Consider the following 60,948-nt stretch of genomic DNA (forward strand, 5'->3'; position numbering starts at 1 on the left):
ATCCGAATTTCGGATCGGATACCGGATCGGGAATGTTAAAATTCGGATATCCGAATCGATCGGATTTTACAAAACTATGTCGTTTTGAGTGTAACAACAACAATAACCCTAAGTCTAACACAGTTACTCAAATCAATTACTCAATCTGTTTCACATCGTCGTGGCTCTCTCGGCTCTCGCTGAAGCCTGTCTCTCACTCTCAGTCTCTCTCGCTGGAACACGGCAACACGCACAGCAGACCTCACACACTCTGTCTCTCTCACTCTCAGTCTCTCTCAGCTCTCGCTGCCTCGCTGGAACACGCAGTCACCGCATAGTCGCACAGAGTAACAGACCTCACACACTCTCTGTCTCTTCACTCAGTCACTCTCTCTCGCGCAACTCTCTCGGTCTCTCTCGCTCGAACACACACAAGCGGCCAGTGTCTCTCGCTCAACTCTGTCAGACTCAGTCTCTCTGACGATTGAAGCCCCAAATCGATCGTAAGTTAATTTCTTTAGAATTTAGAGTTGCTGAATTTTGTTCAAGTCATATATCCCTAAGGCTACAATAAATATTGCTACAAATTTGACTACAATAAAACTTTTTTTATAATTAATCTTTATCACCGAAAAAGTATCTGGGTATTGTAGTTTGACCCCTAAATCTAATCCCTGGAGAATTTTTCTGGCTTTGTTTATTGTGGAAGGAAGCAAGGGTTGTGATAGAAAATGGGAAAGGAATATTATGAGAAACTGAAATTTTTTTAATTTGGTTTGTTTGAGAGCATTGCTTGCTTGCTTCACCAAAGGTGAAGTGCTGAGATAGGAACAAGTTAAAAACATCTCTTTAGTGTTTAACTTTATGCTTAAGTTAAATAAGTAATGGTGTGATAATAAGTAATAACATCTCTTTGTGTTCCAATCATGTCAGGATACAACTCAAACATCCTTCACCATTTGAAGTGAGATTGTAAGTAATAGAGTATTTCAGTGGTAATGAGCTAAATTTGTTGGCAATTGCTCTAAAAGCCTTGGATGCCATTTCCTTTATGTTCAATTCTCTGATGGTCAAGATAGTTTTCAATTAAGTTCAAACAATTAGTGAATGCAGCAATTATTTCGGTACACTAGATTTTGTGTATTTTAATGTTTGTATAACTTCAAATGCACTCCTGATTAATACAGGACGAGAGACTTCATCCCAAAAGGTCATATAAATATTTTTGTTTCTCTATGGTGCACAATAGATTACACATTCAAAAGCACTAAAATTAGAAGAGAGTATTCCCTAAAACCAATTATGTAGCCTAAGGGAGCTTCTCAATTTTCACTAAATCTGTCTGTAAAATCCTTGGCCCATAAATTAATTACCAGACATAGTTTTAATTGCAATTATTCATTTTGTCAGTAGGACTTTCTATTCAGGGCTTTAATTTTCAAAAGTCTGTTGCAGACAATTGAAGGGTATGATTTATTGCTCTCTATATTTCTTCATTTAATTATCATGTTTAATGAAAAGTAAAACCATACCCAGAAAATAAAACATCCAGCCGAGTCTAGGTTAAGCTTTTGAAGGGAATTGGGCATGTAAAATTGAAATCAAATATGATTGTTAGAGACTCTATGCCATGTTTTGCTGATCAGTGATCTGTCTTGCACGGCCTGTCAAAGATTTTTGTTTAGTTATGATTGGAAATCAAAGTTAGGGAGCATTCCAAATGATGTTGCTTTAATCGGTTATTGAGCATATTTTCATTTTCAGTATATTGATTTGTTGTTAATTAAAAGTTGTTTATTGAATGGTTTTTGTTTTGTTTGTACAGGGGATGATGACGAGTAGTAAGGGAGACAAAGCCATCTGATATGAAGATAAGCATAGCAATTTAGGCAGTTGGTCAATTCAGATACAATCGTCAAGTGGTAACAAGAAACATGTGTGAGGCGAGTAGGATTTGGCAATGAAGAATTGAAGATAGTATAGTCATTTGGTTGTGACAGTGTTTGGACAACTAATAAGTCAATGTTTGTGCTTCATGTTAATTTTAGATACTTATCAAGTAATTGTAAGGGAATTATATTTCAATTTTATTTCTAGAATTATTTGATTTTAAAAGAAAATTGTAAATTCGGATCACATTCGGATATCCGGTTATCTGATCGAATAATCAGATATCCGTAAATCCGGAATCTGCATAATTGGATCGGATTCGGATCAGGGTATAATCTGATCCGAAAATTCGGATCGGATCAGGAAATGTCATATTCAGATCGGATATCCGGATTTGCACACCCTAGTTCTCGGAAGTTGGAAATCTCAACTTCCTTCTTTAATTAATTAGTGCCTCACTGGCATTATATTTTATTTAAAATTTAAAAAGCTAACCAGTCTGTTTAATTTGACCGTTTTCCAGGTGAGCAACCATCAGTTTCCTCTAACGGTATCATATGATATTCCGTTGTTAATACCAGTGATGCTTGGGCTGCTCAAGTGGAATATTAGAGCAAAAATGTATCTCCTTTGATACACACCCTATCAATATGTGGGTATTTTTAGTAGCAACTGTATTTATTAGTCGGACTTGCTACTAATTGGAATTACAAAATAATTTACAACTTACTTAAAATCATTAGCCATGTATTTCTAGTTCAGGTGTTCTTGCGTCAGTTGCACTAGTATCGGTTTTATTCCCGGTTAATTACATGACTTATTTTGCTATGAACCATTTTGCCTTGCGCTAGCTAGATACTTACTTAAACTATTTATGAATTGTCAAACACAGAAATACAATACCATTTCTATGGGTTGTGACAGATTTAACAAATACTATGAACGTCTCACTTTGAAGAAGCAAGATTTGCCCATTTGAGCTATTTGTAGTAGAGAAGTTGTCAACAAGCTCTCTCCCATTAATTGTGTTATCTGTTATCTTATTTGAATTAGTTTAGGAAAGTTGTTCTTGCATCAAACCTTGTATTGTACTCTTGTATGTATATATTTGATTTTTGAATAAAAAAGTTGTCCTGTTTTCCTTACATTTGAATCTGTTGAGTCTTGCTCTAATCTTACTAGAATCTTCCTGAAGTATAGTTGTATTGTCTCCTCTTATTATTAAACAAGTTATTTCTTGGCAATACCATTTATAACCATATAGGAAATATATTCTCTTATCTTTGCATCATTCAAGTGGCTTGATAATTAAATTACTTTTAAGAAAAAACAATTGCATAGGCAGATAATGATTGACAAATTTTACAATAGAAAGACATTATCCATTCCTAATTAACTTTGAACAATAATATCATTTGTAGGAAGATTTGTTAATAAAACAATCGGGATATCAATAATTTAGTATAACAATAAAAATTCAAAAAAGTTAAAAGCTAAAATGAAAAACTAATTTTATATACATGATGATTGACAACACAATTATGTTAGATTTCACGTTAAAAGTAGCAATTATATCATGCATTGAAATAGAAACATTGGTTTCAAACTCTTCTTCAAGATTTTATTTTTATGATTTCCAAAACTATTAGCCATCAGTCACGCCTATCAAAGGGCTAGAAACCAAAACATAAATGAATATACCGAACGTTGAGCAATCACTTACCTCCTCAAAATATTCCTCATCAAATGATTCGATTCTTTTTCTCAAATCAGATTGTTTTGAGAGACAATAAGAGAAATGGGAAAATAAAGAGAATGAAAAATTATGGATTTTTTTATATTGGGGAGTTGCTTTGGGCTTGTTGTTTGGACCATATGGGCCTTTACTTTCGGAGACGTAAGCCCGCTTCCTTGCCAAAAAAAAAAAAAAGGAAGTTTAGTCGGTCTCTGATGTCCCAACTCTCAACAATATTTAATAATGAACCATACTATACTTACTCACCATCTTACTAACCATCTTACTATCCTTTGTAAATATAACGCATAGTACTGGTACTATACGCATAGTACGGGTACCATGTAAAATTTTAACAAAGGTTGTATGGCAGTTAGTACAAGTGGTGAGTAAGCATAGTGTTTTTCTTTAATAATTTACGGCCCATTTACAATTCCCATTCTATTACTAATTACTTAACTTCGGGTTATCTTCATTTTCTGATTTTAATGTTATGGGCTTCCTTGACAATGCCTTCTGCTAAACTTTGAATAAGTTTATTTTCTTTCCTTTATGTCTGACCTTTTAGCATTTGCTGGCAAGGTCCTAATTACTGGGGTGGGCGGGTCCGAGTTTCCATGAAACCAGAATCCGATTTAGGAATGGAAGCAGAAAGGAAGTTCCTAGAATTTTGAACCGTAACCGGCCGGTTCCAGTTTTCCAATGGCTAGAACGGAACCAAAACATAGGATTTGGTTCCGGTCACGGATACTCGGGATAATAACAATACACCCCTAATAGTTTCAAAAAATGACAAATAAACCTTGTAAAAATTACAAATACACCTCCAACTATTTACACAAAGCCAAAAACCTTCAATCAAAACGTGAAATATACCTTATAATTTAAATTCAAAGCTCAAATCCCCCATAAATCTCTCGCATGTTGCAATGGTCGGAACTGCTCACATTCTATAGAATAAACAAAAAAGTAAGGCAAACTTATGTCAGTTTGAAGTTTGAACCACTAGTCTGAAATAAACCAGTAAGGTGAGAAATAAAAATAGAGAGCGTCAAACAATGCATGCTTTATAAATTAAAATTAGTTAGTGGGGTGTTTAAATTTGAGTTGATAGTGTGAATGGAGAAAGGGGAATAGCAGTAGAATTGGAGGTGACAGTGAGGAAGGCGTTAAAAAGAGGGAGAGGAAAAAGGGTGTTTGTAATTGTAGGAGAAGAAGCAGTAAATGTTGGGGGCCGGCGGTGAACGGTGGTGTATTTGAAAACGTGAGGAGTGAAATACGGTTTGAAATTTTAATTAAAGATGGAGAAAGAATTCCAAGGAATTAAATGCAGTGCAGTTTCTTTGATTTTTAATTTTCTAACTTTCTCAGTGTCTTCTTCTCTACGCTTGACCCTACCTGCCCTCCCCTTATATTTTAACCAAATAATTAAAAAAATTCGTTTTAATTTAAGTGTGAAAATTTAAAATGATGGAACAATAGAATATGTGGTTTATACTTCATAGAGGCATGTGCATGCATCGACAATTGTAAAAATAAATGCCAGCTCTATTTTCCTGAAGCTTGCAAAAGAAATATCATCAATAATAAATTCCATTTCATTAATCACATTCGTTTGACCTTTCTTGATTTCCATTACCAATTTTTTAAAATTTTCACGTTTGTTTAAAACAGAATCAAATCTTTTAGAGATAGAAGAGAGAGCTATAAACCCATCCTTCTAAGAAACCAGAAGATTCTCACTCTCATTTTCTCATTTACCTAAAGAACAATCAAAAGAGATAATCATACTAAACACACACACACGCACATACATTCCAATCCACACCTTTTTTTTCTCTTTCTCTACATTTAAAAGGGATAAACATACTCAACACACACATATACATTCACATCCACACCTTTCATTGCTCTCTCTCTCTTTCTCTTCACTTTCCTTACCTATACCCTTTTCTTATTCCAAAATTTTGAAAATCTTTTAGAATCAAGAATCTTTAAGTGTTTGTTAATAGCAGATTTTATTTACGCGTATAAAGTGCGAACAGCTCAGCCTAAAGTTTATGAGTTCATCAATGCTCCAATTTGGCAATTTGTGCAAAACAGAGAGGCCCACATGTGTGAATAGTCTTGGTTTATTTGTTTAATTATTTTTGCATTACCCTATTCTTATCTTATTCAAAATATATATTTATTTTTCAGTTCTGAAAATCTTATTTTATTTGATTCAATTTTTTAATTATTTAAGTTTATTAATTTAACTAAATATCTTAAAAAATTTAAAATTTAACAAAAACACTCCATTCACTCATATTTTCCCTCGAGGAACAAAAGAAATGCCTTGGATGCCTATACAAACTACAAATAAAACACAACCCAACCTCACAAGAAAGCAAAAAGAACTGAATGGGAATTTGGAAATATTAGAACCAGAAAACTTCCAAATTAAACAATGGGGTGGGAACCCAACACCGCCAGTATATGGTTGATGATTTAATCTTACGTCAGGTTTCTCCTTTGGACAATAATAATCCACGTAGTTGTAGTTGAATTTTGACATTGATCTCTTGATGACATTAGTCTATTGGTGCGGACTCAAAAAGTAAGAAAATTAATTTAGGTAATGTTTGAAAGTTCAAAATTAATTTAGGTAATGTTTGAGAGTTCATCGTTCCTTCCATGAAAGCACCCAACAAAACCTTTGAGGTTCATCACGTAGAAACTTGGGAGAGTACACTAAGGTATAAAAAAATATATTTGCTTCCATTAAAGAGTCACTAATCAAATGCCACGTTAGATACATTCATTGGACAACCAAGAGTGGAAGGAATTGTCGTCCATCCATTGGATACTATTCCTAGAACCTGTTTCAAATAGTTCTCAAGATTGTATTTTCATAGTTTCCAACTAACTCTCAACAATCAAACACGTTTATCAAGTACTAGAAACCATAATATAAACGAATATACCAAACATTGAGCAATCATTGACCTCCTCCAGGATATCCTCATCAAATAATTCAATTCCTTTTCTTAAATCAGATTGTTTCGAGAGACAGTAAGAGATATGAGAAACTAGAAAACGAACAAAGAGGATGAAAAATTAGGATTTTTTATAGGGGTGAGTGGTTTCAGATATCCTGCATGAGAAACTAGAAAATAAAAACAGTGCAGGTTTCCAAAAAAAGGAAAAATCGAAACCTGAAATGTGGTTCTGATTCCTTATCCGAGTACCCTGGAAAAAATCAATTACCCCAATTAGTTTAAAAAATGAAAAAAATACCTTAACGTTTATAAATACAGCCTTAACAAAATATAGAAAACCTACATTAGTAGTTTTCAACTTTTGATTACTCATTCATTTGTCTCTAATGTGAATTATAAATCTTCTATCTTTAGGCAATACTTGAATTCAATCAATTGATCACAATTTACATAAAATTTCTCATCAAAACCAAAACACAAAAGGTTCCAAATAGGGTACACACTTCAGGTTCCTTTTCCAGGTTCTAGTTCCAGTTCCAGAACTGTAGGAACCAAAACGTACCCGTATAGAATAAGATCACAAGTGGGATCAAAGTCACAGAGCTGCAATTCCCGTCCACAATAAAAATGAAAATCTAATTATGGTTTTGGAATCTGGAGTTCAAATGCTATAAAACTTTTTAATATCACAGAGTGTTAAAAAGGGTAAGAAAATATTCTCAATGTTCGTAAAAGCGTCAATTTAATGTTTGTAGAGTTAGTTTTCTTTTATCCTTTATTTCAACAGACGAAATGATAACATTAAACATAATTTTATATGTCAATAGAAGGTGTATGTGTGGCCTGGTATTTGATGGTTGGCTTCTGAAATGACCGGCCCAAAAAGAAAAATTAGCCATCCATTAATGTGCTGCCACGTATTGTTTAAGTCTGAAATTATATTAGTCAAAATGTCAAAAGTTGGGCTCATTCGAAATCCATTAGTTTTGTACGTTACCATTTATGTACGGTTGATCCTGAATTATAATAGTCAAATATGGGGTTCCACCGTCCACAGTCTACCCACTAATGAATGATGAGATAGTTTTAGGTCCTATTAAAGCACCTTCAGTGATTCACAGTACACTAATCACTTCATTTAGATCTTATTCCAAAATCAAATAGGTAAAGATTAGAATTTAAGAAAATGAGTTTGGGTCGGAGAACAATGAGGTTAGAGGGGTTGGAAAACCTGAAGCACCAAAGCTCAAATTCAGAGCTAGTAGAGTCACAGTAGGTATAAGGGAGAATAAGAACAGAGTGAGATCAAAGCTCCAAAGCTGCCGTGTCCTCTTCATCACAATTCCCAAGGTGGCGTCTTCTTACTTTCATGGACCATTTTATTTTATAAATTTACTTTCTTTCGCTGTTGATTTTAACTAATCACAGGGAACATTAGTTCTCGATAGGGCTGTGCAAAAAAATCCGATATCCGATATCGATCCGGATCCGATCCGCTCCGATTCGAAAAAATCAGATATCCGAAAATTCGGGCGAATACGGATCGTTATTTTAAAAAATCCGAATATTCGGATCGGATACCGGATCGGGAATGTTAAAAATTCGGAATCGAATCCGATCCGGATTTTACAAAACTATGTCGTGTTTGAGTGTAACAACTAACAATAACCCTAAGGCTAACACAGTTAACTCAAATCAATTACTCAACTCTGTCCTTTCACTCGTCTGAGTCCTCTCGGCTCTCGCTGGAAGCCTGTCTCTCACTTCAGTCTCTCTCGCTGGAACACGGCAACACGCACAGCACAGACCCACACTCTTTGTCTCCTCACTCCAGTCTCTTCAGCTCTCGCTGCCTCGTGGAACACGCAGTCACGCCTAGTCGCACAGAGTAACAGACCTCACACACTTCTGTCTCTCTATCAGTCACCTCTCGCGCAAACTTCTCGGTCTCTCTCGCTCGAACACACACAGCGGCCAGTGTCTCTCGCTCAACTCTGTCAGATCTCAGTCTCTTGACGATTGAAGCCCCAAACGATCGTAAGTTAATTTCTTAGAATTTAGAGTTGCTGAATTTGTTCACGTCATATCCCTAAGGCTACAATAAATATTGAATCTACAAATTTGACTACAATAAAACTTTTTTTATAATTTAATCTTTATCACCGAAAAAGTATCTGGGTATTGTAGTTGACCCCTAAATCTAATCCCTGGAGAATTTTTCTGGCTTTGTTTATTGTGAAGGAAGCATGGTTGGTGATAGAAAAGTGGAAAAGGAATATTATGAGAAACTGAGAATTTTTTTAATTTGGTTTGTTTGAGATGCATTGCTTGCTTGCTTCACCAAAGGTGAAGGGCTGAGATAGGAACAAGTTAACAACATCTCTTTTAGGTGTTAACTTTATGCTTAAGTTAAATTAAGTAATGGTGTGATAATAGTAATAACATCTCTTTTTGTTCCAATCATGTCAGGATACAACTCAACCATACTTCACCATTGAAGTGAGATTGTAAGTAATAGAGTATTCAGTGGTTATGAGCCATTTGTTGGCAATTGCTTAAAAGCCTGGATGCCATTTCCTTTATGTTCAATTCTCTGATGGTCAAGATAGTTTTCAATTAAGTTCAAACAATTAGTGAATGCAGCATATTATTCGGTACACTAGATTTTGGGATTTTTAATGTTTTGATAACTTCAAGCACCTTCCTGATTAATTACAGGACGAGAGACTTCAACCAAAAGGATCATATAAAATTTTGTTGTTTCTCTATGGTGCACAATAGATTACACATTCAAAAGCACTAAAATTAGAAGAGAGTATCCCTAAAACAATTATGTAGCTTAAGGGAGCTTCTCAATTTTCACTAAATTGTCTGTAAAATCCTTTGAGCCCATAAATAATTACCAGACATAGTTTTAATTGCAATTATTCATTTTTGTCAGTAGGACTTTCTATTCAGGGCTTTAATTTCAATAAGTCTGTTGCATACAATTGAAGGGTATATGATTATTGCTCTTATATTCTTCATTTAATTTATTCATGTTTAATGTAAAAGTAAAACCATACCCAGAAAAAAAACATCCAGCCGAGTCTAGGTTAAGCTTTTGAATGGGAATTGGGCATGTAAAAATTGAAATCAATTGATTGTTAGGAATTATGCCATGTTTTTGTGATCAGTGATCATGTCTTGCACGGCCTGTCAAAGATTTTTTTTTAGTATATGATTGGAATCAAAGTTAGGGGCATTCCAAATGCATGTTGCTTTAATCGGTTATTGAGCATATTTTCATTTCAGTATATTGATTTTGTTGTTAATCTAAAAGTTGTTTATTGAAATGGTTTATTTGTTTTTGTTTTGACAGGGGAGTGATGACGAGTAGGTAAGAGACAAAGCCATCTGATATGAAGATAAGCATAGCAATTTAGGCAGTTGGTCAATTCAGATACAATCGTCAAGCGGTAACAAGAAACCATGTGTGAGGGAGTAGGATTGGCAATGAAGAATTGAAGATAGTATGTATTTAGGTTGTGACAGTGTTTGGACAACATAAGTCAAATGTTTTGTGCTTCATGTTAATTTTTTTAGATTTTATCAGTAATTGTAGGAATTATAATTTCAATTTTATTTCTAGAATTATTTGATTTAAAAAGAAAATGTAAAATTCGGATCACATTCGGATATCCGGTTATCTGATCCGAATAACAGATATCCGTAAATCCGGATATCTGCATAATTCGGATCGGATTCGGTCAGGGTATAATCTGATCCGAAAATTCGGATCGGACAGGAAATGTCATATTCAGATCGGATATCCGGATTTGCACACCCTAGTTCTCGGAAGTTGGAAATCTCAACTTCCTTCTTTATTAATTAGTGCCCTCACTGGCATTATATTTTATTTAAAATTTAAAAAGCTTAACCCGTCTGTTTTAATTTGACAGTTTCCAGGTGAGCAACCATCAGTTTCCTCATACGGGTATCATATGATATTCTTGTGTTATACACAGTGATGCTTGGGTGCTCCAAGTGGAATATTAGAGCAAAAATGTATCTCCATTTGATACACACCCTATCAATATGTGGGTTATTTTTGAGCAACTTGATTATATGCGGACTTGCTACTAATTTGGAATTACAAAATAATTTTAACAACTACTCTAAAATCATTAGCCATGTTATTCTCAGTTCAGGTGTTCTTGCGTCAGTTGCACTAGTATGGTTTTATTCGTGTTTAATTACATGACTATTATTGCTTATGAACCATTTTGCTATTGCGCTAGCTAGATACTTACTTAAACATATTTATGAATTGCTCAAACCAGAAATACAATACCATTTCTAGGGTTGTGACAGATTTAACAAATACTATGAACGTCTCACTTTGAAGAAGCAAGATTTGCCCATTTGAGCTATTTGTAGTAGAGAAGTTGTCAACAAGCTCTCTCCCATAATGTGTTATTGTTATCTTATTTTGAATTAGTTTAGGAAAGTTGATTCTTGCATCAAACCTGTATTGTACTCTTGTATGTATATATTTGATTTTGAATAAAAAAGTTTGTTGTTTTCCTTCCATTTGAATCTTGTTTGAGTCTTGCTCTAATCTTACTAGAATCTTCCTTGAAGTATAGTTGTATTGTCTCCTCTTATTATTAAACAAGTATATTTTTCTTGTGGCAATACCATTTATAACATATAGGAAATATATTCTCTTATCTTTTGCATCATGTCAAGTGGCTTATAATTAAATTACTTTTAGAAAAAACAATGTCATGGCAGAATATGTGACATATTTTACAATAGAAAGACTTATCCATTTCCTAATTACTTGAACAATAATATCATTTTGTAGGAAGATTTGTAACTAAAACAATCGGGATATCAATAATTTTAGTTATAACAATAAAAATTCAAAAAGTTAAAAGCTAAAACTGATAAACTATTATTAATACATGATGATTGACATAAACACAATTTATGTTAGATTTTCACGTTAAAAGTAGCAATTATATCATGCATTGAAATAGAAACATTGGTTTCAAACTCTCTTCTAAGATTTTATTTTTATGATTTCCAACAACTATTAGCAATCAGTCACGCTATCAAAGGGCTAGAAACCAAAACATAATGAATATACCGAACGTTGAGCAATCATACCTCCTCAAAATATTCCTCATCAAATGATTCGATTCTTTTTCTCAAATCAGATTGTTTTGAGAGACAATAAGAGAAATGGGAAAATAAAGAGAATGAAAATTATGGATTTTTTTATATTGGGGAGTTGCTTTGGCTTGGGTTGGACCATATGGGCCTTTACTTTCGGAGAGTAAGCCCGCTCCTTGCCAAAAAAAAAAAAAGGAAGTTTAGTCGGTCTTGTGTCCAACTCTCAACAATTTTAATAATGAACCCTACTATATAACACCATCTTACTAACCATCTTACTATCCTTTGTAAATATAACGCATAGTACTGGTACTAACGCATAGTACGGGGGTGACCATGTAAAATGTTAACCTAAAAACTCACCAAAAACGAAAAGGAAAAATACGCTCTCTCTCTCTAGAATTTGGAAAACAGAAATACATTTCGTGGCTTTCTTCCAGATTAACTTTATTGCTTCAGAGATAAGGAGTAGAGGTATTTATGCTGTGTAAATTCATTGTAGTTCATTTATATACAAATGTGATTGTAATGGTGACTATGATCTTGGGATTACTTTAGGATATATGTTATTCTATTTTATTTCCAACAGAAACAATGAGGTTAGAGTTAGAGAAGTTGGAAATCTTGAACGACCAACGTGCAAATTTGGAGTTAGTAGAGTGATAGTCGCTAAAAGGGAAAGTAAGATGGAACCAAAGCTGGAGAGCTGCCCCTGACCCCTGTCCATTTCATAACAACCTTTCAAGGTTTAGCGTCTTCGTTTCAGATTGGAGACTAGTTGCCATCGTTTGATTTTATTATTCTTTTCTTGTTTTCTTTCTTACTATTAACAGGGAAGTTTAGTCAGTCTCTGATGTCCCAACTCTCAACTATTTTTTCATAATTACCTTCCATTTATAATTCCCATTGTATTACTTAACTTCTAGTTATCTTCATTTTCTGATTTGTTAAATTTTGCTTTTAGTGTTATGTGCTTCCCTTAACAATGTCTTCTGCTAAACTTCGAATAATTTTATTGTCTTTCATTTATGTATGACCTTTTAGCATTTCACTGGCAGGGTATAGCCATTAGCAACTCAACCGAAAACATGGCTCCTTTGTCAATAATTGTATTGCATATAAATAAAGAAAAAAACATAAAATCAGCTCTGAACATTTTGAATAGTTTTCAGAACCTTGAGGTTTTCATGTTTACGATGTAATCATTGTTTTAGCGCCACGATATATTCGAACTTTGGGAAGCAAAACTATCTAAAATATTATTGTTTTATACCTCGTTTTCTTTTTTTATGTTCATTTTTTAAGCATGAATTAATTTATATAACAAACCTATATGAATTCAAAAATTATTGTTTATCGACCATTCTTAAATCATATAAAATTCTAGTTCTTTTCCTGCGAGGTCAGTTACCTCTGCAACTTAAACATTAATTTATGCATGTAACACTCCTCTAGTCTCGATTCTCAAACTATTTGTTTACGTTCTCGTCTAAGTTTTCGGTAGAACTTTTGTTTTTTGTTTTATTATTTTTACTTTTGTGATTTTTTTTATAGGGCCACTGATTAATATGTTAATCCTTAGCCATGTCATTCTCACCACTGGTGCTCTTGCTTTAGGCTCACTTGCATCACTTTTGTTCTTGTGTTTATTTGGATGACTTTCTTTATGCTTATGAGCCGTTTTGCCTGTTATGCTAGCTAGCTATTTGATTAAACATATTTATGAATGCCTCAAACATGGAACTAGCAAAACAATTTCCCTTGCAAGTGACAGATTTAATAGATTATGGGGTCGTATAACCTTGAAGAAGCAACATTTGCCCATGTAATACTTTGACGATTAATTATTCTGTTCCCAAAAATCATCTCCTCTTTGTCACAATGTGCGGTAATAAAGTTATATTAGCCTCACAATTTGTTTACTAATTTTCCCCTTCTCCTCGTTAATTATAACTCTCTCTATGAATTATAAAGCACAGTATCACGTTCAGAATTTTCAGTTGCAATTTCCGTCCGCAATAAAAACAAAAATCTAATTATTGTTTTGGAATCCGGAAGTTCAAATGCTGTAAAACTTTTTCCTAATACCACAGAGTTTGTGTTAAAAACGGTAAGAAAAATATTCATCAATGTTTTCGTGAAAGCATCAATTTTTAATGTTTGTAGAGTTGTTTCTTTTATCTTTTGTTTTTCAACAGATGAAATGATAACATTTATAATTTTATTATTTATATGCCAATAGAAGGTGTATGTCTGGGCCTGTAATTTGATGGGTTGACTTCTTAACTGACCCGGCCAGAAAAGAAACAAATTACTTATCTTAAAGAAGCGAAATAACCCCATGTGCATGAGGAAGCTTGACCTCATCCCTTCGATTGACTGAGAAACAGCCAACTCAGACAGAATATCTACAGATGACAGCTCCTCTTTGCTGGGGAAAGGTAACTGGACGTCCAGCTGCTTCCAAGAGTATATAAAAAGGAGAAGACCATCTTAAAAAGCATTGAAGATTTTCAGTAAAACTAGTGTAGACCAGATATTGACGTATTTTTACAAATAGAAAGACTTATCCGTTTCCTAATTAACTTAAGCAATAATATCATTTTTCAAGTAGATTTGTAACAAAAAATAGTCAGGATATCAATAATTTTTAAGTTATAACAACAAAAACTCCAAAAAGCTGAAATTGAATGAAACCATGAACATAATTTATTGATGCATGACAATTGACAAAAACATAGTTTATTGATGCATGACAATTGACACAAACACAATTTATGAGAGACTTTCATGCTAAAAGTAGCAATTACATCGTGCATTCGAATAGAAACCTTTGTTTCAAATAGTTCTTCAAGATTGTATTTTCATAGTTTCCAACTAACTCTCAACAATCAAACACGTTTATCAAAGTACTAGAAACCATAATATAAACGAATATACCAAACATTGAGCAATCATTGACCTCCTCCAGGATACTCCTCATCAAATNTAATTTTTAAGTTATAACAACAAAAACTCCAAAAAGCTGAAATTGAATGAAACCATGAACATAATTTATTGATGCATGACAATTGACAAAAACATAGTTTATTGATGCATGACAATTGACACAAACACAATTTATGAGAGACTTTCATGCTAAAAGTAGCAATTACATCGTGCATTCGAATAGAAACCTTTGTTTCAAATAGTTCTTCAAGATTGTATTTTCATAGTTTCCAACTAACTCTCAACAATCAAACACGTTTATCAAAGTACTAGAAACCATAATATAAACGAATATACCAAACATTGAGCAATCATTGACCTCCTCCAGGATACTCCTCATCAAATAATTCAATTCCTTTTCTTAAATCAGATTGTTTCGAGAGACAGTAAGAGATATGAGAAACTAGAAAACGAACAAAGAGGATGAAAAATTATGGATTTTTTATAGGGGTGAGTGGTTTCAGATATCCTGCATGAGAAACTAGAAAATAAACACAGTGCAGGTTTCCAAAAAAAGGAAAAATCGAAACCTGAAATGTAGGTTCTGATTCCTTATCCGAGTACCCTGTAAAAAATCAATTACCCCATATTAGTTTAAAAAATGAAAAAAATACCTTAAACGTTTATAAATACAGCCTTAACAAATATAGAAAACCTACATTTAGTAGTTTTCAACTTTTGATTACTCATTCATTTGTCTCTAATGTGAATTATAAATCTTCTAATCTTTAGGCAATACTTGAATTCAATCAATTGATCACAATTTACATAAAATTTCTCAATCAAAACCAAAACACAAATAGGTTCCAAATAGGGTACACACTTCAGGTTCCTTTTCCAGGTTCTAGTTCCAGTTCCAGAACCTGTAGGAACCAAAACGTACCCGTATAGAATAAGATCACAAGTGTGAGATCAAAGTCACAGAGCTGCAATTCCCGTCCACAATAAAAATGAAAATCTAATTATGGTTTTTGGAATCTGGAAGTTCAAATGCTATAAAACTTTTTCTAATATCACAGAGTGTTAAAAAGGGTAAGAAAATATTCTTCAATGTTTTCGTAAAAGCGTCAATTTTTAATGTTTGTAGAGTTAGTTTTCTTTTATCCTTTATTTTTCAACAGACGAAATGATAACATTTAAACATAATTTTATATGTCAATAGAAGGTGTATGTGTGGGCCTGGTATTTGATGGGTTGGCTTCTGAACTGATCCGGCCCAAAAAGAAAAATTAGCCCATCCATTAATGTGCTGCCACGTATTGTTTAAGCTCTGAAATTATATTAGTCAAAATGTCAAAATGTTGGGCTCATTCGAAATCCATTAGTTTTGTACGTTTACCATTTATGTACGGTTGAATCTCTGAAATTATAATAGTCAAAATATGGGGTTCCACCGTCCACAGTCTACCCACTAATGAATGATGAGATAGTTTTAGGTCCTATTAAAGCACAATTCAGTGATTCACAGTACACTAATCACTTCATTTAGATCTTATTCCAAAATCAAATAGGTAAAGATTAGAATTTAAAAGAAATGAGTTTGGGTCGGAGAAACAATGAGGTTAGAGGGGTTGGAAAACCTGAAGCACCAAAGCTCAAATTCAGAGCTAGTAGAGTCACAGTAGGTATAAGGGAGAATAAGAACAGAGTGAGATCAAAGCTCCAAAGCTGCCCGTGTCCTCTTCATCACAATTTCCCAAGGTTTGGCGTCTTACTCTCTCATGGACCATTTTATTTTATAATTTTTACTTTCTTTCGCTGTTGTATTTTTAACTAATCACAGGGAACATTAGTTCTCGATAGGGCTGTGCAAAAAAATCCGATATCCGATATCTGATCCGGATCCGATCCGCTCCGATTCGAAAAAATCAGATATCCGAAAATTCGGATCGAATACGGATCGTTATTTTAAAAAATCCGAATATTCGGATCGGATACCGGATCGGGAATGTTAAAAATTCGGATATCCGAATCCGATCCGGATTTTACAAAACTATGTCGTTTTGAGTGTAACAACTAACAATAACCCTAAGTCTAACACAGTTAACTCAAATCAATTACTCAACTCTGTCTCTTTCACTCGTCTGAGTCTCTCTCGGCTCTCGCTGGAAGCCTGTCTCTCACTCTCAGTCTCTCTCGCTGGAACACGGCAACACGCACAGCACAGACCTCACACACTCTTTGTCTCTCTCACTCTCAGTCTCTCTCAGCTCTCGCTGCCTCGCTGGAACACGCAGTCACGCATAGTCGCACAGAGTAACAGACCTCACACACTCTCTGTCTCTCTCACTCAGTCACTCTCTCTCGCGCAACTCTCTCGGTCTCTCTCGCTCGAACACACACAGCGGCCAGTGTCTCTCGCTCAACTCTGTCAGATCTCAGTCTCTCTGACGATTGAAGCCCCAAATCGATCGTAAGTTAATTTCTTTAGAATTTAGAGTTGCTGAATTTTGTTCACGTCATATATCCCTAAGGCTACAATAAATATTGAATCTACAAATTTGACTACAATAAAACTTTNGAAATATATTTGAATATTTGCTTCCTCTTTCAATAATCCACGTTAGATATAATCATTCTATGTCCAAGAATGGAAGAAACTGTCGTCACTCTGTTGGAAACTATTTCAAATGCTTCCTTGTGTACATAAATATGTAATTTATTAGCTACTCTATTTTTCTAATGTCTAAATATTAAATCATATTTAAAGACATTATTTATCATGAAATATGTAATTTGTTTTAATGAATGTATGAGATAAAAGACAAATTAATAGTCAGCTCATTTTGCTAATCTTCAACCTCTATTATCCCCCACCCTATCTTTATACGTCATTGTGATGATACTATCTAGTCATTAACAAAAATAAAAAAAGTGCAAAGAAAGAGAGGAAAAAAAGGTGAAAATATTCCTATTTAATTCAATATTACTAGTTCTCTCAATGTACACAAGCGATCTTTATTAAAGCCAATCTCTAATCTTTCTCTCTCTGCGAGAACGAAGTCATCTTTCTGTGCTGCAATACCCCTCGTTCCACCACCTGGCTCGTTCCACAAAAGCAGTCAAAAAGTTACAGATTCTTGACGTAAGTGCTAAGGAAACTTCGGTCTTGACCAAGAAAAAAAAATAAATCAATCTAGGACATGTTTGTGTTTTATCAGGTTTTGACGTCTTCCCTTGTTGCTCCATTTTGTTGTCTTCCGCAGCCCTTTGGTTTGTCCAGGAGTTGGCGATAGGTTGTAATTTTTTCATTCTTTAAATATGTAATTACCGTGTTTACCGAAAAAAGTTATAAAAAAGAACCCAATAAAAAAGAATTTGTTACTTTAAGTGCCACGTAAGATACGATCACACCAGTTCTGTGACTAAAAGGGACTGGATGAGTGTTTATTGGAAGACTACTGAAGGAGTGCAGTCCAATAATCTAACCCCTCGAATTAATCACGTTGGACAAGAAGCTTTGGAACGAATAATAATACACTATATTACCCTCAGTAAAATAAGAGATGGGGACTACCACAAAAATGGTGGAGATTAAAGATGAATTTCGTAAAAGAATAAGACAAAGGCTTACATACAGTCATTCTTAAAAAGAACTTCTATGAATTCATTACATGGGTCCAGTTCGGGCACAAATCATTGGGTCCACTGTGTGGTCCTGAGCCAATTCTGGGCCTATTTAATTACAACTCACTAGTTACTTAATTCACATCTTAAACCAAAATCAAAGAGGTGAATATTAGAATCTAAAAGAAATGAGGTTGGCAGTGGCACAGAGAAAGAATGAGGCTAGGGAAGTTGGAAAATCTGAACGACTGTCACGCAGATTCAGAGTTGGTAGATTGATAATAGCTAGAAGGGAGAGTAAGATCAGGAGAGTGAGTATAAAGTCGCGAAGCTGCATGTGTTCTCTTGATCACAACCTGGCAAGGTTTAGCGTCTAATTACTCTCTCATGGGACATTGTCATCTTCTTTTTTTAATTTTTCACCTTCTTTAATTCTCAACTTCCTTTCTTTAATTAATTATTGGTCTCACTCTCATTATTCTTATTCACTTCCAGTACTTCTGAACGTTCTTCATTTTCTTTTAATTTTTATTTTATGCCTCCATCCGTGTGTTCAATTTTAACTTCAACAGTTTCCCTGTCGTTTTTAGCATGCCATGAAAGCACTCATTTGTTATGCACGTATTAACCTTGAAAAAGTGGTTTTTATTCCTCTCAACCTGTAACTTACATTTTCTTTCATGCATGCATATGATGCATCTCGTTTCTGCTTTTTATGATTATTATTTTGAGCCCAGGTCGAAAGCTCTGATCGTTAACTGATATGTTTCCTTTGAATTCATCCTTATGCATGTTTAAGGAGTCATTTTAAATAGTCTTTACTTGAACTTGATGGTGCACGTATTCGGATTTACTGGGGCTTTGCTTGGTGTTTTTAAAGTCAAAAGGATAAAAATATTTGGCTCCTTCCTCTCGTCCAAAACGTAATGCTAATATGTAGACTTCACTCTCGAGACTTTCGTCAACCAAAGGTTAATTACAAGTTCTCCCCTCGAAACCAAATAACTTTAACCCACCGGTTCCAAAAACCTGCACTTCTCGATCTCTCCAAAATATTTCCAAATAGTGATGCTCGATCTCACTCAAAAAACTGGGAACGTTGCAAATTTCTTCTACTGACTTAGAATCAATGATAAACAAAAAAAGAAAAACCATTCTTGTCTTATATGTCACTGAGTAATTACACATTTTCTCCTTAATGTTTAGAGAAAATGACATGCCGTTTATTATGGGTTCTATAAAAGTTGTTTTGTTTTTTGCTTCTTTTTAGAATGATTTGTTTAATCTGTGACCCTCATAAAATATAAGGTTATATTGTCGTACGGGTCCCATGTGTTTTGAGTGAGGTAGGTAAATTTGATTTTAAAAGTCGAATACGTTTGCCATTGATGAAAACATTGCAAAGCAATGAGTTTGATGACTTCCCTTATGAGATTTAAAAGGGCTAAAGCAAATGAGTCGTGAATATATATATTCAATTCCTTAACAAAAAGCTTAATCACTTTATTTTGCTTTGACAGTTTTCCAGGTGATCAACCATTAATTTCCTCTACCCGGCACCATCTAATATTCTTGTTTTTAATACCATTGCTGATTGGCCTTCTCCAAGTTTATTATCAGGGCAGAAAAAATCCATTTGATGCACACCGTTTAAATATGTGGGCATTTTTAGCATCTACTTGTATTTATTGTGTGGGACTTGCTAGTAACTTGGAATTACAAAATGGTACAAGTTACTCTAAAATCGTTAACAATGTTATTCTCAGCTCAGGTGCTCTTGCTTCTATTTCGCTAGCATCAGTTTTATTCCCACCTTTGATTGAATGGCTTTGCTTCTGCTTATGGATCATTTTGCCGGTTACGCTAGCTAGAGACTTTATCAAACATATTTATGAATGGCTCAAATATGGAACTATCAAAACCATTTCTGTGGCTAGTTTAAGATTCAATAGATTCTGGGGTTCTCTTACATTAACAAAGAAGCAACACTTGCCTATGTAAAACTTGTACTATAATAATTTGAGCGGTTGGAATCATGCTGAAGTCCTGCTTAAATCGTATTTAAAATCTTCTTTGGACAATTGTTGTTTTGTCCGATATTTGTTATAAACAAGCATGTATATGTTTGTGTCATGGCAAACAATTAATATGTAACTATATATGAGAATAACATGTTATATTTTATAATCAATATACGTTGGCTCTGTGTTGCGAAATTTGTAGACTTCTTGTATGCGAGGTGGCATTTTTCAATTGTAAAATTCAACACGTACGCATGAGACAAGTTGTCCTGAAAGTTACATGATGATCATGGCAAAAACGAGTACTGCAGGAAACTTCTTAATAACTTCACGCTCTTTATGTAGGAATTAATTAATAATAAGTGGACACCGAGTTTTCTCCTATCCTTATTCCCATGAATTCAAAGATTAGTTCAGGTGCGTGATTTGTTTGATCAAATCAATATCAATTAATTCAACTAATTTTTTCTCGAAAACTCTTTTTATCATATATTCTCATTATTGTGTTGACAGCAGTGAGGAATACTGATCAATATATACCATATAAGAATTAAGTGATGATCATCAAGTAGATACTCAGAATTTATATTAATATATTACAGAAATTTGATCAAATAAAAACACCCACCATTCAACATCTAAGTTACTCCCTGCGGAGTAGGATATATTACTGAGTAATTTGCAACTATTACATGTAGTCTAAAAACATATGTAAATAAAGTATATAATGGTTTCGCCTGGCACTTCTGGCTAGTTTATCGGACGTCACATCAGTGATATGTTTGATATATAATTTTGAATTTTATTAGAGAATGGGTATGGGTGAGTTCAGTTGAAATGACTGAATAATATCAGCGTCTGGCAAGCTTAGAGGAGGCAGAGAGTAATGACTGTAAGTAGAGCTTCCACTTCTCATCTCTTGCATGTTCAGTAATGCTGCAACAGTATTCCTAAATATACCTTCTCCTGTCACTCTGATTGCTTCTCTTCCTTCCTTTTTCCCTTCTTCTTCTTCAACTGGGAACACTGCATCTATCGTGTTTTCACATTCCTTTATGAGTTTCGAAACTAGATCAGTTGTAAAAAAAGGTTGCTTCAACACTTTCTGAATGAATGGCAAGCGTAATAATCCACCTGTTCGCTTTTCATATTTCTTCAAGATCTTAGCCAATCCTACAAATAAATTAATTGCAAGAATCCAGGTTCAATTGGTTTTTTAAAGTGTTAAAATAGACTAATATTTTCACTTGTGAATTGTAAGCGGGGTAAGAGCTGAGTCTGAATATGCTACCTGTGTAATTGATATTGCTGTAATTGACTAAGAGCACCATTTCCCCATGAAAATTCACAATTTCTTTCCTAGTTTTCCCCATCTCCTCTTTATAATCAGTCTCTGAAGGATGAGTTCCGTTAGGCCCCCAAGCATCAATCACACTCTGAATCCTGTGTTGCAATTCCTGGACACGTTTCTTTTTAGTTCATCCTTCTGATTCTTATGACGCGGGTGATTAAACATATTCTTCTCCAGAAAAATATAAAGAACAAGGGTACTTGGAATCAAGAAAATGATCCATTGGCTGGTGAATATAAAAAGTTCTAATTGGCAATTTGATTTCCTTGCTTCATGCCATGGATTAAAAATCTGGGTCTGGGTTTAATTGTAACGGTATATTCTATGCTTATGGACGGACATTGCAATTTAAAAATCGTATGAGTTGCAGAATAATATATAAAGAAATAAACATCTTCTCTTTGTCACAATACAGATCATCACTGTATTTTTCAAAATATATTTCCAACTATTTCGAATTATTCTTGAATTTATTGTATTTTATGAATTAAATAATCATCAAATCACGAATTTATTCTCACACACATAAAATTCTAGAAAATAAACAATATTAAAACCCAACTAACTAAGAACTATTATACCCTACGTGGCTCCTTTTTCACCGTCAAAATCACCAGGAAGATAAAATGCAGTGTCGCACCAAGAACCCACATCTAAGGGGCTCCAACTCACCAAACTTTCCGGCTATGATTTACTAGTATTACAGTTATTGACTTAAATATAATGAATATTGAGAAATTTGCATCAGAATACTACACAAAAAGATTTTAATCCATCATATTAAATCAATCAATATGTTACGTAATTTAACTTAATTTTAATTATATTAATTAATAAATAATTCGAGCAGGTAATGCTGGCCCGTGACAGGCTTTGTCGCTTCCGTTACCCAGACGCAACAATCTTTGATCGGTTTCAAAATTCTTAGGCAACTCTAAAGTCAACCAATTTCAGAGAAGCCAGAAAAAAACAAATATAAAAAAAACGACAAACTCATTACCTTATGCCTGATAATGAAATCCTCTTCTTGCTCCACGAAAAACGCATTCAACTTCTCGATCTCATTGTTTAACAAATACACAAACTCAGCCTCTACCTTCAAATATTCCAGCGATCCATTCAACAATGGCGGAGTCGAAGCTATCAATTTAAGAAGCTTCTTCAAATTCTTGTAAGACAGAAACTTATCGCGCCAATCCGGCAATGATTCTTGAATTTGCTGCTGTAATCGCTTACCAAACTTCATCAATCCAGACTGTTAATTATCACTCAAATCTTGAAAAAAGAAGAAAGAAAGAGTAAGGAAAGAGAAGAGTTAGAAGATGCATTTAATTAGGGGAAGATTAGTAGAATATTAGATAGCATATGCCTGGCGTGACGAAGTGACAGTAAGAAAAAGTATAAAAGAGTCGTCGATGTAAGAGAATTAATGAAGCATATTCGGTTTCTATAGTCATGCTTAAGACCATAGACTACGGAAGCTGACTTATATAGGTACTACCATACCCTTTATTTATTTAAAAAATGTTATGGATTGGCTTAGTATTACATGACTGTGATCTTTCTGCATACATCACGGCATCTATCGATTGGGTTTTGTGATGTGGGGTGAGTGAATGTTTGTGACAGTAGGGTAGGTTAAGTGGGAAATGGAGTTGAGGGAGAATGATTCTAAGGAATCTGCTTAGAATCTTCCAAAGATGGGAATATGTGAATCTTGAACTCGAAAATGCTCTCTACGCTGTGATTGTGGGCCACGTAATTCTTAGTTACAAGTAGAGACAGGCTTGATCGAGGCCACTTTTTTGTTTTTGTTTTCTTATTGTTATCCGGATTTTGTGTTGGAAGATTCTATGCCATCTTTGCTTTATACCCAAGCTAATGAGGAATTAAAAATTGATTAATTCCAATAGAAGCTATATTTGTCTCCTATCTTTCAAATTGGTGAACTATTATAATGTATCTATCCAATATAAGTGAAGCAAGAATGAGTAGGAAGAAGGAATTTTAAACTAGTTTTTGAAAGTGGGTTCTATCCAATATAAGTGAAGCAAGAATGAGCACAAAGAAGGAATTTGGTTGCTTGTATTTTCATTCAACATCACAAGTATATATACAAGTGTAAAAGATAAGAGATCAGATATTCAAAAACTAAATACAAATTCAAAAGAAGATCAAATACAAATTTTAAAACAAAGATCATTGACTACTTCTTATCTTGACTGATTCTCTATTGACTGCGTCTTCTCTAATATGCTCCCTCAAGCCCCTCAAGATGGAGCTCGACTAAAGAGACCAATCTTGGTGCGTAGAGAAAGAAACTGACACCTAGGGAGTTGTTTGGTAAAAGCATCTGCAAGTTGGTCGATACTAGAAACATGAGTCACACGTAGAGAGCCATTTTGAACTTGATCACGAATTAAGTGAAAATCAATAGCAATATGTTTCATTCATGAATGGAAAACTAGATTCGAGCATAGATGAGTGATCTCAACATTATCACAATAAATCATAGGACAATGAGGAATAACAATACCAAGTTCAGTCACAATCATAACACTTCTCAGTCCTAGCAAATCTTGCAAGTCTCAACAACATGGGTTGGCGCCCTCCAACCAACTCGGCAACACAAACTTAAATTGGTAGTGGTTGGAGGTAACACTAGCAACAATTAAAAAAAAAAAAAAAAAAAAAAAATAGCAAGAATGAGCTTTAAAGGATTGATGAGGCCTGTTGTGGACAAATGGGGTCGGGTTGAAGTTGTTGTGGACAAGTGCTAGTTGTTGCTAATGCTGGTGTGCTTGCTGGATATGACAAGCTGAAACTGGAAAATGAAAAAAACAAAAATGGTAGAACTGAGCAACGAGAAAAAATGCTCGGATACCATATAAGTGAAGCAAGAATGAGCAGGAAGAAGGAATTTGTTTGCTTGTATTTCATTCAACATTAAAAATATATATATGTGTAAAAGATAAGAGATGAGAGATTAAAAAACCAAATACAAATTCAAAAGAAGATCAAATACAAATTTTAAAACATAGATCATTGACTACTTCTTTTCTTGATTGATTCTCTATTGACTACACCTTCTCTAATATCCAATATAATCTGCAAACACATTAAAAAACCCATAATATTCACAATTATTCTACCAACACTTCCAATAAACTTACATCAATCATCCAATTAAGATTCGGGCTATTTTCTAAGAAATCATGATAAACAACATCGTCTGACTAGTCTAAAGACTCCAATATTCCTAAAACATATTCATGATCAGCAAATTCAGGAAGTCCACTTATTCTATCAACTGCAATCGGCTCCAAATCGCTCTGTGATTTCGACAGCCTGAAATTTTCCATCATAATCATGTTCATGCTGAATTCATCAACCAAATGATTCGACCGGAAGTCACAAGGATAGCATAGTGAAGTAGAGCAAGTTTCACTCAAGATCCGTATTGCATACTTCTGCAGTATAGGATAACGATCACCAAAACACTCCCACCATTTACCTACGTACACATAATTAAAAAATGATCAAACTGATTAATTAGAAAATGAAACGTATGTAAATTAAAAGTTGCATATATAATTACTAATGAGAATGGAGTTTATTTAACATTTCCACTGCTGTAGCTGTGAACAACTCTCAAACTTTGATGCGGTAGAGTCGCATTTGTTTTAAGAGAGCTTCTCGTTCTTCAGTAGGGACCAACGACATTAAAAGTTCCAAACCCTTCTTTATTTCATCGCCTTCTGTGAAGTTCTGGCTACCCATGTAAGCAGGGTTCAGAAAAGCTGCAGCTGCATGCATTGGAGTTATTATACGGTTTCGCCCAAATTTAAACTCTGCGCTTATTCCCTCATCGCCTTCACAATGCTGTTTAAATGCATTTTCGACTTTCTTCATTGCATCATAGAGATATCCTGAAGTTGAGACATTGCAATCTACGAGCTCAAGAACTTGAAAAATTGGCTGTAAAACTTGCAGCACCGTTTTCCCATTACTCCAAAATTCTGTAGAATGAATAGCTTTATACACAACATCAGCTTCAGCAAAGACATTTTGGTCATTAGGTAGCTGCAAGGCCTTTAATTCTTTTTCGATTTCCAGAACTGAACGTAGAACATAAAATTCAATGGCAAACTTGATCAAACTAGGACGAAGCCAATTTCTCGTATGATTTCTTCTTGGGATCAAATCAAAATCATGCTTGTGTAAACATTTGAAAATCAAGTTCGCCGTCTGAAGAGTCCTATGAATCAAAGGAATTTGTAGGTATGTTAATTCTAAAAGAGCCTCAACTTCATGACTAGCACATCTAGAAAGATGGATCCAAGGGTATCTACTAAGAATCATCTTCCTAACTGAACCGAAGAAGTCATCATCTAAATCATTAAAGCACTCCATCATCACATCTCCACTATCATCAATGCACTGAAATTCGAAAGTCAACGAGAGTCTTAAAAGCATGCTTTTGACTCTGCTTGTCATGGGAAAGATATTCTTAACTTATGATTTGTTTTTGTTTTTGTTTTTTTATTTATTTATTTAGAGTTTATGTTAAGAGTTTAAGTAGTTTTTTATTTTAATTTGGAGTTTAGTTTATTTAAGAAATTTATCTACTTTTTTTTATGGTTTTTTTGCTAATAGTTTGTTTAGAGATTCGACGTCTTTTTGTAGATTCAAGATTAGTTATTTATAGATTTAGATGTGTTTGTGTATTCAAATCACTACACTAGAATATGTCTAATGTTTATTCAAATTCTAGCTTGCTCTTGTTGTAGCAGTTTAGTAATTCTTAATATTATTAAATTCAAAAGTATAACATTTTATCCCTTTAAATGATAAAGAAATTGTATATGTATAAGTCCCATATTATTTTGACCTAATTATTTTTTTCTTATGAGGATAGTGAAAGAGAGAAAATTAACTTGCTCGATCTAGACTAGGCATTAATTTAAAATTGGATGTTCAGACCAATAAATGTAATTTGAGTTATGCTCGTATTTTCTTTTCCTAAATTATACGTCCAACCCCAGGGTTTCTTTATTAAGCTGATTAAAAAATACATGTGGCATAGGCCGTCACTTCCTAAGTTCGAAACGAAACAGAGTATTAAAAAAGCCCAAACGATTCCACCTACCTAGAGTTTGACATAAACACAGATTTGATTTCTATTTGCTATTAAATATTTTCTATTATATTCTGTTAGGGATTTCTATTTGCTAAAAGACAGTATAGTAATTTCATCTACAGTCACAAAATTTTTAAATTTTAAATCTTTTTTTTTATCCATTCTCACCCTAAGCCTGTTTGCATAGCCCTCTTGCGTCATTGATCGATTTTTTGATCGGATTTAGCATTTTTCTGCGAAGTTCAGTGATAAACAATGACACTGAACCTTGCTGGCGTGCGTTGGGAATGGAGATCAGTGGGTATTCTAGTATTTTCATCATTTTTGTCTTTTAACAGGTGGAAATTCTTAACAGAACATGATAGAAAATAGGTGTTTGTCATTTCTAAACTTTTTAGGTACCATTTTGTCTATACAACAAACTTTGGGTATGTGTAAATAGTTCACCCTGTTAAAAAACCTGAGTATTGAAAAACCTACCACCGGGCCCACTATCCCCTAATCCTCCTACCCCCGCCTCCCCCAACCCCACATGTTGCCCCCCTATAAAAACCACTACATCCATCCAGGAAGGAGAACGAGGAGAAGGACTAAGGCCAAGAGGAAACTCCGAAGAAAATGTCGAACAACCGTCCCACTGATTATGATGCTCAAAGCCCAGCAACCACCCCCCTCTCCCCCACCCCACCCCACCCCCCGCGGGCGCCATGTTGGTCGCCTATAAGAACCACTGCATCCATTCAGGAAGGAGAACGACTAAGGCCAAGAGGAAACTCTGGAAGAAATTGTCGAACAACCGTCCCACTTATGATGCTCAAAGGTCAGTGTAAATTTCTAGGCTTTCGATTTTGAATTCCCATTGCACTTAATACCTTATTGTAAGTTTGTAACACAAATTTGTTTTTCCTGGAGTAGTGAACGAGAGAGGATTAAATTTCTCCATCCAATATCATGCCGTCATAGTCTTTCTCGTTAACACATCATGCTCTCTCCTACAACTCAAAGTACCAGGCAAAAGATGCAACTCCATTTGACACACATTACGGGATCATGCTGACTTTCTTTGTGATTATGTGTTTATATGCTGTTGTATCAGTGACTGAAATAAAATTAGGAACTTACAATTCAAGCTACCATGTAATCGTCAGCAAAATCAGTGTCTTCCTAGGAGCTTTTGCATCAATTTTGCTACTGTTGATACTAGTCCCACCTTTTGGGTGGTTCAGTTTGGTCCATCACCAACCCGAACCACCGCTATTACCCACCATGATGCAGCGGCCCTGGCTTGCAAAAATGGTTATGTCTTGCAAATCGGAGGTGGAGTCTCGCCAATTTGGGTGGAGCTAGGGACAATGGTGGCGGCCTTGCGAATTCCGTGGTGGCAATTTAGTTTGAGGCGGAAGAGAAACTGGGTTTATATAAATATTTAATAAAATATTGAAGTGACAGAAATGCCCTTATCCTGTTAAAGCTTGATATACATTTCAGTTGAACATTATTTCTACTTCTAATTCATATAGCAAAATGGTTTGTTTTCTACAAACTAGAAATAGAAAGGAAATACCGACTTCGGTGAATATCCTTTGCGTCAGCTCACACTAGCCAATGCCAATCCCAAACTTTTTTTTCCCATTAAAAATTCTACCCCTCCTTACGCAACTTCAGGTACAAAACACAGTATCAACAGAGTCCAATCCTCCTCCATCTACTACGAAAATCATGCGGTCCATCTTTCTGACATCACTCCTGTAGACCCAAACAAAGAGGAGGCAAGAATATGAAAGATAATAAGTTAAATTCTAATAACAGTCTGCAATACAATACCTTTCATCAAAACACAAATTAAGGTAGCAACGACATAAGATGCGCCCAAGAAACATGCATTTTTTAGCACGTTTGGCTAGATCTTGTCTTCTGTCATTAAACCAAACAGGCACTGCAAAATACAGCTGCAGGCAAAGTGAAAAATATAAGCTGTTTTTACTACAAGAAATGATAAATATGCTATCTATTCTTGAGCCAACTTATAAGATCTTTAATTTTTTTTTTTTTTTTTTTTTTTTTTTTTTTTTTNATTTTACAGAATGCGAACACGATGACTGCGAACAACAGCGAGACGCATCCCTGGCATTTACACGGGCATGATTTCTGGGTGCTGGGGTTCGGAGATGGTCAATATGACATGGAAAATGATGATGCAAACTACAATTTGGAGAACCCGATAATGAAGAACACGGTGCCATTGCATCCGTACGGGTGGACGGCGTTGAGATTCCAGGCGAATAATCCTGGAATCTGGCTGTTTCTTTGCCACATTGAGGCGCATTACTTGCTGGGAATGTTGGTGATGTTTGAATCAGGATCCTGGATGGTCTCGGAGCCGCCTCAGGCGAACATGGGGTGTGGGAAAACCAAGAGCTTGATGAATCCATAGGTTAAAAAAATTTAATAAGTTTTATGTAATACATGATTTCAGAAGGAAAATGAAGTGGGCTTTGCTTCTGAATTAATTAATGTTTTGGTGGTTACATACACAATAATGTTGAGAAATTTTAATAATGAAAGGTGTAAAGGCAGGATTAATTGGTTGCTTATATGATTAAGTGGGATGGCTTTATTTTTTTTATTTTTTTATTTTTTATTTTTTTTAAATTAAGGACTAACATATATACCTTGCCATTTGTTAAGATTTATAAAAGTGACCATTTTTAAATTTCTAAACTCTGGAAAAGAAAAACCTAGAACTCCCTAAGACTTGTAGTGAATGAAAATCAATCAAATTTAAACAATTGAATTATTATTAGAAACTTCCTCAACAGAAGGGTTTCTAAAAAAAATTTTAAAGAGATTCTTATCAAAATCTAAGATAATGTCCTAATATCTCTTTGAGAATTTCTTAGAAAGTCATTAAAAAAAATTTAGAAATCTTATTATTATTATTTTTTTAATCAAACTGACATGTAATATTAATGAAAGTTTTAAAGGAGTTACTAAGTGATTAAAACTTATGCGGAATTAGTTGTTTGTTCATATTGTGCACAATAGTTATTCAAAGCATAAATAAAACATCCATCAAAACAAGAAAAGAACACACTCATTTTTACATAGTTCAGCAACATGCCTACTTCTATAGGACCAAGTCTAGAAGAAGCAAATCCACTATGTAAACTTATGAGTTCAAATACAAGGCAAGATAACCAAAGTTGCAAAAACACTCCCTGTTTTCTGCACGATAACTCTATCTTCTTTGTTGAACTTCAAGCCACCATAGCAAGCTTCACATAAGAGACCACCAGGTGGCACTTGAGCTCCTCTCAAGTTTCAACAACAAATGATCAACTTTGGAGCAGCAGCTTGCACACGTCCAAGCATCAACATGGAATCAAGTTCCAAAATCATCACAAATAACAAGTGAAGAGGGTAATTTTAAGCCTACCAAAGCATATGAGAAACCACAGACAAATACAAAAACCTCAGAGGATATTCAGTAATGAATCAGAGGCAATTAGGTTTATTGAGGAAGACACCAGAAAAGTATGAATATATAGAGAACAAGGTGACTAGGGTTGGGGGACAAAAAAGTTAAAGTAAAACTTTTGTGTTTTTCTTTTTGCACATGAAATTTGGGACCACAAACAAAAGTAATATTTCTTTTCACACAACGAATAGAAAGTGAACAAGTGGAAAGGCACAAAACAAAATATCAACAAGGAATAATATTATCCAAAAAGAAAAACAAATGCGTGATATATGATTGAGAAAAAAATATATGTTAGATGCATTATGAGCACATAGACTCTAAAGTGCTCACACTTGTAAAGGTGATCACCTTTAGAGAGTGTATCCATATTGGTAGAAAAGAAAAGATAATGCAGGACTCAAAACAAAATTATAAGATGACAAAAACACTAACAATTAAGTTTCTCAATAAATGGAAAGATCACGTTCATATGTTAGCTTGATAATGTTATTGTATCAGTAACATAGTTGTTGTGTCTGGTTTTTCCGCCAAGCTCGGGCCAATTCGAGGATATAGCTCGGCCCAGAATGACCTCGGCCACTATGATTGATCCATACAGCATAAGCTCGTCGAGCCGTCTAGTTGCGGACAATCTCAAGAATTATTCAATCAATCCCCAGATTACCTTAGATCCCGGATATCGCAGGAATGACTGGATCAACAGTTATCGTTGCGCGATCATAGCGCTCAATTGCAAGGATATCGGAATTGTGATTCAAATAATTTGTAATCCCCTTAATTTCGCTCTTTCCTTTATGTAAATCTTGTATATAAACCCCCTAAAACAATGAGGAGGGGGATACGAATTCTGGATTACAACTATATTGTAAGCTCTCACAGCATATACACAAAACACAGTGGACGTAGGCAGTTAACTCCGCCGAACCACTTTAAAAGTTATTGTTAGGTCCAAAAATTGTCTTGGGCTTCATGAGGCCCGATAACGAAATAAACATGTTACGACCCAAGGCTTCAACCCAATCCCGATTGGGCCTATGCTTAAAATCACCTTGTGAACTACCCACTCTATTAGTTGGGCTATTCTATAAGTTAAGCTAAACTGGGTTTCAGCTTATTAGCCTGCAACAGTTCATAAATAGGAAATCAGAATCTCATTCTATTTCCTCTTCTACTAAGATTCCAAATCTTACTCAAACTATTAAACTTAATCTAATAAGGTCAAGAAATCATATCTCTTTCATCATAGGGATTATCTCCCAAAATAGGACTTAGTGTCCTACTAAGATTCCAAATCTTACTTAAACTATTAAATTTAATCTGATAAGGTCAAGAAATCATTTTTCTTTCTTGATATGGATTATCTCCCAAAAAAGAGGACTCAATCTCCTACTAGGATTCCAGCCCCTTGGGTTCACTATAAAAACAGAGGCTTGCCCTCTCATTAGGCATGCAATCTCCCATAGTCAATCTACTCTACTCAAAACCATATATTTGCTCCTAAACTTCTTTCAGTCTTGCTGACTTGAGCATCGGAATGCCTACGGAAAACACCACCCCGGTGTTTTCCGGAAGCTTCACGCTTGCCCTTTCATATGTGCAGGTCTAGCGGATTGTCAATGGCCTCACCTCATGAGATCAGACCCTATTTTCATGACGGTAGATTTTTTGCATCTATAGTTATCTTTGTCATTTACTTTTTGGAATTATCATTCACTCATCTCTAATTACCCGTAATCACGTCCACATCAGTTCTGTTTCCAACAAGGTCAATCGGATCTCGCTGGTTGATGTAGATTTCTGTATCAACAATAGTAAATCCCCATATTTATTGATAAGAGGATTAACAAGTTTTTGATTTGTGAGTAAGATTGGGGTGTCAAGCCAATAAATCATCGAACTACCATCAATTTTGTCCCTGATTAGTAAGATTAGCTAGTGGATATTAATCCGACAACATTATCATACCAACTACATAATGAATCTCTAAATCTATTNGAGTAGGGGTTGATACTAACTGTTAAGATCAAATCCTAACAATAAAAAATTATAACCGTCGTTGACAAATGCGTAAACTTATTTCCACTTACAATGTTCATGATTTGATTGTGAATTGTCCACTTAGCATTTAACTCGTTGTCGGACGTTTTGTTAAAAAGCAATGCTAGTTTTACAAAAACACATACAAAGGGGGCATACAAAGACAATCTCTACCCTTGATTTTCATAATTTCTCTCTCTCTCTCTCTCTCTCTCTCTTTTTGTTTTTTCTTTGTTTTTTCTTCTGGATAATGTCACTTTGTAGCCTTCTTTGTAAGAATAGCATTTTTCTTTGCTAAAACCGTTAAAGGTGAAAGCTTGAGTAATTAGATAAAGAATTTGACTTTAATATCTAAAAGTTTGGTAGGTTCTCTCACGTGTGACATGGATTTGATTTTTAGGTTTAAGAAATTAGTTAACTTTTTAAGTTTACAGACATTCTCGTATCAAACATCGAAAGTTTAAGGTTTTGCTTAAAAGATTAGATAAAAAGTCCAACATTAATATTTAAGTCTAGCTTACCCTGTTACAATAATTTAAGATTATAGAATTTTAAAATCTAACAAATTTTAAAAAATTATTAGAAAAAGAGTCAAAAATTAATATTGTCTTATAACTTTCTAGTTTACCAAACATTACAATTAACTCAATAGTGAAATAATTTAAGCAGTTTTCCGAAGGTCGACACTGTTTGTGTCAACAAACAATTCGAAATCCCTCGATTGTTTTAGTATATTGTCATTGAAAGATTTTATTAATATTTTCAGTATTTTTAAAAATAAAACTAAAATTAAGCTTTTTGAACCTTTTCTCTATATCTTTATTTATTTATTTTTTCTTTTCATATATGATTATTGTGAGTAGTTGGCTGCCTCACAGCTTGTACAAAATTTGTCAAATATGTTATCAAATTAAGGAATGAAAATAGTAATAAAAAATAAATGCAAAAAATATTCTTCATGTTTTCACAATTTTTTTTAATTGAATATAGAAATCTAGCTTTTTTATTTCTAAATATTATATTTGTGTTATTATAGAACCTAGCACTTCCAATCAACCAGTGCCAAAAAATAAAAGAACATTCATTTTTTATCTATTTTTTTAAACATCTTCTTCATTAAAACAAGAAGCATTTTTTTTTTTTATTTATTTTCCTACAATTGAAACTCTATTTTCCCTATTTTTTCCTCAATTTTTGACAAATTAATTTTCCCTTCTATTTTCTCACATTCCAACCTCTTGCTCCTAAAGAAACTCTAGAAGATTTTAAGGATTCATCGATTTTCAATAGTCAATAAGAAAGAAAAAACTTTAAACGAAGAACGACACCCCATAACGTAATAAATTCCAAAAGCTTGGACATTTTCTTACATACAATGGCAGAACATAGAAGAATAAAAAAGTGTTTTATATTTACCTTAACTTCTCATTTATCAACCGTTAGATTATTTCAAATCAAAGGTTGAAAATTTAAGTCACTATTTATCTATTTTTTTAAACATGCTTCTTCATTTAAACAAAAGAAGCATTTACTTATTTTTATTATTATTCCTACAATTGAAACTCTATTTTCCCTATTTTTTTACTCAATTTTTGACAAATTAATTGCCCTTCTATTTTCTCACATTCCAAACACTCTTGCTCCTAAAGAAACCTAGAAGATTATTAAGGATTCATTGATTTTTAGTAGTCAACAAGAAAGAAAAAACCTTAAACAAAAACTGACACCCCATACGTAATAAATTTCCAAAAAGCTTGGATTTTCTTTATATACAACGGCGGAACAAGAAGAATAAAAAGTGTTTTATATTTACCTTTAACTTCCATTTATCAACCGTTAGATTATTTCAAATCAAAGGCTAAAATTAAGCACCATTTATCTATTTTTTAAACATGCTTCTTCATTTAAAACAAAGAAGCATTTTATTTATTTTTTATTATTATTCCTACAATTGAAACTCTACTTTCCCTATTTTTTTACTCAATTTTTGACAAATTAATTTTCCCTTCTATTTTCTCACATTCAAAACACTCTTGCTCCTAAAAACTCTAGAGATTATTAAGGATTCTTGATTTCGGTAGTCAATAAGAAAGAAAAAACCTTAACAAGAACGCACACCCCATAACCGTAATAAATTTCCAAAAAGCTTGGACATTTTCTTTATATACAACGGCGGAACATAGAAGAATAAAAAAGTGTTTTATATTTACCTTTAACTTCTCATTTATCACCGTTAGATTATTTCAAATCAAAGGCTGAAAATTTAACACCATTTATCTATTTTTTTAAACATGCTTCTTCATTTAAAACAAGAAGCATTTTATTATTTATTTTTTATTATTCCTACAATTGAAACTCTATTTTCCCTATTTGAACATCTTCAGTTGAAATAGAATTAATCAATTTTGCTAAAGTAAGGAAAATTGTGATTCACGAAAACCATTACACATGATAATAATATATAATAAAAAAAAACTTAAAAGCACAGAGGCATATAAGATAAGTTATTTTAAAAAAAATAAATAGTTTTCTTATCAAAAAGATTGACACAAAAAGTTGGTGGGCATTAGGCAAAAGTAAAAAAGATAGATTATATTGTTGTTATAAGAACACAATCGAAGAAAGTTGAAGCATATGAATTCGTTTTGTGAGGTCATTTTTATTAATATGTCTATGTGAGATGTGTACATCGTGGTACGTTATATTTTAAGAAAACGGATAAGTATTATGTAGAAAATAAGGAAAAGAAATGGTGTTTAATCATCACTTTATTTTGATGGAATAAAGTAATCATTATTGACCGGCGACTGACTTCACCTACCCAAAGTTTGGCATAAAGACAGTTGATACCCAAGAGGTTGGAAAATGAACTACTTTCTGTCATATTCTGTTAGCAATTTCTATCTGCTAAAGACATATAGTAATTTCATTCTCACCCCAAGCCGTTTGCACAGCCATCTTGCATCAATCGACGATTTTTTGACCGATTTAGCATTTTCTGCGAAGTTCGGTGATAAACAGTGGCACTGCCCTTGTTGGCGCGCGTTGGGAATAAAGATCGGTAGGTATTCTAGTCTTTCACCATTTTTGTCTTTTAACATATGGAAATTTTAACAGAACATGATAGAAAGTGGATGTTTGTCATTTCCAAATCTTTTGGTACCATTTTGTCTTACAACAAACTTTGGGTGTGTTTAAGTCGTTCCCCTTTAATTGACCTTTGAATTGTTTCCTTACCCCTTTTTAATCAAGATAACATGAATTGACAATAAAGACTAAAAAGCAAGCGACAAATAAATTGTGTTAAACAAAGGATGCAGGGAAAAGAAAAACACTACAGAAGATAAAAAAAAAAAAAAATGTGTAAAATTGAAGGGTTTTGACAAATGTATAGTACTGCTTCAAAAATTCTATCTATAATATGAATATTATGGTTCATAATGTTTTGATAATAAGTATCAATTCAGTTTCATGGTTTTGTAAAACAAGTTTGAGAATTTCTGGATTATCTGAAAAATAATAAAAGTTATAGCATAATTGAATACAAGATTGTTTTAAAGCAACTACCCTAGGTAGTTTGACTGTTTATTTAGGACTCTTAGCTTTATTAATTAAGAGGTTCTGAGTTCGAACTCTCCACGACTACTAATAAGGAAAATAACTACTAAACTACATAGCCGTTAACTTCAAGATCCCGAAGAACTAATTGAGGTACATGCAAGCTGACTCGAACATCTCCAGATACCAAACCAAAAAAAAAAAAAAAAAGATTGTTTCAAAGCCTAATTTTTATGAGAATTTTTTTCAAGAAAAAATATGAGAAGATTTTTTTTTTTTTTGGGGGGAGGGGGGGCGGGGCGCTGGCGTTGTTAGGAATCTCTCTGATAATAAGAAATATAAAAAAAAAATTTTGAAGATTAACACTTGATAGAGAATCTCTCTTGAGGTCAAAATAAATTAAGAAAAAAAAAACCTTTAAAAATAAGAGATCATCGTTTCGTATTTATAATAGGCTCTTGTAATGAAGTGCAAAGTAAAGTACATTAATAAAAATATACATGTTTTGTGTAGTACACTTTAGTATTTCTAAATTTAGAATTAATTAACCCAAACCCTAATGGTAAAATCATTCGTAAAAACATGTCATGATTAACATATTAAGTTTTTTTTAAAAAAAAAAAACAATTTCCAATTTGAAAAAGTTCAGTAAAAATTTGGTTCTAAGTGTTTACAGATAATATAGTCCATTTGCTATATCAATAAATGACATTCGCATACAGACGTTGATATAAGAGAAATATATTTTTGCATGTTATATATAATAACATGTAAAATATATTTTTAAATTGTCTAAATCTCTAACAAAAAATATTATTATAATAATTATTCAACATTTTTTTTATTAATATACTAGTACAATCCAATCTTACAACCTTTTCTCACAACCCTCAACTGTGTTCGTAATTGGTTAGCTCGTCTCGTCTGCTTGCTATGGGTCATGCTTACGTATTTGTCAACTAACCATATTACGAACTATTATGTTGGAGGTTGTGAGAGAAGATTGTAGAGCTACATTACTCTTTTTTTATAGGACAGTACTACACTTACAACTCAATCTTACAAGCTCTCTCTCACAACCGATGTGATGTTGTAAACTAATTGTGAGTTATCTTTGGATTTTGTGAAAAAGTTGGTAAATTTGGGTTCTGAGCCAATTTTTGTTGTTTTTATAATATAAAGAAAAATTTATCGTTCCAATGAAAGTTCCAACGGCAACAAGCCCAGGAAGAAGATATTATGGTTTCAACGTTAAATTTATGCAAATTGGCTCCCACAGATGGACTCCTGTTCAAGTCTTCATTTCTATATAAAGAACAAATCAGTAAAGCAAGTCTCACACAAATCAATCTTCCGTAGTTTTCCAAGCTCCAGGAGTCCGAAATTCTTCGGCCAAATGGCTGGAGAAATTTTATTTTTCAAGGGCACAAAATCTCATCTTATTTTCTTGCTTTCTGCCTGGTGGGCACATGTTTATTGGCTGAGCTAAAGTTCATAATTTGACATGGGAGGTGAGCTATCAGTACAAGTCTCTTGACTGTTACAAAAACTTGCTATTGCCATCAATGGAGAGACTCCAGGGCCTACAATTTTTGCAACCGAAGGCGATACGATTATCGTCAATGTTAAGAATAATTTGTTGATGGAAATCTTGCTATCCATTGGCATGGCATCAGACAGGTAGAATATTTCATATATTTATGTGCTTTTCTTCTTATCTAAGTTACAGACATTGGATAATTTTTTAAATCTTCTATTTCCAAGTCATTAGTGAATCTAATGTTACTTTTCCGTAAAGTTTTGTTCTTAAAAATGGAAATCAATGAAGAAAGGAAGTTATATTTTGTGTTCATGCATGGCAGAGTGGAATCCTTGGAGTGATGGAACAGATGGAGTTTCACAGTGTGGAACAATGCCGGGGACACCTTCGTTTACCAATTTGTTGTCGATACGGTTCGTCTTCAGAAGTATTTGTTAACTAATTTCTGTTATCTGTCAACCGTTGACCTGTTAGACTTAAACACTAATGTTAGACGTTTACATAGCTTTAAACTGTTGTAAACAGGCAGGAACGTATATGTACCATTCGCATATGGAATGCAAAGAGAATCTGGGCTAATGGTTTGATTAAGGTAGCCTTCCTTTTGGAACAATAGAGCCCTTTACATATTAACAGTGAGCATGAGTTGTCCTGAGTGATTGGTACCATTCAAGCTCTTATGACAAGCCACAGGCCTGACTTCCATACCCTATGTCTGGGTTGGGGACCTCAGGTAAATAAAAAATTTTACACTTGATAATATACGAAACTTTTTCATAATCACTTTTGCTAACTTGTGCTTTGCAGTGTAACATCAATTTCAGTCATAATCGCTTTTGCTAATTTGTGTTTTACGTGTGTAACATCAATTTCAGTCACTTCTAATAAATGGAAGAGGAAAGTATGATTGCGCAAATCTTAGCGCCAGTGTGTTTGTAATGCAGCAAATCCTGATGCGCTCCAGCTTCTTACAGTAGTCCCTGGAAGAACATATAGATTCAGAATTGCTAGCTTAACTTCTTTATCAGCTCTTAGTTTCCAAATAGAGTTAATTAATTTTATTATTTTACAATAAAACTAAAAGCAGTTAGAATTGATAATCATTTGATCAATAATAGATGCTCTCAACAATTTTATTATTTTACAATACGAAATGCAACACAACTAAAGTTCTATCTTTTTATGTTCAAAACACAAATCATTCTTCCATGCGAGACGTTCTAATTTTAAAATCTAGATTACTTGACACCAGAATGCATTAAGATGACAAAATTTTTTGAATTTCAGAAACTTGACTGAATTTTTTTTTTAATGTATTTTTCACATCAAAAATTGATTCAAATTTAAAAGAAGCCAGTGCATCCCATCTAAGGTTTCATTTAAACACACGTAGACTAAGTCCCTGATGATTTGATATAAACTTTTGCAGAGAGCAGACACTAAAGCACCCTTTTAAGGATTACTAAGCTGAAAAGTTTTTTTCCAGGGCCACAACATGACTGTGGTTGAAGCTGATGGCAACTACGGGAGCCATTTGCCACAGAAAACCTGTACATTTACTCAGGAGAAACATACTCAGTTTTAGTCACAGCCAATCAAAGTTCCTCCACACAATTACTGGATCACGACAAACGTAGTCGGCAGAGAGCCCCCCACACCAATCGGCCAAGCCATCCTTAACTACTATCCGAACCACAACCACAAACCCCCCACCACAACTCCACCTCCAGGGCCTCTCTGGAACGACACAGACGCCCGGAAAACAAAAGCGTGGCCATCAAGGCCCGCCAGGGCTACGTCCAAACCACCGCATCCGAAAGTCATCGTTCTCCTGAACACTCAAAACAGGTCGATGGCTACACCAAATGGGCCATCAACAATGTGTCACACACATCTCCTGGAAACCCCCTACCTCATCGCCGTGAAAAAAAACTGCTCGATGTGTTCGATCAGACGCCGGTGCCTGGGGCTACGACTACGAAAACTATGACATTTCAGTGTCCAGAGCAACACCAATGCTACAACAAGCTCATCCATTTACAGGCTGGCGTTCAATTCAACAGTGGATGTAATTTTACAGAATGCGAACACGATACTGCGAACACACGAGACGCATCCCTGGCTTTACACGGCATGATTTCTGGGTGCTGGGGTTCGGATGGTCAATATGACATGGAAAATGATGATGCAAACTACAATTTGAGAACCCGATAATGAAGAACACGGTGCCATTGCATCGTACGGGTGGACGGCGTTGAGATTCCAGGCAATAATCCTGGATCTGGCTGTTTCATTGCCACATTGAGGCGCATTACTTGCTGGGAATGTTGGTGATGTTTGAATCAGATCCTGGATGGTCTCGGAGCGCCTCAGGCGAACATGGGTGTGGGAAAACCAAGAGCTTGATGCATCCATAGGTTAAAAAAATTTAACAAATTTTATGTAATAAATGATTTCAGAAGGAAAATGAAGTGGGTTTTGCTTCTGAATTAATTAATGTTTTGGTGGTTACTACACAATAGTTGAGAAATTTTAATAATGAAAGGTGTAAAGCCAGGATATATTAGTTGCTTATATGATTAAGTGGGGATGGCTTTTTATTTTTTTATTTTTTTAAATTAAGGACTAACATATATACCTTGCCATTTGTTAAGATTTATAAGTGACCATTTTTTAATTTCTAAACTCTGGAAAGAAAAACCTAGAACTCCAGACTCAGACGTGTAGTGAATGAATCATGAATTTAAACATGAATTATTATTAGAAACTTCCTCAACGGAGGTTTCTAAAGAAAATTTTAAAGAGATTCTTATCAAAATCTAAGATAATGTCCTAATATCTCTTTGAGAATTTCTTAGAAAGTCGTTAAAAATTTTTAGAAATCTTATTATTATTATTTTTTAAATCAAACTGACATGTAATATAATGAAAGTTTTAAAGGGGTTACTAAGTGATTAAAACTTATGCAATTAGTTGTTTGTTCATACTGTGCACAATAGTTATTCAAAGCATAAATAAAACACTATCAAAACAAGAAAAAACACACTCATTTTTACATGGTTCGCAACATGCCTACTTCTATGGACCAAGTCTAGAAGAATCAAATCCACTATGTAAACTTATGAGTTCAAATACAAAGCAAGATAACCAAAGTTGCAAAAACATCCCTGTTTTCTACATGACAACTCTATCTTCTTTGTGAACTTCAAGCCACCATAGCAAGTTCACATATGAGACCACCAGGTCGCACTTGAGCTCCTCTCAAGTTTCAACACAACAATGATCAACTTTGGAGCAGCACACTTGCACACGTCCAAGCATCAACATGGAATCAAGTTCCAAAACATCATCACAATAACAAGTGAGAGGGTAATTTTAAGCCTACCAAAGCATATGAGAAACCACAGACAATACAAAAACCTCAAGGATATTCAGTAATGAATCAGAGGCAATTAGGTTTATTGAGGAGACACACCAGAAAAGTATGAATATATAGAGACAAGGTGACTAGTTGGGGGGACAAAAAAGTTAAGTAAACTTTTGTGTTTTTCTTTTTGCACATGAAATTTGGGACCACAACAAAAGTAATATTTCTTTTCACACACACAGAATAGAAATGAACAAGTGAAAGGCCAAAACAAAATATCAACAACAAGGAATAATTTATCCAAAAGAAAAAACAATGCGTGATATATGATTGAGAAAAAAATATATGTTAGATGCATTATGAGCACATAGACTCTAAAGTGCTCACACTTGTAAAGGTGATCACCTTTGTGTATCCATATTGGTAGAAAAGAAAAGATATGCAGGACTCAAAACAAATTTATAAGATGACAAAACACTACAATTAAGTTTCTCATAAATGGAAAGATCCGTTCATATGTTAGCTTGATAATGTTATTGTATCAGTAACATAGTTGTTGTGTCTGGTTTTTCCGCCAGCTCGGCCAATTCGAGGATATAGCTCGGCCCAGAATGACCTCGGCCACTATGATTGATCCATACAGCATAGCTCGTCGAGCCGTCTAGTTGCGGACAATCTCAAGAATTATTCAATCAACTCCCAGATTACCTTAGATCCCGGATATCCAGGAATGACTGGATCAACAGTTATCGTTGCGCGATCATAGCGCTCAATTGCAAGATATCGGAATTGATTCAAATAATTTGTAATCCCCTTAATTTCGCTCTTTCCTTTATGTAAATCTTGTATATAAACCCCCTAAAACAATGAGGAGGGGGATACGAATTCTGGATTACAACTAATTGGCTCTCACGCATATACACAAAAACCAGTGACGTAGGCAGTTAACTCCGCCGAACCACTTTAAAAGTTATTGTTAGGTCCAAAATGTCTTGGCTTCATGAGGCCCGATAACGAAATAAACATGTTACGACCCAAGGCTTCAACCCATCCCGATTGGGCCTATGCTTAATCACCTTGTGAACTACCCACTCTATAGTTGGGCTATCTATAAGTTAGCTAAACTGGGTTTCAGCTTATTAGCCTGCAACAGTTCATAAATAGGAAATCAGAACTCATTCTATTTCCTCTTCTACTAAGATTCCAAATCTTACTCAAACTATTAAACTTAATCTAATAAGGTCAAGAATCATATCTCTTTCATCATAGGGATTATCTCCCAAAATAGGACTTAGTGTCCTACTAAGTTCCAATCTTACTTAAACTATTAAATTTAATCTGATAAGGTCAAGAAATCTTTTTCTTTCTTGATATGGATTATCTCCCAAAAAAGAGGACTCAATCTCCTACTAGGATTCCACCCTTGGGTTCACTTAAAACAGAGGCTTGCCCTCTATTAGGCATGCATCTCCCATAGTCTAATCCTCTACCAAAACCATATATTTGCTCCTAACTTCTTTCAGTCTTGCTGACTTGAGCATCGGAATGCACTGAAAACACCACCCCGGGTGTTTTCCGGAAGCTTCACGCTGCCCTTTCATATGTGCAGGTCTAGCGGATTGCAATGGCCTCACCTCATGAGATCAGACCCTATTTCATGACGGTAGATTTTTTGCATCTATAGTTATCTTTGCATTACTTGGAATATCATTCACTCATCTCTAATTACCCGTATCACGTCCACATCAGTTCGTTTTCCAACAGGTCAATCGGATCTCGCTGGTTGATGTAGATTCTGTATCAACAATAGTAAATCCCCATATTATTGATAGAGATTAACAAGTTTTTGATTTGTGAGTAAGATTGTGTGCAAGCCAATAATATCGAACTACATCAATTTTGTCCCTGATTATAGATTAGCTAGTGGATTAATCCGACAACATTTCATACAACAACTACAATGAATCCTAAATCTATCATATAAGAAAAAAGTGTTTATTATAAGTAAAATGTGATATTAAATACATATCGAATGCACCGACCAATCAGTATGAATAATCTAATTATTGTGCGGTTTTTTCTATGTGACTAACCGAATAAAAGTTAGACCATGATTAGTTTTGTAAGTCATTTTAATTAATAATGACTATGTAAGTAAGATGTGACAAATTGTGTTACATGATATTTCTTAAGAAACGGGTAAGTCATTATGTAGAAAATAAAGAATAGAACTGGTGTCTAATCATCACTTTATTTTTGATGGAATAAACAGATAAGAGTAGGAAATAATCATTAATTGACCTTTGAATTATTTTTACCCTTTTTTAAATCAAGATGACATGAATTGACAATAAAAGTTAAAAACATGCGACAAATTATTGTATGAAACAACAGGAATGCAGGGAAAAAAAATAAAAGAACACTACAAAAAATAAAAAAAATAAAATTGTAAAATGAAGGGTTTTGACAAAGTACCGTATTGCTTTAAGACTTCTATTATAATACGAGTAATTATCGGTTCAACAATGTTTTGATAATAAGTAACAATTCAACTTTGAACTCGGTTTTGTAAAACTGTTTGAGATTTTTGAATTATCTAAAGAATAATAAGTTACAGCATAACTGAACGAAGATGTTCAAAAAACCCTCATGAAGAATCTCTCTTGATGTTCAAAATAATAATAAAAAATAAAACCTTAAAATCTCATAATGAAATATCAGAAACTTTCCTAATTAGCTAACATCTTAATGAAAAAAATTACCTAATTAACCATCCTACTGTGAACTTCTGAATCAGTAGCAAAGTAAGAACTTATTCAAATCAAGCTGTGGGAAAGTTTGCCATGCTTGTGTTAAGAGATCATTGTCGTATTATAAAGTTTTTGTAAATATAATTCAAATTAAAATACAGATAAAACATATATGTTTTATGTAGTACAGTTAGTATTTCAATTTAGAATAAATTAATCCAAATGGTAATAATTTGAAAAACATGATAGTACAGTAAACCCTCTCTATAGTTTATAATGGTGGGACTAACTAATTTTATTACTATGAGGAGGTTATAACTTAATAGAGGTGTAGTTAAAAAAATTTCTTATTTCATAATTCATGTTTTAGTAGTATAACATTAGGATTTCAATTCATGTTTTAATAATATTATAGTTTTAATTCAGCGTTTCACTTGCCTACTTTTGAAACGGATAGAAAATCGTGTTTTGAAACCAACAAAGATAACTGTCCTTGATGGAATTGTAAAGACAGTTGCTGCATGACAACTGATGTGAAGCCACAGAGACTTGTCAATTGTTTTAAGCATTACAAAATTAGGACTCCTGATGTCGATGAATTGCAAGTTACAAATGAAGTGAATGATGAGAATCAAAGAATCTGGATGGGAGAGGGGCGGCTAACACAGCCAGAGAAAAGGGAGACGCATCTGCGACCTGCCCTCGCTCATTTTGCTAAGCCTTTAGCTGATCTAGAGCTCGCTATAGTTCCTCAATCTGAGGCAGTGGAGCCATCTGGGGATTGCTTTCCCCCATGCGGGTTCAACCCTCGTGATTGCGATTGAGAAAAGTGCGAAGGTTGGGTTCCTCCTCGCCTCGGCTGGCAGTTCCGGCCGCTCTTGACACACGCTGGCTAGAGTCGTGCAATGATGATGAATGGTCTGGGGAACCTTCGCGGTGGTACGAATCGACCCGCGGACGATAGGAACTTCCCACGCAATGATGGTCAGAGTCATCATTTTGGCGATAATGGGAATCTCCCCGCCTTGCACTTTTGTGGGAGTGCTCCGCGATGTGGCATGGGACAGCTTGGGCCGCGACATGTCACAGAGTCTTTATGCCACTTGTTTTCTACCCGGGGTGCAGTCGATGTTCGCTAGTCCCTTGAAGCCTCTAGGCCCGCTGTTTGCCACTTGCTTTCCCTTCCTTTGACACGCTAAAATGCGCGCAGTATGAGCTATCGCCGTTTTTCGCGCTGTCATGTGACCTGCAAGCGTTTTTGGTAGTGGCACCGCCTAATTTGATTCGGATGGCGTGGTCCGATCCAAACGGTCTAACCTTTGGTTGATCGTTTGGAGAGTATTGTTGAACCTCTTCAGGTAGCTCATGACGGCTGGATCAAGCCGTGAGCTCGAAAAGATATCCCCCACGAGATTTTACAGGACTGGGGGCACTTCAGAATAAGTGTCCTCTTGCACCTAGGGGATCTCTTCCTCAACATGATTGGTTCGCTCAGGTTTGAATCGGCTAGCCATTTGCTGTTGTAGGACCGATTAGTCAGAGATTCTCCTGATGAAGGACAAATACTAAATCAGGCCCTCCTTCTAGCGCCAAACTGTTGATGCCCGATTTTGACACCAACTAAACGCACGTGGGAAATGCTAAGCTGATTCAAAAGACACACGTGTACGGGGGTATTGAATTGAGTAAAAGGTGAAGAACGGTATTTAAAGTGGTTTGGATGCTTAAATAAGTGAATCATATTTCCACTGATATTATATTAATATATTTGAGATCAGGTCGCGTTCAGCGAATTGACTTACAAGAGGTTACAAGAGAGAGAGAGAGAGAGAGAGATAGAGAGAGAGAGAGAGTATATATGCTATTCCATAGAGAAATTTGCTAATCTCACAAACGGGAAAGGAACCCTCTATTTATAGTAGAATGAATTGAGGTAAGGATTAATAAATCGAGGAGTGGGTCAGATTGCTATGCAAATCCTTCCTTGCATCTCGTTATTCACCTACTCAAGTGATTTACTCGATTCTTGTAGGGATCGAACACATGGATCACCACCAGCCTTTCACCAGCTTGGCGCACACCTACTGCATTGGCAAGAGTATGTCACTTGCTTCAGCGTATGATGTGGCTGCATCTGAATGGCTGCTGGACTTACCTAAGCTCTGACCACTTACGCTAACAGGGCTCTGCGTCAACCCTACTTTTCCAGGCATAACAAATATTGTCTTATAACTTTCTCATTTACCAAAGATTACGATTAACTCAATAGTGAAATAATTTAAGAGGTTTTCCCGAAGGTCGACACTATTCGTGTCAACAAACAATTTGAAATCCCTCGATTGTTTTAGTATATGTTCATTGAAAGATTTTATTAATATTTTCAGTATTTTTAAAAATAAAACTAAAATAAAGCTTTTTGAACCTTTTCTCTATATCAATTTTTTTTTTTTTTTAATTCTTTTCGTATATGATTATTGTGAGTAGTTGGCTGCCTCACAGCTTGTACAAAATTCGTCAAATATGTTATCAAATTAAGGAATGAAAATAGTAATAAAAAATAAATGCAAAAAATATTCTTCATGTTTTCTCAAATTTTTTAATTTAATAATAAGAAAAACAAGATTTTTTTATTTTCTAAAAATATTTATATTGTGTTATTATAGAACCTAACAACTTCCAATCAACCATGCCCAAAAAATAAAAGAACATTCATTTTTTATCTATTTTTTTAAACATGCTTCTTCATTTAAAACAAAGAAGCATTTTATTTATTTTTTATTATTATTCCTACAATTGAAACTCTATTTTCCCTATTTGAAATAGAATTAATTCATTTTTGGTAAAGTAAGGAAAATCGTGATTCACGAAACACATTACACATGATAATAATAAAAAAAATTTAAAAGCATGAGAGGCATATAAGATAAGTTATTTTAAAGAAAAAATAAGTAGTTTTCTTAGTCAAAAAGATTGACACAAAAAAGTTAGTGGGCATTAGCCAAAAAAGTATAAAAAGATAGATATTATTGTTGTTATAAGAACACAATCGAAGAAAAGTTGAAGCATATGAATTCGTTTTGTGAGGTCATTTTTATTAATAATGTCTATGTGAGATGTGACAAGTCGTGTTACGTTATATTTTTAAAAGAAAACGGATAAGTATTATGTAGAAAATAAGGAAAAGAAATGGTGTTTAATCATCACTTTATTTTGATGGAATAAAGTAATGCATTAATTGACCGGCGACTGACTTTCACCTACCCAAAGTTTGGCATAAAGACAGATTGATACCCAAGAGGTTTGAAAATGACAAACAAATACTTTCTGTCATATTCTGTTAGCAATTTCTATCTGCTAAAAGACAGTATAGTAATTTCATTCTCACCCCAAGCCCGTTTGCACAGCCATCTTGCATCATCGATCGATTTTTTGACCAGATTTAGCATTTTTCTGCGAAGTTCGGTGATAAACAGTGGCACTGGCCCTTGTTGGCGCGCGTTGGGAATAAAGATCGGTAGGTATTCTAGTCTTTTCACCATTTTTGTCTTTTAACATATGGAAATTTTTAACAGAACATGATAGAAAGTGGATGTTTGTCATTTCCAAATCTTTTGGGTACCATTTTGTCTTTACAACAAACTTTGGGTGTGTTTAAGTCGTTCCCCTTTAATTGACCTTTGAATTGTTTCCTTACCCCCTTTTTAATCAAGATAACATGAATTGACAATAAAAGACTAAAAAAGCAAGCGACAAATAAAATTGTGTTGAAAACAAAGGAATGCAGGGAAAAGAAAAACACTACAGAAAGATAAAAAAAAAAAAAAAAATGTGTAAAAATTGAAGGGTTTTGACAAATGTATAGTACTGCTTCAAAAATTCTATCTATAATATGAATAATTATTGGTTCAATAATGTTTTGATAATAAGTATCAATTCAGTTTCATGGTTTTGTAAAACAAGTTTGAGAATTTCTGGATTATCTGAAAAATAATAAAAGTTATAGCATAATTGAATACAAGATTGTTTTAAAGCAACTACCTCTAGGTAGTTTGACTGTTTATTTAGGACTCTTAGCTTTATTAATTAAGAGGTTCTGAGTTCGAATCTCCACGACTACTAATAAGGAATAACCATTAAAGGCTTACCTGACCGTTAACTTCAAGATCCTGAGAAACTAGTCGAGGCACGCACAAACTGGTTCGGACATCTTTGGATACCAAAAAAAAAAAAAATGATTGTTTCAAAGCCTAATTTTTATGAGAATATTTTTTGAAGAATAATTTATTTTTTTGGCTAAAATAAGAATATAAAAAAAAAATTATGAAGATTTAAAACTTGATAGAGAATCTCTCTTGAGGTTTCGAATAAAATAAAAATAAAAAAATCCAAACCTTTAAAAGTAAGAGATCATCGTTTCGTATTTATAATAAGCTCCTGTTAATGTAGTACAAAGTAAAGTACATTAATAAAAATATACATGTTTTGTGTAGTACAACTTTAGTATTTCTAAATTTAGAATTAATTAACCCAAAACCCTAATGGTAAAATCATTCGTAAAAACATGTCATGATTAACTATTAAGTTTTTTCTTTTTTTTTAAAAAAAAAAATACAATTTCCAATTTGAAAAAGTTTAAGTAAAAATTTGGTTCTATAGTGTTTACAGATAATAGTAGCCCATTTGTTAATATCAATAAATGACGTTCGCATACAGACGTTCATATAAGAGAAAATATATTTTGCATGTTATATATTAATAACATGTAAAATATATTTTTAAATTGTCTAAATCTCTAACGAAAAACATTATTATATAAATTATTCAACATTTCTTTTTATTAATAATACTAGATTTACAATCTAATCTTATAGTATTCTCTTACAATCCCCGACGTAACAGTTCGTAATTGGTTAGCTCGCTCTCATCTGCTTGCTATGAGTCATGTCTGCTCATTTGTCAATTGATTAATTACGAACTACTATGTTGGAGGTTGTGAGAGAAGGTTATAGACCTAGCATTACTCTTTTTTTATAGGGCAGTACTACACTTATAATTCAATCTCACAAACTCTCTCTCACAACCCTGACATGGTAGTTCGAAATTGGTTAGTTCATAATTGGATATGTGTTACAATGGGTTCTGTCTGCTTAATTGTTATCTGATTAATTACGAGCTATTACATCAAAATTTTAAGAAAAAGTTTGTAAGATTGGATTGCGAGCCAATTTTTATTATTTTTTATAATATAGAAAAAGAAAATCTGTCGTGTATCCAATGAAAGTTCCAACGTCCAACACGCCCACGAGAAGATATGTCTTGGTTTAAACGTTAAATTATTGTAAATTGGCTCCCACAGATTGACTTCTGTTCACGTCCTCATTTCTATATAAAGAACAATCAGTAAAGGCAAGTCTCACACAATCATAATTTTTTGTAGTTTACCAAGCTCCAGGAGTCTGAAATTCTTCGGCCAAATGGCTGGAGAAATTTTATTTTTCAAGGGCACAAAATCTCATCTTATTTTTCTTGCTTTCTGCCTGGTGGGCACATGTTTATTGGCAAAAGCTAAAGTTCATAATTTGACATGGGAGGTGAGCTATCAGTACAAGTCTCTTGACTGTTACAATAAACTTGCTATTGCCATCAATGGAGAGACTCCAGGGCCTACAATTTTTGCAACCGAAGGCGATACGATTATCGTCAATGTTAAGAATAATTTGTTGATGGAAAATCTTGCTATCCATTGGCATGGCATCAGACAGGTAGAATATTTCATCTATTTATGTGCTTTTCTTCTTATCTAAGTTACAGACATTGGATAATTTTTTAAATCTTCTATTTCCAAGTCATTAGTGGAATCTAATGTTACTTTTCCGTAAAGTTTTGTTCTTAAAAATGGAAATCAATGAAGAAAGGAAGTTAATTTTTGTGTTCATGCATGGCAGATTGGAACTCCTTGGAGTGATGGAACAGATGGAGTTTCACAGTGTGGAACAATGCCTGGTGACACCTTCGTTTACCAATTTGTTGTCGATATGGTTCGTCTTCAGAAGTATTTGTTAACTAATTTTCTGTTATCTGTCAACCGTTGACCTGTTAGACTTAAACACTAATGTTAGACGTTTACCTAATAGCTTTAAACTGTTGTAAACAGGCAGGAACGTATATGTACCATTCGCATTATGGAATGCAAAGAGAATCTGGGCTATATGGTTTGATTAAGGTAGCTCTTCCTTTTGGAACAATAGAGCCCTTTACATATTACAGTGAGCATGGAGTTGTCCTGAGTGATTGGTACCATTCAAGCTCTTATGAGCAAGCCACAGGCCTGACTTCCATACCCTATGTCTGGGTTGGGGAGCCTCAGGTAAATAAAAAAATTTTACACTTGATAATATACGAAGACTTTTTCCATAATCACTTTTGCTAACTTGTGCTTTGCATGTGTAACATCAATTTCAGTCATAATCGCTTTTGCTAATTTGTGTTTTACGTGTGTAACATCAATTTCAGTCACTTCTAATAAATGGAAGAGGAAAGTATGATTGCGCAAATCTTAGCGCCAGTGTTTGTAATGCAGCAAATCCTGAATGCGCTCCAGCTTCATTTACAGTAGTCCCTGGAAGAACATATAGATTCAGAATTGCTAGCTTAACTTCTTTATCAGCTCTTAGTTTCCAAATAGAGGTAATTAATTTTATTATTTTTACAATAAAACTAAAAGCAGTTAATGAATTGATAATCATTTGATCAATAATAGATGCTCTCAACAATTTTATTATTTTACAATACAGTAAAATGCAACACAACGTAAAGTTCTATCTTTTTTATGTTCAAAACACAAATCATTCTTCCATGCAGACGTTCTAATTTTAAAATCTAGATTACTTGACACCAAGAATGCATTAAGATGACAAAATTTTTTGAATTTCAGAAACTTGACTGATATTTTGTTTTTAATGTATTTTTCACATCAAGAAAATTGATTCAAATTTAAAAGAAGCCAGTGCATCCACATCTAAGGTTTTCATTTAAACCAAAACGTAGACTAAGTCCCTGATGATTTGATATAAACTTTTGCAGAGAGCAGACACTAAAGCACCCTTTTAAGGATTACTAAAGCTGAAAAGTTTTTTTCCAGGGCCACAACATGACTGTGGTTGAAGCTGATGGCAACTACGTGGAGCCATTTGCCACAGAAAACCTGTACATTTACTCAGGAGAAACATACTCAGTTTTAGTCACAGCCAATCAAAGTTCCTCCAGCAATTACTGGATCACGACAAACGTAGTCGGCAGAGAGCCCTCCACACCAATCGGCCAAGCCATCCTTAACTACTATCCGAACCACAACCACAAACCCCCCACCACAACTCCACCTCCAGGGCCTCTCTGGAACGACACAGACGCCCGGAAAAAACAAAGCGTGGCCATCAAGGCCCGCCAGGGCTACGTCCAAACCCCACCCCATCCTGAGAAAGTCATCGTTCTCCTGAACACTCAAAACAAGGTCGATGGCTACACCAAATGGGCCATCAACAATGTGTCACACACTCTCCCGGAAACCCCCTACCTCATCGCCGTGAAAAAAAACTGGCTCGATGTGTTCGATCAGATGCCGGTGCCTGAGGGCTACGACTACGAAAACTATGACATTTACAGTGTCCAGAGCAACACCAATGCTACAACAAGCTCATCCATTTACAGGCTGGTGTTCAATTCAACTGTGGATGTAATTTTACAGAATGCGAACACGATGACTGCGAACAACAGCGAGACGCATCCCTGGCATTTACACGGGCATGATTTCTGGGTGCTGGGGTTCGGAGATGGTCAATATGACATGGAAAATGATGATGCAAACTACAATTTGGAGAACCCGATAATGAAGAACACGGTGCCATTGCATCCGTACGGGTGGACGGCGTTGAGATTCCAGGCGAATAATCCTGGAATCTGGCTGTTTCTTTGCCACATTGAGGCGCATTACTTGCTGGGAATGTTGGTGATGTTTGAATCAGGATCCTGGATGGTCTCGGAGCCGCCTCAGGCGAACATGGGGTGTGGGAAAACCAAGAGCTTGATGAATCCATAGGTTAAAAAAATTTAATAAGTTTTATGTAATACATGATTTCAGAAGGAAAATGAAGTGGGCTTTGCTTCTGAATTAATTAATGTTTTGGTGGTTACATACACAATAATGTTGAGAAATTTTAATAATGAAAGGTGTAAAGGCAGGATTAATTGGTTGCTTATATGATTAAGTGGGATGGCTTTATTTTTTTTATTTTTTTATTTTTTATTTTTTTTAAATTAAGGACTAACATATATACCTTGCCATTTGTTAAGATTTATAAAAGTGACCATTTTTAAATTTCTAAACTCTGGAAAAGAAAAACCTAGAACTCCCTAAGACTTGTAGTGAATGAAAATCAATCAAATTTAAACAATTGAATTATTATTAGAAACTTCCTCAACAGAAGGGTTTCTAAAAAAAATTTTAAAGAGATTCTTATCAAAATCTAAGATAATGTCCTAATATCTCTTTGAGAATTTCTTAGAAAGTCATTAAAAAAAATTTAGAAATCTTATTATTATTATTTTTTTAATCAAACTGACATGTAATATTAATGAAAGTTTTAAAGGAGTTACTAAGTGATTAAAACTTATGCGGAATTAGTTGTTTGTTCATATTGTGCACAATAGTTATTCAAAGCATAAATAAAACATCCATCAAAACAAGAAAAGAACACACTCATTTTTACATAGTTCAGCAACATGCCTACTTCTATAGGACCAAGTCTAGAAGAAGCAAATCCACTATGTAAACTTATGAGTTCAAATACAAAGCAAGATAACCAAAGTTGCAAAAACACTCCCTGTTTTCTGCACGATAACTCTATCTTCTTTGTTGAACTTCAAGCCACCATAGCAAGCTTCACATATGAGACCACCAGGTCGCACTTGAGCTCCTCTCAAGTTTCAACAACAAATGATCAACTTTGGAGCAGCAGCTTGCACACGTCCAAGCATCAACATGGAATCAAGTTCCAAAATCATCACACAATAACAAGTGAAGAGGGTAATTTTAAGCCTACCAAAGCATATGAGAAACCATAGACAAATACAAAAACCTCAGAGGATATTCAGTAATGAATCAGAGGCAATTAGGTTTCTTGAGGAAGACACCAAAAAAGTATGAATATATAGAGAACAAGGTGACTAGGGTTGGAGAACAAAAAAGTTAAAGTAAAACTTTTGTGTTTTTCTTTTTGCACATGAAATTTGGGACCACAAACAAAAGTAATATTTCTTTTCACACAACGAATAGAAAGTGAACAAGTGGAAAGGCATAAAACAGAATATCAACAAGGAATAATATTGTCTAAAAAGAAAAACAGATGCGTGATATATGATTGAGAAAAAATATATGTCAGATGCATTGTGAGCACATAGACTCTAAAGTGCTCAAACTTGAAAAGGCGATCACCTTTAGAGAGTGTGCCCATATTGGTAGAAAAGAAAAGATAATGGAGGACTCAAAACAAAATTATAAGATGACAAAAACACTAACAATTAAGTTTCTCAATAAATGGAAAGATCACATTCATATGTTAGCTTGATAATGTTATTGTATTTGTAACATAGTTGTTGTGTCTGGTTTTTCCGCCAAGCTCGGGCCAATGCGAGGATATAGCTCGGCCCAGAATGACCTCGGCGACTATGATTGATCCACCCAGTATAAGCTCGTCGAGCCGTCTAGTTACGAACAATCTCAAGAATTAATCAATCAATCCCCAGATTACCTTAGATCCCGGATATCGCGGGAATGACTGGATCAACCGTTATCTTTGCGCGATCATAGCGCTCAATCTCAAGGATATCGGAATTGTGATCCAAATCATTTGTAATCCCCTTAATTTCGCTCTTTCCTTTATGTCAATCTTGTATATAAATCCCCTAAAACAATGAGGAGGGGGATACGAATTCTGGATTACAACTATATTGTAAGCTCTCATAGCATATACACAAAACACAGTGGATGTAGGCAGTTAACTCCGCCGAACCACTTTAAAAGTTATTGTTAGGGCCAAAAATCGTCTTGAGCTTGATGAGGCCCGATAACGAAATAAACATGTTACGACCCAAGGCCTTAACCCAGTCCCGATTGGGCCTACGATTAAAATCACCTTGTGAACTACCCACTCTATTAGTTGGGCTATTTTATAAGTTAAGCTAAACTGGGTTTCAGCCTATTAGCATGCAACAGTCCATAAATAGGAAATCAAAATCCCATTCTATTTCCTCTTCTACTAAGATTCCAAATCTTACTTAAACTATTAAACTTAATCTGATAAGGCCAAGTAATCATATCTCTTTCTTGATATGGATTATCTCCCAAAAAAGAGGACTCAATCTCCTACTAGGATTCTAGCCCCTTGGGTTCACTATAAAAACAGATGCTTGCCCTCTCATTAGGCATGCAATCTCCCATAGTCAATCTACTATACTCAAAACCATATATTTGCTCCTAAAGTTCTTGCTCTGAAGAACCCGACGCCTCCGCCGTAGTCCTAGTTTCCGATAAGACTCTTGGTAATTCTTCATCTCCTTAATTCTTATCAAATAATCTCTTTCAGCCTTGCTGACTTGAGCGTCGAAGTGCCTACGGCAAACACCACCCCGGTGTTTTCCGAAAGCTTCACGCTTGCCCTTTCATGTGTGAAGGTCTAACGGATTGTTAGTGGCCTCAATCTCATGGGATTAGACTCTATTTTCATGACGGTAGATTTTTTGCATCTACAGTTATCTTTGTCGTTTACTTTCTAGCATTATCATTCACTCATCTCTAATTACCCGTAATCACGCCCACATCAGTTCCGTTTCCGACAAGGTTGATCGGATCTCGCTGGTTGATGCAGATTTCTGTATCAACAATAGTAAATCCCCATATTTATTGATAAGAGGATTAACAAGTTTTTAATTTGTGAGTAAGATTGGGGTGTCAAGCCAATGTTTGTCTAAGGAGGTGTTTGTCTAAGCTTATAAGCTAGTCAAACTTGCTTATAAGCTCTAAAATTAAGCTGACCTGTTTGTTTATAATTTTTTTGAGCTTATAAGCTAAAAAAAATAAGTTGGGAGGGAGGTACTTTTTTTTTTTGGCTTATAAGCACTTTGCTTATAAGCTAGTTTGACCAAGTATATTACCACATTATCCTTATTTAATTTTAAAATTCCATAGTGTGCCCTTATTTAATGTAATACCTTTTTTAGTAATTTTATAATAAAGTGTACTTATAAGCCATATTTTACCAAACACGTCAATTACTTATCAGTCACTTATAAGTACTTTAACCAAACACGTAATTGCTTAAAATTTTAAATGCTTATAAGTTAATTTTAGCTTATAAGCAATTGTTGCTTATAAGCTAATTTTCATAAGCTCAGACAAACACCCCCTAAGCTTATGAAAATTAGCTTATAAGCAACAATTGCTTATAAGCTAAAATTAGCTTATAAGCATTTGAAATTTTAAGCAATTACGTGTTTGGTTAAAATACTTATAAGTGACTGATAAGTAGTTGACATATTGGTAAAATGTGGCTTATAAGTATATTTTATTATAAAATGACTAAAAAAGGCACTACATTAAATAAGGGTATACTATGGAATTTTAAAATTAAACAAGGAGAATGTGGTAATATACTTGGTCAAACTAACTTATAAGCAGAGTGCTTATAAGCAAAAAAAAAAAAAACTACCTCCCCCCTAACTTTTTTTTTTTTTTTGCTTATAAGCTCAACTTATAAACTCAAAAAAGTTATAAACAAACAGGTCAGCTTAATTTTATAGCTTATAAGCTAGTATGACCAGCTTATAAGCTTAGACAAACACCCCCTAAATCATCAAACTACCATCAATTTTGTCACTGATTAGCAAGATTAGCTAGTGGATATTAATCTGACAACATTATCATACCAACTACACAATGAATCTCTAAATCTATTCATAAAGAGAATTAAAAAGTGTTTTATTTATAAGTAAAATTGTGGTATTAAATAACAATATCGAATGAACATCGACCAATCAAGTATGAATAATCTTAATTATTGTCGGGTTTTTACTATGTGTACTTAACCGAATAAAAGTTGAACCATATGAATTAGTTTTGTAAGTCATTTTAATTAATAATGTATATGTAAGTAAGATGTGACAAATTGTGTTACATGATATTTCTTTAAGAAAACGGGTAAGTCTAATTATGTAGAAAATAAAGAATAGAACTGGTGTCTAACCATCACTTTATTTTTGATGGAAAAAATAGATAAAGAGTAGGAAATAATGCATTAATTGACCTTTGAATTATTTTTTACCCTTTTTTTTTTAATCGAGATGACATGAATTGACAATAAAAGATTAAAAAAACATGCGACAAATTAAATTGTATTGAAAACGAAGGAATGCAGGGGAAAAAGAAAAAAAAGAACGCTACAAAAAATAAAAAAAAATAAAAATTGTAAAAATTGAAGGGTTTTGACAAATGTACCGTATTGCTTTAAGACTTCTATTTATAATACGAGTAATTATCGATTCAACAATGTTTTGATAATAAGTAACAATTCAACTTTGAACTTGGTTTTGTAAAACATGTTTGAGAATTTTTGAATTATCTAAAGAATAATAATGTTACAGCATAACTGAACAGAAGATTGTTCTAAAAGCCTCATGAAGAATCTCTCTTGATATTTCAAAATAATAAATAAAAAATAAAACCTTTTAAAATCTCATAATGAAATATCAGAAACTTTCCTAGTTAGCTAAACATACTTAATGAAAAAAAATTACCTAATTAACCATCCTTAACTTGAACTTATGAATCAGCTAGCAAAGTAAGAACTTATTCAAATCAAGCTGTGGGAAAGATTTGCCATGCTTGTGATTAAGAGATCATTGTTTCGTATTTATAATAAGTTTTTGTAAATATAATTCAAGTTAAAATACATGAATAAAAATACATATATGTTTTATGTAGTACAAGTTTAGTATTTCTAAATTTAGAATAAATTAATCCAAATGGTAAATAATTTGAAAAAACATGATAGTACAGTAAAACCTCTCTATAGTTATAATGGTGGGACTAACTAATTTTATTACTATGAGGAGGTTATAACTTAATAGAAGTGTAGTTAAAAAAATTTCTTATTTCATAATTCATGTTTTAGTAGTACAACATTAGGATTTCAATTCATGTTTTAATAATATTATGGTTTCAATTCAGCGTTTCAATTGTCTGCTTTTGAAACGAATAGAAAATCGTGTTTTGAAACCAACAAAGATAATTGTCCTTGATGGAATTGTAAAGGCAGTTGCTGCATGACAACTGATGTGAAGCCACAGAGAATTGTCAATTGTTTTAAGCATTACAAAATTAGGACTCCTGATGTCGATGAATTGCAAGTTACAAATGAAGTGAATAATGAGAATCAAAGAATCTGGATGGGAGAGGGGCGGCTAAGACAGCCGGAGAAAAGGGAGACGCCTCTGCGACCTCCCCTCGCTCATTTTACTGAGCCTTTAGCTGATCTAGAGCTTGATGTAGCTCCTCAATCTGAGGCAGCGGAGCCATCTGGGGATTGCTTTCCCCTATGCGAGTTCAACCCTCACGATTGCGGTTTAGAAAAGTCCAAAGGTCAGATTCCTCCTCGCCTCGGCCGGCAGTTCCGGCCACTCTTGACACACACTGGCTAGAGTCGTGCGATGATGATGAATGGTCTTGGGAACCTTCCCGACCTTCGCGGTGGTACGAACCGACCCACGGACAATAGGAACTTCCCACGCGATGACGGTCGGAGTCGTCATTTTGGCGATAGTGGGAATCTCCCCGCCTTGCACTTTTGTAGGAGTGCTCGTGCAATGTGGCATGGGACAGCTTGGGCCGCGACATGTCATCGAGCCTTTACGCCATAGGTTTTCTACCCAGGGTGCGGTCAGTGTTCGCTAGTCCTTTGGAGCCTCTAGGTCCGCTGTTCGCCACCTGCTTTCCCTTCCTTTGACACTCTGAAGTGCGCGCGGCACGAGCTATCATTGTTTTCCATGCTTTCATGTGACCTGCAGCCGTTTTTGGTGGTGGCACCACCTCATTTGATTCGGGTGGCGCGACCCGATCCAAACAGCCTAGCCTTTGGTTTACCGTTTGGAAAGTATCGTTGAACCTTTCCAGGTAGCTTATGACGGTTGGATCAAGCCGTGAGCTCGAAGGGATATCCCCCACGAGATTTTGCAGGACTGGGGGCACTTTAGAAGAATGATAGAATGAAGGACAAAAGTGGAAATTAACAAAATGAGAAAAGCTTATTGTAAAAACGATGTCGTTTACTCTTGTCATGCAATGTTTGCTTATAAGTACATCACGTGTATCTTGTATAGTTAGTTAGAAAAAGAATCATTTTAGTTTTTCTTATTAATTTTCTTGAGCTTGTAGAAGAAGATTCTTCTTCATCCTTTCAATTGTTCTCTCTAGTTGTGACATGGTATCAGAGCCACTGACTTGCGTCAATGGCGATTCCTCCTAAAACTTCCGATGAACTCAAAAATTCAAACGAATTGTTGAATCAGTCAACAAATCGAACAACGTCAGCTCTAGCTACCAGTTTACAAGTCATCAATCCCAAACTCACTCAAAGCAATTATCGTTTTTGGAGTTCTCAGGTGATATCCACTATTGGGTCACACAAACTTGAGGATCATCTCCTCAGTAAGATTTCACGTCCCTCACCTCTTATCATTACTGATTCTGAAATTACTCAAGACCTAGGTCAAATTAGTGGAGAGGTTAAATCTAGTAATGTTTCATTGAATGAACAGTTGAATCCTGCCTATATAATATGGAAAAGAATTGATAAGTTTCTTGTAAGCTGGCTCTTGGCGTCAATTTCAGAGAGCATGTTTGGATATGTGTCAAAATGTAGAAACTCTACTGAAATATGGTTTGCTTTAGAGAATGAATTCATTACTGACTCAAAGTTTATAGCGTTACATTTCAAGAATCTTCTTCAAACCACACAAAAAGGAAATCTAAGTGTAGGTGATTATGTTAAAAAAATGAAAGAGATTGCTGAGAGTTTATCTGCTAGTGGACTGGTGATTGCTGATGAGGATCTATTACAGTATGTTCTAGATGGACTAGGACCTGAATTTGATGCAGTTGTAGTGAATTTAACATCACGTATTGAGTCAAAATTTAATTCTGTCACACTGTAAGAGGCCCAATTTCTACTGCAAAAATATGAAATAAGATTTGAAAAGTTCAATTCAATAGATCTGTATAACTGTTCAGCACATACAACCTCTACTGGTACTTTAAATAACTCACATGGTTCCACTAGTGATATAAATCGTGTTTCCAGAGTTGAGTTAGAAGGTCCTCAAATTGATAAAGTGTTTGGTCCACTGTATCCTGCTTCACCTACTCTAATGTCACCAGGAAATCCTCATTATCGTCAATATCTTGTCTTAGCTGCACCTCAACAGATTGGACAGCAGTTTGGTCAGAATTATGGTCAAGCCCTATATCATAACAAGCCACCTGCCTTTGGAGGAATGTCACATGGCAGGGGCAGAGGTCGAAATACTGGGAGAGGAAAATTGATTTGTTAGCTATGTAATAAAATAAGACATTCTGCTGGTCAGTGCTATCACAGATATAACTCTGCCTATAATGGCATGGTTCAATCCTCCATAGCTAACACATCACAACAACAGTCCTACTATGACAGTTCATATCTTCCACAACCCAATAGCCACTTCCACCATAATAATTCTCAGTATAATAGCACTGGACATCATACACCTAATGCTCTGCAGTATAGTGGATCTAAAGGACTATCTCATTCTCAGTAGTAGTCTCATACTGCTCACTTTGGAACTCCATCGGGCGGACAGATTCAATTATAGTGTTGGATATCTGGCGATAATGCTACTGTTAATGGTTTTGGTGTTCCTAGTCAACAAGTGCCTAGTCAAAGCCAAGCTCATTTTGTAAATGCTGGTTCTGGTCCTCATTTAAACTAAGCACCTGATTCACTTTATCACTCTTCAACACCTCTAGGATTGTCCTCTCCACAACCACAGCAGTTTGCTCTTGCCACTTCACTTACACCTACTGATCCCATATGGTATATGGACTCGGGGGCTACTGATCATGTTACATCATACCTCAATCAACTGAATGTTAGCCGAAACTATTTTGGAAAGGATCAACTTCAAGTAGGCAGTGGTGAGTATCTCCATATTTCTCATACTGGTTATTCTACTATTCCAAGTGTTTACACCTTAAAAACATCCTATGTGTGCCTAAGATAACAAAAAACTTACTTAGCATCTCTAAATTCACTAAAGACAACAATGTTATTGTTGAATTTGACTCTAACTGTTGTGTTGTTAAGGACAAGTACACATGAGCAATTTTACTGCAAGGGGATCTTAAAGGTGGTTTGTACCAGCTGAATCCCTCATCTTCTCAGTCCTCACTTGTTCCTTATTTGACTACACCATCCTCTAATGTAGTTTTTGTCAATGCTTCTGCTCCTGCTTCATAAGGTCTTCCATATGAGTCAATAAATTGTAGAAACTCCTCTGTTTTAGCTGAGTCTAGCACCTCTTTTGTTTCAGCTGAACCTAGTCATTATGGTGCTTCTTTTGTGTCAGTTGAGTCTGATGTTCAGGGGCAATGTGCTTCTAATAAAATCTGTAATAATATTGTTAGTTTCATTAAGTCTGAGTCTGATAATATTAATCAGTCTATGTCAAGAAACAAAACTGATGATGTAGTCCATAATCCTAATACTAATCAATGTAGCTTCTTTTTTAATAATAAAACTTCTTGTTTTGATAATTGTATTGCTCAACCACATACTTCTGCTAATGAGGGTTCTGATTCTGCTAATATGTGTTCTGATTTTGCCAACATTAATGCTTGCACATTTACTGCTGAAAATGATACTGCTCATGCACATGTCATTACTCCACATTGTTTGACAGCAAGTGTTAATACTAATAGTTACTTACTTTAGCATAAAAGATTGGGCCATCCTCACTCACAAGTTCAACATCATATTCTCACTAATTTGCATATTAAGTTTCCTTCAAAGATGAACACTTCAGCTAGTTCTCCTGATACTTTTTGTGATGCTTACAACTTAGGAAAGTTACACCACACTACTTTTCCAGTTTCACATTCTCATGCCTCAGCATCCTTAGAGTTAGTGCATAGTGATGTTTGGGGTCCTACCCCCTTCACATCTATTGAAGGCTTTAAATACTATGTTCAATTTCTAGATGACTATAACAGGTTTACATGGTTGTTTCCTCTTAAAACCAAAGCTGAAGTTAGGTTAGTTTTTA

General features: G+C 34.5%; 3 protein-coding genes and 1 pseudogene across 3 annotated transcripts; 2 read left to right on the top strand and 2 right to left on the bottom strand.

Annotated features, from left to right (window-relative positions):
* Nucleotides 1–21,105: 21,105 nt before the first annotated feature.
* On the bottom strand, nucleotides 21,106–23,031 carry LOC116144820 (SPX domain-containing protein 3-like). Its single transcript, XM_031430248.1, has 3 exons — nucleotides 22,673–23,031; nucleotides 21,613–21,778; nucleotides 21,106–21,494 (listed from the first exon to the last, which is right to left on the bottom strand). Exons 1-3 carry the CDS (start codon nucleotides 22,916–22,918, stop codon nucleotides 21,127–21,129), a joined length of 780 nt encoding a protein of 259 aa, XP_031286108.1. The 5' UTR covers nucleotides 22,919–23,031; the 3' UTR covers nucleotides 21,106–21,126.
* A 1,877-nt stretch (nucleotides 23,032–24,908) lies between these two features.
* Nucleotides 24,909–26,169, bottom strand: LOC116144802. Its single transcript, XM_031430232.1, has 2 exons — nucleotides 25,410–26,169; nucleotides 24,909–25,186 (listed from the first exon to the last, which is right to left on the bottom strand). The coding sequence occupies exons 1-2, from the start codon at nucleotides 26,167–26,169 to the stop codon at nucleotides 24,909–24,911; spliced, it is 1,038 nt and encodes a 345-aa protein (XP_031286092.1).
* Nucleotides 26,170–28,907: 2,738 nt separating this feature from the next.
* LOC116144804 lies at nucleotides 28,908–39,845 on the top strand (annotated as a pseudogene).
* Nucleotides 39,846–48,977: 9,132 nt separating this feature from the next.
* On the top strand, nucleotides 48,978–51,800 carry LOC116144821 (L-ascorbate oxidase-like). Its single transcript, XM_031430249.1, has 5 exons — nucleotides 48,978–49,307; nucleotides 49,491–49,583; nucleotides 49,700–49,912; nucleotides 50,059–50,232; nucleotides 50,687–51,800. The coding sequence occupies exons 1-5, from the start codon at nucleotides 49,020–49,022 to the stop codon at nucleotides 51,638–51,640; spliced, it is 1,722 nt and encodes a 573-aa protein (XP_031286109.1). The 5' UTR covers nucleotides 48,978–49,019; the 3' UTR covers nucleotides 51,641–51,800.
* The last annotated feature ends 9,148 nt before the right edge of the window (nucleotides 51,801–60,948 follow it).

Source organism: Pistacia vera, unplaced genomic scaffold (genome assembly GCF_008641045.1).
Source record: "Pistacia vera cultivar Batoury unplaced genomic scaffold, PisVer_v2 Contig457, whole genome shotgun sequence".
NCBI classification, from domain to species: domain Eukaryota; kingdom Viridiplantae; phylum Streptophyta; class Magnoliopsida; order Sapindales; family Anacardiaceae; genus Pistacia; species Pistacia vera.

Bases quoted from the DNA above. Each gene is read 5' to 3' on its own strand.
- LOC116144820 (XM_031430248.1), bottom strand. From the start codon at position 22,918: ATGAAGTTTGGTAAGCGATTACAGCAGCAAATTCAAGAATCATTGCCG. The intron at 21,779-22,672 runs GTAATGAGTTTG...AAACGTGTCCAG, and splicing joins ATTTCATTATCAGGCATAAG to GAATTGCAACACAGGATTCA. The intron at 21,495-21,612 runs GTAGCATATTCA...ATTTATTTGTAG, and splicing joins CAGCAATATCAATTACACAG to GATTGGCTAAGATCTTGAAG.
- LOC116144802 (XM_031430232.1), bottom strand. From the start codon at position 26,169: ATGACAAGCAGAGTCAAAAGCATGCTTTTAAGACTCTCGTTGACTTTC. The intron at 25,187-25,409 runs GTTTGGAACTTT...ATGTGTACGTAG, and splicing joins AGGCGATGAAATAAAGAAGG to GTAAATGGTGGGAGTGTTTT.
- LOC116144821 (XM_031430249.1), top strand. From the start codon at position 49,020: ATGGCTGGAGAAATTTTATTTTTCAAGGGCACAAAATCTCATCTTATT. The intron at 49,584-49,699 runs GTTCGTCTTCAG...TGTTGTAAACAG, and splicing joins ACCAATTTGTTGTCGATATG to GCAGGAACGTATATGTACCA. The intron at 50,233-50,686 runs GTAATTAATTTT...GTTTTTTTCCAG, and splicing joins CTCTTAGTTTCCAAATAGAG to GGCCACAACATGACTGTGGT.